Here is a 72,089-nt window from a genome sequence, read left to right as displayed (position 1 = left end):
ATTAAATCAGGTATAACACGACTGAGCTGATTAGCCAGAATTGAGGCTAAGATTTTTAGGTCCCTGTTAATTAGAGAGATTGGTCTGTATGAGCCTGCTTGCATTAAATCTTTACCAGGTTTAGGAAAAACCATAATGAGAGCACAATTCATGTCATCACACCATTCACCCCCATTAAAACAAGTAGTGTGCATATTTCATCTCTAAGTATCTTTATAAAATTCGGCACCAAATCCATCAGGTCCAGGCACTTTTACCAAGGATAATTTGATGATGACAAACAATATTTCAGATTTAGAAATACTAAACTCTGACCCAATTGTTCAGTTATTTGTGGTAATTCCAATTGTTGGAAGAATGTGTCACAGATCTCTTCCCTATCAGGTTTTTTGGAATACAAGGTTTGATAAAATTATAACATGATTTCTGTAATCTTCGCATTAGAGGTATGCAAATTCCCTGCAGTATCAGATAAAGTTGTGATGAAATGTTTGGGCTTAATATTTTTTTTACCAATCTTGCTAAAAGCTTGCCAGCTTTATTTCCTTGATGGAAGAATTGAGCTTTATAATGCAGAATATACTGAACCTCTCTTTGATATAGTAAATGGTTCAAAGACCTTATTACTGAGACTATCTCATCTTGTATACTAGGATGTAGGGATTATATATGCTTTTTCTTTAGGTTTTGTAGTTGATCTTGCAGAAAAAGGATTTCTTTATCCCTAAGCTTATTTTTATGGGCCATATATGTTATAATCTATCCTCTAATGACTGCTTTACCAGCATTCCAAAAGACATCACCTTGTATCTCTTCTGTAAAGTTAAATTCCACATACTCTCTCCATTTAGCTTTTAAATAAGCAGAGAATTCCTTGTCGTGGTACAATACTGGTTTTAACCTCCACTGGAAGGCTAATGTTATATGGCCAGAAATGGTTAAATCTATTGAGATAGGTGCATGGTCTGATACTGTAAAAACATCAGTAGCAGCTGCATGAAGTTTGGAAAATAGATCCAAGGAAATAAAAAAGTAATCTATTGTAGGGTATGAGTTATGAACCTTAGAATATTATGAGAAATACAATTCAGTAGGGTGTAATGACCTCCTTGCATCTATTAATTGAAGCTCTTTCATCAAGAAGCGTACCCCTTCAGTCTATGTATGGAATGTTTTTTTAAATGTATTGGTCTGGTATCAAGCTCAGGCTGTATTGGTAAATTAAAGTCACCACCTATGATTAACATATTGTAAAAACTGTCCTATCTCGGCCAATAAACCTGAGAAAAAGGTGTGACTGCATACATTTGGGGCCGGATTTTAAAAAGGTTATGTGCGCCGGACCTTTTTTAAAAAGGCCTGGTGATGCGTTTAAGTCCCGGGGCTTTACAAAAGGGGCGGTCCGGGGGCGGGGTGGGCCGGGTAGCACACGCACATGTAGGCCATGCGCACTTCTTTTAAAATCTACCCCTTGGAGAATACACATTACAGAAGAGAAACTTTTGAGTTGCAATTGTACCACATAAAATAAGATATCTACCAACCTTATCTATTATTTTTTTTTCCTAAGGAGAACTGACAATTTTTATGTATCAAAATAACAATACCTTTCTGTCTGCTAGAATAGGTTACATGATGACATTGTCCCACCCAATTTTGCTTTAATTTTCCATTTTCTTTATCAGATAATTCTTTATCAGATATCAGAATGTATTTCTTGTAAAAATACAATTTGCATCTTGGCTTTCTTAAAAAGGTTTAAAATTTTCCTCCATTTGATTGGAGAATGTACTTCATTTACATTTAAAGAAAGTACCTAAGATCATCCATAAGTCCTAAAATAACAGAGATCAAACTGCGAAACCATTGCACTCTGAAGAAAAACCAGGACACCACCCAGCTTCAACGTCCCAGTCTCATAACAAGGACTCTCATTCCATATAAACTAATACAGTAACGTAACTTTTGTCTTCCCAAATGCACATTCATACAAACAATCAGCACCATTTTTACTACACTCACAACAATTCTTCTTACATACTGCACATCATCAACAGCACATTTGCTCCAAGGGACGGCATCTTCTTCAGTCCACTCATTCTTCCATATGAAGACATGTCCATCAGGCTTAGGGACACCCTAATGTAGCACAATGCCAAGGATACAATATCATAATGAACAACATTATTATAGACAAGAATTCACAGAAGCAAAGAGAATCTGTTAGGTCAAACTGTAAGCATTTCAATAATTATTTACTTTATTTTATTTAGATTTTTTATATTCTGCTTTTGCACTTTTTTCAGCACTTCAAAGCGGATTATATTCAGATACTGAATGGCTTTTCCCTATCTTCAAAGGGCTTACAATCTAATAGGGTCATTTTCCAACTCGTGTTATGGCGTTTTCACATGCATTAAGGCGTTTTTGCATGCGAAAAGCACCATAACACATGGTATGCTAATTTTTAAAAGGGGAGGGATTAGGGCGGAGTCGGGTTGGGAATTTTTTTAAGGTGGGCTGGCTTCGCAAAGTGTGAAGCCATAATGCATGATATCGCACAGTTTTAATGCCGAAAATAACTACACCTTTTTCATTAGCATTAAGCTGTGCGATATGCCCATAAATCAAATTGTGATTTTTTTACAAATTCCATTTTGGGCATTTTTAGGCTGGGAAAGGGCCTGAGATATGGGAGGAGAGAGAGAGAGAGAGAGACTGCGAGAGACTGCCTCTGGAGGTGGCACCATAGTAAGCAGCTATTTGTGCTACTATAGGAGGCCCACCTAGTAACTTGAGGTGAGGTTTAGGTAGTAGTCTCTCAACCTAGCTTGATATTACCCAGGTGGAGAGTCGATCAAGCTAGGTTGAGAGAACATTGTACAAATCTCATCGTTGTGTGAGTTTCCACACTCCGAAAGACATCAAATCTTCACAAGAGTGCACTGTTCTGTTCATTCGTCTCACTCTGCATGTCAAAGTGGCCCTTAACCCCTACACTACTACCTAAACCTCACCTCAAGTTACCTCCTATAGTAGCATTAATAGCTAACTACTACAAGGGCCTTATAGATAGTCAGTCTCTCTTTCTCTCTCTCTCTCTCAATGTGTGAAATGAGCACTTTGCAGGTAGGAAAATGGAATTAACACACTTTGCGGTAATACCTGTGCTAAGATAATGCATATTGCAATAAATAGGGTATTACCATAAAACACACCCCTCTTCCTATCACATGCAGTATTTTGATAAATCTAGCCCTAAGTTTTTCCCTGAGGTAATGGAGGGTAAAGTGACTTGCCCAAGGTTACAAGGAGCAACAGTGGGACTTGAACGCTGGTCTCCTGGGTCATAGCCCGCTGCTCTAACCACTAGATATTGAAACTTTAATATATAGTGCAGTTACCAACGAAATAAACACATATCTGAGCCTGTCCATCCACCACAAAGGGGAAAGAGGATAAAAAACTCAAGAAAATAATCACAAAAGTATAAAACAAAAACAAAGAGAGAGAGCTTTACCAAGCCATTAACTCCGAAGTCAGAAGCATAGGATTCATTATTCATTCATGAATGGACATTATTTGGATTTAAGAGGTCAAGAATATTATGGAAACCCAGAGTATACTCCAAAGAAAAATAAAGAATGCTCAAGATCAGACATTCTAAAGTATGATTACAATTATAAATGCTCTGATCGTTGTAATCTACTAGGTATCATATCTCTTCATACTAGCAGCATGTAATGGAATTCACATGCAGCTAGAAAATGGCTGTCAAATCATTCCCTGATGCTTGCACCACAGGCACTGTTTATGTGGGTTACAAATCTTATGTGTCGATAGAGCCAGTCACATTGTATTCAGATGGTAAAAAAAACCTTTTCATTGCCTAGTAAGGTATATTAAGAATAAAATCTTTTCAGCCTCTGTTTTCAAGTTTCCTCCTCCTTCACGCTCTGTCTCGCTTCTCCTCTCCTCTTTATCAAGACATTACCAAAGCTCAGACATGAAACTTGTCACTCAGTTAACAAAGCATCATTGTACTTCGGAAGAGAAAAAATATAAACAAAATCAAATACAGGTGTAAGTCTAGGCAATGGCGTCTTCAATATCCAGTTGAGAGAAGCTGCAGTGTAAATCTTTATTAGGAGATTATCTTGCCATTCGTCATAGCTTAGAAAGAAAACAAAATCTTCTCCTGCATGATGAGAAATATAGAGAACATAACCCTTCTATGTATCATTTTGAGAATCCACCACTTTTTTTTATCGAGTTGAGAAACTTTTGTGCCTGGTCTTTAGAAAGGAAAACAGTTGTTTTACCTTCATGAAAAACTTTGAGCTTCACAGGATATTGAAGCGCAAATTTAACACCTCTCTGAAACAGTTCTGCACATGCTGCAAAAAAGGCACATCTATCTTCAGATACCTTAGCTGAATAATCATTGAAAAGCAAATTGCGGGAGTCTTCATATTTCAGCGGATTTGAAACGCCTCTTTTTTTTTGTACACCGTGAGTACCTTTGTCTGCAAAGTTCAAAATTCTTGTAATAACAGGCTTAGGCTTAAGAGTAATTTTTTATTTTGTCCAAGTCGATGGGCCCTCTCCATGATTACTGGTTCCGTGGTCAACGAAAAGCCAAGCGATTCAGGCAACCATACCTGCAAGAGTTGAATGAGGTCTGGTTCTTTCACCGACTCAGGAACCCCAATCACCCATAAATTGTTCCTTCTTTCTCTGTTTTCCTGATCTTTGATGCGATCTTTTAAGATGGCACTTAATTTTTTCACCGCCATCAATTTTGCTTCCATACGGTCTGTAGTTGTTTCCTGCATCACTATTTAATACTCTAGGTCAGTGATGGCAAACTCCAGTCCTCGAGTGCCACAAACAGGCCAGGTTTTCAGGATATCCACAATGAATATGCATGAGATAGATTTACATACACCTTGAGTGCCACAAACAGCCATGTTTTCAGGATATCCATAATGAATATGCATGAGATAGATTTGCATGCACTGCCTCTATTATATGTAAATCTATCTCATGCATATTCATTGTGGATATCCTGAAAACCTGGCCTGTTTGTGGCACTTGAGGACTGGAGTTCGCCATCACTGCTCTAGACCGTCAGTCCTATTTTTTTTTATTTCAAGAGAATATTTTATCTCATCAATGGAAGACTAGAGTTTATTTAATGTATATTGTATGATCAGCTTTTATTTCTTGCATCGTCCACTCAAGCTCCATCACCATTTACAATTCATTGGTCTTTGCTTTTTCTCTTGTAATTCTTTGCAATTTTGTGATCCTTTCTCTCTAAACCCCACATAAAGCAGTCAGGAACCTTCGACCATTTGCTAGACAGAAGTTAGGAAAATTTTCACCGGTGTAATTCAGAGTTTTATAAGTCGGTAAAGTAAGCTTGGATGGAGCTCATCTGAACACAACTTCACAGCTTCATGACATCACTGGAAGCCCCCTTTTGAAAGTTAAATGCTATCGCAGTAGATTTCCTTAGTGTCCTCCCTCCAATTATCAACTCAGATTTGATCGTTATTGCCAAGTAGCCCTAACACCATTACATTTCACCAAATCATGTGATCCATTAAGGATTAGGTCTAAAATAGCTCTCCCATTCCCCCCCCCCCCCCCCTTGACAGTTCTTGTACCAGCTGTTCCATGAAACAATCATTTATTTCATCTAGAAACTTTACCTCCTTAGCAAGTCCTGATGTGACATTTATCCAGTCAATACTGGGGTAATTGAAATCATCCATTATTACTGTGTTGCTATTTTTGTTAGCGTCTATAATCTCTGTTAGCATTTCATCATCTGTCTATTCATTCTGGCCAGGTGGACTGTTATTCTATTTCTCTTCTCACATGGAACTTCTATCCATAAAAATTCTACAGTGCATTTTGTTTCCTTAGAACTTGCATCCTGTTTGACTCTATGCCCTCTTTAACATATAGCATCACCCCTCCATCAATTTGATCCATCCTATCATTGCGATATAATTTGTGAAAACAATTTGTTATTACTAGCTAGGTGAAACCAGGGCCATGTAAAAGAAGCATGCCCAAGCAAAATACAACTCCCCAGAAACCTGACTACATAACACAAGTGGTAACTAGAACTTTTTATATAAGAGAAAACTTTGATGCCACCCTTATGAATTATTTTTTCCTTCTAGTTTTTCCATCTGGCTGTATAATAAAGAAGATTCCCATCTGCTCACATGGCCATGCAGGATAGGTAATCCCCAGGCAGGAGCAGCACAAGAGTCAAGGACAGGGTAGTATAGGGTCTTCTGCCTGAACAGCCACCTCCCTGTTGGGTTGAGCCCATAGGTTCTGGTGGCCAGTAGGAATTAGCTGGAGGTGCACTTGGGGCTGGGGAACAAGAGGGCACCCACAAAGGCAACACTGTCTCTAGGGTACACAAAGGTATCCATAAGACACAGAACAAGGAGTGCACCAAAAGGACAGATAACAAGTAGACAAGACAGGAAGAAGACTAAACAAGCATAGAGCAAGACCAGAGCAGGGCAAAACTGAAACAGGGTGCAGGGCAAGGCAGAGACCAGACAGACAAGACAGCAGAAGACCAGTGACAGGATCAAGGCTACGGTCAGGGCTGGCAGAGTTGAAGCAGAGATGATGAGAGCAGACAGCAAACGAAGGTCAGGCTGGGTCCATCACGAAAAGTTAGTGCAAGGTGGCGGAAAAGTAGGGCAGATAGGAATCAGGGCAGGCAAGAAAACCGGAACAAAGCAAGGTGGGAAGCAGGCAGGGTCAGGAACGAAGGCAGGAACATAGCAAACAAGCAGGCAGATGAGCAGGAACAGGAACTTAGACACGGTTAAGGTAATGCTCAAGGGTGGACACAACAGGGAGTAAGAGAGACTTGATGAGGCAGGCTTTTAAGGCATGACAGGCTGATTCATAAGCCTTTGAGGCAAGCCTGAGCAGGTCAGACTGCGGTCCACTGGGGGCCCCTGCAGGCAGGAGGGTCACACAGTGGCCAGGGCTGTTGCACATATTTTCATGGCAGATTGGGACCCATCTTTTCCGTGAAGTAGGAGATCGGTGAAGTTTCATTGCAATGACACTGAAGATGTAGTTATCACAAATGCAAGTGATGCAAAATGCATCTCCCATGTTGCACAGGGCATCGTCCAGAAGGCATTTACTCACAGATGTCTCCAGGGCCACATTCTCTCAGCTCTTTTCTTGTGCCAAACTGTCTACTTTCCCCAGGATGCCGGGGGGGGGGGGGGGGGTGTTTCTGGCAGCGAGAGAGATTTAACCTTCAGGGCCCTAGGCTCACAGGCATGGGCACCAACATACAGTGTCTTAAACTCCCCCCACCTTCAGATGTACTCACGCTCGTGATGTCCTTGCTTTAGGGCAGTGGTCCCCAACCCTGTCCTGGGGGCCCACCAGCCAGTCGGGTTTTCAGAATATCCACAATGAATATGCATGAGAGAAAATGTGCATGTTATGGAGGCAGAGCATGCAAATTTTCTCTCATGCATATTCATTGTGGATGTCCTGAAAATCCGACTGGCTGGTGAGGCCCCCAGGACAAGGTTGGGGACCACTGCTTTAGGGCACCTCTGTCTCTCAATGGAAAACCTGGACACTCTCTGGTGGCGTGTTCCAAACATTAATTTACTGTAACCAAAAATACTTCAAGTCCAATTAGCAACAAAAGTTCTCCAGTTGATCTTCTCACAAAAATTACACAGTGCAAAGGTATCTCTCTTCTCAGTTCTATCAGCTGAGTCAGTGTCCCTTAGGTGGCAAACAGTAGGCAGCGGCCCCCACATCCTTTAATGGTAGAATGTGAGCTCCTAGTGGGGACAGGGATTTCCTCATCTCTTATGATGTTAACATTGGACCTCTGGTGTTAGAAGGACCAACCCTGTCCAAAAATCCTAAATCTTCTTCTCCTTTTTAGGGGCAGAGACTTGGTGGCAGAATATCCTGCCCAAAACAACAGGAACAAAAATTTCTCAGAACTCACAAACTGATTCTCTTCTTCTCTGTCAGATCAGCGCTGTCCCTTCTTAGCTGGATGGATGGCATTGCAGCACCTTAGCCTGACCTTCCACAGGCAGGGGGTGAAAATCCTCCTGGGCAGGACCAGGATCAAAAAAAAAAAAGACAACATTTCTAAAAAAAAAAACCCCCCCACCAAAAAACAGGTCTCTCAAAAACTCCTCAGCCAGTCTCACAAAACGCTCCCTTTCAGACCTGGGGCAGCACTAGCAAGGGAAAATGTCTCTCTTCCCCTGGATCAGGTTGGTTACTACTTCAACACTCCCCTGCTTCTCAAAACTCCAGCACAAAAAGAAACTCACACTGCCCCCTCATGCATTGCTGCTTTTAAGGAGCAAGCTGTTCAATCCAGGCAAACCCCTCTGGTTCAATGCCTGTAAGGGATGGTCAGCAAACTACCCTTCCTATCTAAAATCCTAGCCCAGATTGTAAACTAGGGTCAGTTTTGCTAGAGGGGACCTAGAGGGTCCCTAAACATTTATATAATTCGGTTGAAAGAACTCAATGCATCAAATTCTACTCTTAGGAGTATATAGATGTGTGTTTCAGACTGTGAATTTAGAAGGAGGACATCCACTCCCTCTCATTAAACTAGTACTAGAACCAGAGAGAACTTCTGGTTCAGTAACTACTCTATCGATTAGGATCATAGGAATATATAATTATTTTTGTTTTAGCTAATTTATAACCCATCTTGAGCATTGTCTGAGCAGCATCATGAATTCAATGACGACAAAACTTTAAACAGTGCTAACAGATCACACAACTAGAAATAACAAACCATACTAAATATAAAATGACCATTAATAAAACAAGCTAAAAATATAGCAATACTGCCCCTTCCCCCCAAAAAAATGGACACAACAATAATTTAGTATAACTAATAGCACAGAAACTGCTGGTATCACTAGGTACCCAATCTCCAGAAAATCATTTTCACTGTACAGAGAATAAAGTTAAAGGCATTAAGGAGATTGTCAATATTTTGTCAAGGATTCAATCGTCAGCATAATGGTGTGTCAACTCTACTATTTTCCATATTTTGCAGACCGGTCCTTATCAAATTTTGATCTGATTTAAACTAGTCTTTGAAGACTCAGTTGGAAAAAAAATGTATTCTGGAATGGTTTGTTTTCACTGTGCCATAAATTTCCATGTTTTAAAAGAATGAAGTATGGTGGTTGCCATTTTAGTTTACTTAGAAATAACGATCTAAAAGTGGTCTGATGGAAGTTACAGATAATGCCATTTGTTTGGAGTAACTTCATACATAAGTTACTAGAGTTTTAGAAACATACTTCCCTTCATCAGGTCAGGGCAAAATGAACGAACAGCAAATTAGTTCATTTCGCCCTGACCTGATGAAGGGCAGAATAATTCTTAAAAGCTTGTCACAAATGCAGTGTTAGGTTGCAGATAAGACTTCTCTAATTAAGCTGTTTCCTCCTTTTTTTTCCCCACTGAAACCCCTTTTGTTTACTGTAAATTATTAAAAGTAGATTTCATTAGAACTGTGGCCAGACAGCAAAAGTTAATTTACTGCTTCATCATAACTTGCAGCCTTGCAACCACCCTGTAAAACTTTTATTTTGTCTGCCACTTTGACCCTCCCCAAATGGCAATTGACTGAGTGACTCCCAGGAACTTCATTGGCCTGAGGGCTGGAGGGAACCCTGTTCCAAGACTCAAGTTTGCTGCTACTCATTGGCCTGCAGCAATCATCTCTCAGCACCCCCCTCCCAGGGCTTGACACACCACCTTACGCTGCATGCCCAGGCCTGACCAGTCCTAGGTACCAGGGGATCAGAACGCTGATCCCTTAAGCAGTTCCGTGTAGTAGCATTGCAACCCAAGCTACAGTGCCAAATCCTAGCAAAACATTTTATAACAGTTTCTGTTGCTCTGCAGATGGTGCTTGTTGACCTAACTTTAGACTAAGGCTCATGAAGTAAAGCCTTAAATTGCCATATGCTAAGCACAGCAGAGTTATGGATGAAGTGTTCTTTCTGTTAACCACAAACACATTTTTTTTTATGAAATCCTATCAAATGTCAGGAAAAAAAAACAAAAACAAGACCTGGCGTTTCTGCCCTACATTGTCTTTGAATGACTGAGCCAGAGGGGAGGATGCTGTATCCTGAGTTGAGGTGGAGAGTAATTTGCTACAACATGACAACTGGATAAATATGCTCCATATTGTACTTTAGAAGCTCAAACTATTTTATTTTTTTTTTTTGCCAGTCTAAAGTTCAGAGTATAGATAGTGTGCTGTATTTTATGACTGTAATATTTATGCAATTTTTGAATTTGTATAGACATTGTCTCTTTTATTTTGTGCCGAGTATTATAACGTGGTAGCAATATGCAAATATGAATAAATACATCAGACCGACAAGCCATCAAACCATGCAAGCTAAGCTCTGCTCTTAATTTCAAAGTCTGAGGGGGAACAAAAGATCAAGACATCTGCTCTAAGGAAATAGATTAGACAGGGGTGATCGGCTCAGGTTTCATCAGAAGAAGAGTCTGAATGGCTAGCAACAAGACCCAAGGAAATGACAGCTATCAACCATCCATCTCCTGACAGCAGGGGAAGAATAAGACAGCTGACAGACTGTTGCATAAAAATGTTTGTTTTTTTCATGCTTCCGCCTGTCAGCTTTTAACTCTTTGCCGCTAGAAGATTTGGGAAGAGGAAATGCTTGGCTGATGATCTGCTTGTTAAGGATCAAGCAAAGTAAAATCAGTACTGCAAAATTAGCAAGTACCTACTCAGGAGACCCTTCCCCTCTCCCTCCCAGACAGCACGTGGCCATATCCTTCTTTAAAACCCCCCTGAGGATGCCTCCTATGGGAAATACAGTGGGGTTAAGCCTGCACTGTAGCCTAAATCCTGCAGTCCAGCTGAAATTTTTATTGGTTACTAAATACAGGCGCTTTGTTTATTTTCACTTTATTTACGGGCATGTGCAGTTTCCTGAATTTACATTCTAATTGTTCTATTTTTGCTTTTGACGTTGATAGAGGGCTGGGTGCCTGTCCATGCCTCAGGATCTTATAAGGCAAGTGGGGGGGTCTCTGGCCTGTGGATCTGTTTGATTTGGAAGGTAAAATTCGTAGCCATGAACTACCCCAAATTGCTACATCCAGCTGGTGTTGAAATACGGAACCCTTGAGGTAGTTACTTAAGACCCACACTAACTTTTAAGATAACTAACTTATAAGATACTTACTTTTAAGACCCATCGAACCATTCCATGACACTCCTAACCAATGAAACTATGACCTATTCAAGCTAAGAGACAATTAGAACTTAAAATGTTAAATAGAAAATATTATCAATGCTAATCGTTATATTGCTGTTACTAAATGCTAAACGTTGCTGTTAGTACATGCTAAATGTTATATTGCTGTTATTAAAGCACAAGCATTATCGGTTACCAATGCACAAAATTATATGTTATGATAAGAGACTATTAGCACTTAAAATGTTAAATAGAAAATGTTATCAATACTAAACGTTATATTACTGTTAACAAAGCACAATCTATAGCTGTTTCCAATGTACAAAATTATCTTTTATGATTTAATGTAATACGCTGTTATATCTGTAAACCGGAATGAAGGCTTGTACCAAACTTCGGTATATAAAAGCACACAAATAAACTGGAAAGTACAGGCTTGTGATTTGCTAGAAAACAAACACTGCAGCACAAAATAATGAAAAGGTTTTACAAGTCACTCACTGAAAAGGAAATTTGGCCACATCTCTCTTCAGAGGAGATACTTGAAGCCATTTTCGGTTATCCGTTGCTGTGTTTATAGTAGCATAGTAGACCTTGGCACAGAAGGCCAACCCAGTCTGCCCAGTTGTCCCCTGCCAGCCCTACTCTGGATCTGGTCATCCCACCTTCTTGTCCTTTCTACCATCCTGTGTGCTAAAGCCAATCTCACACCTGTCAGATGTACACACACTTGATTGCCTGCAGAATGTCACTCCTTACCTTTTTTTCCATTAGCCAAAGACTATAGTGGAGCTGTCCTGCTGCTCTTGCAAGGTGACATATCACCTTCCAACCACTTAAATCTGATGATGCACTAAAGCCCTGCTGCTGCCCTCTGCTGGTTGATCTTGCCTGAGCGCAGTATGCAGCATGAAAGTTGCCTCTATCTACACCGTTTGGCACTCTGTGCTTAAAGGGGCCTTTCCACCCCGTGTGAGGGTGTTTCTGTTTCAAACAAGAACAGTAAGCCCATGTGGGAATAATAGGAGGAAAGGCTACCAAAGGCACTGCGAGCATGAACTGACTCCTAGTCCTTACGCTGGAGGAGAGAGTGCTGCTGCTATGGCTAGTTACCATCGGTATTGTGAACTGGTAGCAAAGGGGGGTGGGAGGGGGAGGGTCAAGAGTCGCCCCATGCTTTGGAGGAGAAGAGGGGCAAGGATGGCTGAGAGGCGTGAGAGCAGGGATGGTGGGAAGGATGCTTGATGGAAGAGAGGGGGTGGGTGCCGTGAGGAGCAGCTTTAGAGAGGAAGGGAAGAGGGGGTGGCAGGGGTAGAGCCTGTGGAGGTGGATGTTCCCTTCTCCGCTTGCTGCCCCAGGCATCTGGCTGTGCAGCCAAGTTTCCACTACCCTTGTGTAGTGCCAGTGCAAAGGTACATCATGCAACCACAAACCTAAGGAACAAAGCCTTTGGTCCATCCAAAGCCATCACATAAACTAGTTTGTCAACTGTGAATAATCCTGATATTAATTCGGTTTGATCAGGCTTTCAAAAATTATCATTGTGAGATTGATTCAAGGAGACATTATTTTGTTCCTGGCTTAGTGACATAGTAATGACAGCCAAAAAGGACCAAATGGTACATCCAGTCTGCCCAGCAAGTTTCCTATGGTAGTAGCTGCTGTGCCCTGCAGGTTTACCCCCATGTTTCTCTTAAGGGTAGCAACTGCTGCTCTGTACAGTTATCCCAAGCCGTATGATAACCCATAAACAAATTTACTGCTAGCAACCTTTTTCCTGGGTGATGAGCCTTCTTGAAAATTCAGACAGTGCTGCCTGACGTACTTTCGTTTGATAAGATCAATTGATTCTTGCAAACTGTAATATATTAACTTTGACAACATTTGCGCCACTCATATTTCTTGCCTTTTGCTCACTTCATTTTTTTCTTGACCCATCAGTTTCCACTTACTCCTTTAAGCTTCCCACTCAGCTGGATCCGGGCTCCCTTGGGCTATGGCCCCCATAAGCTTTCTTTGGCAACTACCTGGTGGGTTTCCCCCCTCATCTCAGCTCTCTATGGCCCACAAACCTCGGCTCCTCCTGGAACTGTACTCTTAATCTGCCCACTAGGTGTCGCCGTTGCATGAGGAAGGAGGCTCTCCCTTTTTCTTTCTTCTCCCAGGGACTGCGAGTGCTGCTTCAGCCTGGTCTGGCCTGGGGAGCAGAAAAGTGGAGCCAGGAATTGAACCAAGGCCCCCCCCCCCCCTGTGTGACCATGCACAGCCCCTACCAGCACTTTCACACGGCCTGGTTGCAGTGCCTACAAGGGAGGAGAGGTGAAGCAGATCCTTCCCCTGCAGGGCCTTGGGCTGTTCCAGTGTAAGCGAGTGAAATAGCACGGCCGTTAGCTGTCAGTGCCCACACCCCGAGCGTGGGGCCTCCTAGCCCACCAGCGGTGGGTGACGTTGTTTATTCACACAGCTGTCTTATGCCTTATTATTTATAGAAAACATGACTGAATCTAGTTTCGATGTATCATGTATTCCTCGGGAATATCTTGGAACGCCAACTGCCTGACAAAAACAACCCCCTTAAAATCATTTGCTTCCTTTCTCAGTTTTGCAGTTTTATGTTGGGTGTTTTTACTATTTTATGAGGGGGGGAGGGAGGAGTTGGCAGGTAAGATATGAGTGAAGGGCTGCTGCCAATTCCTCGTTGCCTTAAGATTTAATCTTCTCTCTCTTTTTTTTTTTTTTTTTGGAATATTGCATCATCCATATTGTAAACTGGGATGACCTATTCCAGGAATTTTGTTACCTGTAAATTATGGTATTCCTGGCTGTCAAAGCCAGAGAAATCAGATGGTGACAGCTAAGGTTGCCACGTGACGCAGCCCTGGGTTTGCTGCTCCATTTTTCTCTAGAAGTTAAAGGCAAGGGGACTGCAAGACTAGGGATGCGATGGGAGTAAAACCAGTACTGAATTGGATTGGTGGGGTTGACCTGGGTCCGGTGGAGACCCTGGTGACAGGATCAGAAGTCCATAGCTATGGATCCAAATGGCATCTTTCTTCTCCAGTGATGCCGCAGCTGGCAGGGGACATAGCAACACTGATAGTTTATGAAATGGAAAAAAAAAATCATTTCGCAGAGACAAAGTTGTCCTTTTGCCAAATCAAATTGCTTAGAGGAACAATTACAATCTGTCTGTTTAAATTAATCGTTGTATACATAGACTACAACCGTTCGGACCATGGCGCGGTAAAGTTAAACAGCAGATCTCTGGTGGTGAACACAGCGCCGAGCACTTAATGTGTGTGTGTGTGTTGTACGTTTAACATCTACTATTTCTAACTAGACAAAAAACATTTTTAAGCAAACTGTCAGTCAGCGAGAGAAGTTATTTCTTGTCCTGGATTTGCCTCCAAGGGCCTTTTTCAGTGATGATTCCCCGTCCGCCCCCTCAGAGCCACAGAACTGGGAGAGCTCCTTGCTCAATGTTTGCCCCCGGTCCCAGGAGACGAGACCCCGCTCTTCGCGCTCTTCTCTGGAGTTCAGTGATCAGGTCACTTTCAGTTCCGCCGGAGAGGCAAACGTTTATTTAATTAGTGCCTCCCCCCCCCCCCCACGGCACACATGGCAGACCACCGGAGAGAGAGCATAATTCTCTACTTCATCGGCAAGCAATTGTCAGGACGTTGATTTAAAAAAATATATAGATAGACAGATCATTAAAAACAAAACAAAACCGAACAAACCCCCTGGGGGAGAACTGTATGGATGCTTAGCAGAAAAAAAAAAAAAAAGAAAGAAAACCCGAGCAGCTCGCCCCAACTTGAACGCTGGCTTTGGATAGAAATTCTCACATGTCTGAAGAGAGGGTGAAGGCACACGAACTCCTCTCATCCAAATAAAATCCTCCCAGCCAGAAGCCTTGCACGCGTGACAGGTAAACGCGTCTTCTGGTTACTCCCCTCCCCCCCCCCCCCCCAGGCCTTCCAAGGGGCAGATAAAAGAGAGAGAGAGAGAGAAATCCAAGGACAGGAAAGGAGAGTGCGTGCATGTGTGTGTGTGTTAGAGCCTGCATGTGAGGGAGAGAGAGTGAGCTCATACACCCTCTGGAGCGCACCAGAGAGGCAGGTCTGGGAATGCTGCTCGTCAGGTTACTTTTAGTCAGTTTAGAGTGAGAACTGCAGAGGGAGAAAGAAAAAGCAGGCACCGCACCAAAGCTGGGGGAGAGGCAGGCAGCAATGGGCAGCACTGGAAGATTCCAAATCTAACTCCTCAACCCCAAATATCTCCTGGATATCTGTATTTGGCACACACACACACACACACAAATCAACCTCCCCTCCCTTTCTTCTCTAGGACACACGCCGGTCTGCCTGTTTATTTCTTTTGGACTCCTGCAAGATTTGTGGACATCAGCCGGTTTTTTGCAGCACTATTTTATTTCATTTTATTTCGACTATTTTGTTCATGGAGAAAGTCCAGGGAGAAATGGAGATGGATCGCTGGGAAAGGAGCGAGGAGATCTCCGATGCGGAGAAGAGGGTGATCCAGGAGACCTGGAGCCGTGTGTATACCAACTGTGAGGATGTGGGGGTGTCTATCCTGATCAGGTAAATTAAAAACAAACAAAAAAACCCCCCAAAAAACAGACCGAGGCTAAGGAAATCGTCGGAGATGCAGAATAGACTCGAGCTCCCCTCCCCCCTCCCGGTCACCCTTCAGGCTGAGCAGGGCGCAGGCAAGGCAGCGCAGAGCCGGCTTGTTTTAACGGGTCAAATGCTGCTTCGCGTTGAGATCTCTGTTGAATGTTAAAAAGTCGTGGTGCCGCTCTTGCCTGTGCCTGTTTTGAGATGTGGTTCTGGCTGGTGGAGGGGTATGGATGGGGAGAGGTGCTTTCAAAGCTAGCAGAATGTTAACTAAGATTCCCTGTGGAGGTGTGGAAACTTACCTTCTGGGGAGTGGAAAAAAAAAAAGGGGGGGGGGGGGGCCCCAGTACTCCTTGTGGACTTTAAGTAGCACGGAAGCTGAGTTCTTTATCCTGGCGCCAGGGTTTGAAAGGGGAATATTCATCAGAAAAAGTCATAGTTACTTCCAGGGGAAAGCCAGGACTTTGCTAATCAAATTCATCAGCTAAAAGTTTTATAGGATTTTTTTTTTTTTTTAAATAAAAAAATATTTAAAAGCAAGGTTTAATCCTATATTCAGGTTTACTTTATTATTCTTCTGGCGTGAGGAGGGAGAGCCCAGCGCTGGACCGATGGTGAGGACCGAGCCCAGTACTGGGCCAGTTGCGCGCCGCAGAACCCAGCTTCAGGCCAGTGGGTGAGGGAGCACCGGATCAGTGGTGAGGGAGCAGACCCCTGGAATTGAGAGGCCGTAGTGAGGGGCAGTGTCGGGTCAGTGAAAAGGGAAACAGCTCTTACCATTGGGAAGGGGCATTGGGCCAGCTGGAATAGAGAGAATAGGCACTTGAGGAGTCAATGAGAAGAAAGCTAGAGCTCATGACATGTTGTGGAGATGAACTGAAGCTGGATTTCAGGGCTGGAGAAGCAGACAGAAAAAAAGTGAAACATGGTACAGTAAAGAAAACTCTGACTAATTCTAATTCTAACTCTGTGGAATTGTAGTTTCTCATTAACTCTAGGCTTTTTTTTTCTCCTCCTTGTTAAACGTTTTTGCTTTTGAAGATTCAGGGACTAGCAGTAATAGAAAAGGAAGATCCTTTTTTTCCTCTTCTTAGACCAGGAACAGGCAGACAGCTGAGGACTGAGTTTCCCATTTTCATCAACAGAAAACTCAATCCTAGGGGTGAAAAATCAGAGTCCTGGAAGCTCTCCTAAGCAGAGGAGGTGAGCTGGCTGTCATATAAAGCTGTCAGAATGATTCTCCTAGTGGCGTGAATGCACTCCTGGCCTAGGAGCTCCCTTTATTTTTAGTTTTGCATTACCTGAACAAGGAATTTCCATCAGAATTTTCAGGCTGTTCTTTATTCCTACCAACATGATCCAGCCCAGGGGAAGATATTTGTGAGGATACAGAACCAGCATGGTGATCAGACCAGGAAAGGGACTCTTTCAGTCACTGCTGTTAGCAGGCAAAGGGAAGCTCTTGAGTCTGTGGTAGTGGCACCCAGGATGGTGGAACCCCCAAAGTTTTGCTGTGGTCCGGCAGAGAAAAAAAAGTCTGGGTTGCCAGGACTGGATTTAAGATTTCAAGGACCATAGGCAGAGGAACGGGGGATGGATTTCCCCCCCCCCCCCCACCCCAGGGCACTTTCAGAATTTGGCACCCTAGGCTTGTGCCTATGTTTCCTATCTCTAAATCCGGCTCTGTGTGTTGCTGTCGAGAGAGTGGCAACATGGGTCTCCTTTAGCCTGTGCTAATGTTACAAAGAGAGAATAATAGGGTTACCACCTCACTCGATCAACCCGAACAGGCTGCTCCATGACATGCATGCAGCTGTACTGCTGGTTTCCCTATGAGAAGTGATTTTAAGATTTTGTAATTGTTTGTAGTATGTTCATTTTAATATCCTGAATTAAGTTTTAATATTTTTGTACCAATTTTTATGTCTATTCTATGTAAACCGTAGCGATGGAACTTTACTGTGCAGCGGTATACAAAAATTGTATAAATAAATAAATGTATGCAAGGGGGCAAACCCAGGACTGGATCAGAGAGACAGTTCAAGCTGATCCGAGTGATATAGCAGCTCTAGAAAAGATCTCCCTCAGTCCTCCCCCCGATTGTAATAAAGGAAACAGCTCCCTCGCTATGTGCTACTTTCCCACAAGGAGTGGGACTCCCTCGCTATATGCTTATGTCGCACAAATAGCCGGGCTTTGACAGACAGCGCTATAGTCGCAAAGAATTCCATCAGTCGGTCCTAAGGACATGCTGTACAAGTGAGAGGGAGTCTCTCAGGCCGAGTGCGAGTGTCGGAGAAAGAAGCTCCTTCAGAGTTTGTGAGTGTCTGGTGAGACTATTCAGTCTGGGAGATAAACTCATGGGCTTTTGTCAGAGAGAGAGAGAGAGAAGGACTCCCACAGTCTGTGCTAGTAGGCAGTGTGGGGATTCCCAATCTGTGCTAGCAGGGAGGGAAATAGACTTCCCACAGTCTGTGCTAGTGGGATGGGGAGGGGGAGAGGGGAGAGGGACTTACATTCTGCTCTAGTAGGGAGGGAGGGAGAGAGACGCCCAGAAGTTGTACTAGGAGAGAGGGGAGAGGGACTCCTAGACTGGGCTACTGGCAGCAAGCAGAGGGAATCCCATAGACTGCACTAGAGTCAAACAGCAGGATTATTATATCTGACAAGTAGTCAGCTAAAAGGTCCGCTGCTTTATTTTTTCTAAAATGTAATGTTACTCAATATTTTGTAGGAGACGTGAACAAAAATATTCCCACATGAAGTTCACATCCAAGAAGAAAGGTTATACTCAATCAGGCTTTATCCCTTGTACCTAGAATCAGAGAATCTCTTTAAAATGTCCTCCCACTTGACAATGAGAAGGTGCCAAAGGATGAGTACTAAAGAGCTGTCACACCTATTGTACATTTTCCTGAAAAAAAACCACCACATCCTGTCACTCATTTAGCTAATGCCTCCTTAAAGTAATCCCCCCTTCCTTGCCTGTAACCCATAAAAGTCATTCACTTGTTCTTGCAATGTGCACACATCCAAAAGGGCGCATGTCCCAAACCTGCCTTACTCAAGCTGCTTTTGTCAAATTAATTTATTTTATTGGCAGTTCTTCTATTCTGCCTATACCAGCCCAGCTGTGCTGGGCAGATTACTTATAAACAAACAAACAAAAAAAAAACCCCCAATTAAAAATCATGCAACAAACATAAAACAAACAGAACCAACAAATACCTCAGAAGTCCCAGTAGTAGAATTTTTCTGCACAATGTCCTGCTGACCTTGTGGACTAATCTACACCTTCTGGTCCACTAGTGCTGTACTTTGTTGATCATTTATGGAGATGCCAAGTGTCCCAAGCCCAGCATTGATTACAAATAGTTAGAAGCAGGGACTGCAAAGAAACATAGAAATGACGGCAGAAGAAGACCAATCGGCCCATCCAGTCTGCCCAGCAAGTTTTGCACTTTTTTTTTTCTCATACTTATCTGTTACTCTTGGCTCTTAGTAACCTTTTGGTTCTATTTCCCTTCCACCCCCACCATTAATGTAGAGAGCAGTGTTGGAACTGCATCTAAGTAAAATATCAAGCTTGATTAGTTAGGGGTAGTAACCGCCGCAATAAGCAAGCTACACCCATGCTTATTTGTTTACCCAGACTATGTAATTCAGTCCTTGTTGGTTGTTGTCTGTATATGGATCCAATTTTCTTCATTCCTCACCATATACTGGGAGGCAGATTCAAAACCAGGACTAGACAGAGGGCTCCCTCCTTAATTGGGGTCTTAAACTGCAGTCCTGTGATAGGTAGAAAGTACTGCAATGTATGTGTATGTAGATTTTTCTTTTCTTTTCTTTTTTTTGAATGGGCACTTAGCTTTTGAACAAATGCTACATAAGGATAACTGGAAAGTATTTTGCAGTTCAGGAGCCTTTAAGTGGTGTATTGAAGAAGCAGCCTGTTAGTAGAATTCATTTCTTATCGTAGACTCTGCTGGGTAGCGTGCATTAAACCACCAAGTTGTACTACAGATAACTGGGTAAATGCGTGGTCCCCGTGTAAGTCCACGTAAAAGGTCAATAAATTAAAAAAAAAAGTAAGGTGACAACTCCTTTGTTGGACTAATGTAGTACTCGATAAAGGCAGTTGAGAAATGAATTGTTAGTCCAATAAAAAGGTGCCACCTGATTATGTTTTGGTCTGTTGATCTTTTCTGTCCATGCAGCTGGATAAATGTAATGCTGAGCCAGAAGCCAAGCAACGGGTGAGAATAAAATGCTATTCCACACCTGTCTGGAGGGGGTCTAAGCGGAGAGGAGCTGTGATGGAGACTGGTTTCTATCAAACTGCCCATGAATCCCCTGTACTGGGCAGACCGGATGATTGGGCCTTCCAGGCCTTTTTCAGCTGTCATATTCTGTGCTTTTCTCTGCTTCGTTCACGTAGAATAATGCCTTCTATTCAGCATGTAACGGGAAACGCCAGATTCTCGGTGAGCTTTCTCTTGTGGGCATGCGAGCTGAGGTTCAAAACAAAACACACAACGCTTTTCATTAACACTACATATACCCGCTGTCGGTTTCTGCTAGCTGGAAAAAGCGGCAGCTGGATTACTGCTGGAACTGAGCACTACAGATCACACTTCAGCAGAAATGTATTCATTTATTTGGGCATTCATCTGAAGTACAAGGCATTGGAACTGAGATAAATCTTGTTATCTGAAGCCAGACTGCTCGCACTGTAGACCATTTTGTGCTTATAAAATAACTTGACAATAATCAGTAACTTTAACAATGCCATGGTCAGGCAATGAGGAATGCTTCCAAAGCCTGAGTTAGAGAGAGTGCATTTCCAAAGTTTGTGCCAGTGCCAGACATGAAAACAAAGAATATGACAGCAGATAAGGGCCACAGTGGCCAATTTACTTCCTGGTGCAATGCCATAGTAGTCCCCAATTGGTCTCTGAGTTTCATCTCGCTTTTTCACCAAGAGGGTTCTTCTGTGCTTATCCCAGGTTTTCTGTAATTCTGTTATTGGTTTTTTTAACCTCCACTACCACTGGCAGGCTTTTTGTACGCATCCACCACCCTTTCCATGAAGAAATCTTTTTTGACATTATTCTTGAGTCTGTCCCCCCTCCTGACATCTTGTTCTAAAATTTTGTTTTCACTGAAAAAGGTTCGCTTCTTGTGAAGGATTTGAATGTCTCTGTCATATCTCCTCTGTCTCTCCTCTCTTCTAAGACAGTGGTACTCACTTCCAGTTAGGGTGTCCCTAATAAATATGCATGAGAGAAATCTGCATGCATGCTGCCTCAGTTGTAAGCAGCTCTCTCTCATGCATATTTATTAGGGGTATCCGGAAAACCAGGCTTGTATATGATTCTTGATGACTGGAAGTGGATACCACTGCTCTAGGGCAGTGCTTCTCAACTCCGGTCCTCGGGGACCACCTGGCCAATCTGCTTTACAGGATATCCACAATGAATACACATAAGAGAGATTTGCATGCATTGTCTCCAATGCATTTAAATCTGTCTTATGCGTCCCTGAAAATCAGATTGGCCAGGTGGTCCCTGAGGATCAGGTTGAGAACCACGGCTGTAGAGTACACAGGTTGAGGTCCTTAAGTCTCATCTCGTAGGCACAGGGCTCTCAGTACAGACTTTGCAAACTGCTCCCCATTCTATATCCTTCAGAATAGGACACAATACTCAAAGCAAGATCTCAGCAACGACCTGTACAGCAGCATTATCACCACCTCTTTTCCTACGGGTGACAGTACAGGAAGAGAGACTGCCGAAGCCTGGCCTGGTGTCAGTCAGTGAAGGATACTCCTAAAGTTCGTGCCAGTTTCTGACTACGAGAGACATTCTCCGTCTGTACTGGTATCATGGACAGTCTCCCGATGTTTGCACTGGCACAAGATGGCAAGGGACTACCAAAATCTATGCCGGTATCAGAAGGGGGGCAGTGACTCCTATAGTCTAATGCTTGTGTCCGACGACGAGCAAATTTCCCAAATCTCCCAGTATGGCTTGCCACCTGGAAGAGAACCGGGAAATGCCATGTTGCAGTCTCGTGTCCCTTTCTAAACTGAAGCGTTCCCAAGACTGAGCAGGGTAAGAGCGCAGACAGCAGAGCCAGAGGCGGCTTCCTGGCCCATGTGCAGGCCAGCATTGCTCATGGCTATTAGCCACAGGACGGTGCAAAGTTAAGTGACACATTCTTGCACCGGTAATTACGACCACAGCTCAGAATATGGTCCTGAGTGAAGAATAGGAGACAGGTAGTCCTGAAAAGAATAGTGTGTTCCTTGGGAAACTTGAAAGGGGAAGAGAGGGCCAGGGCATTTAGTCCTGATTTTAAAGCTGTAAATCAGAGAGCATCTAAAACATTAAGACAATCTGTTCATGCCTCTTAATGAGAGGCTCCCAATTTTTTTGGTACTTGTGTTAGGCTTTTCTCTGCCTGCATTTTTCATGTTTTGTTAAGCACTGATGTCTACATTTGTACATTTTAATCTGACTCAAAAACTACCTTTTTCCCCATTTCTTTGGACATCGGGGGAGGGGGTGTGGAGGGGGGAGCTACTAACATTAAAATAGGTGAAAGGGGACGTACACAGATGGAATTGAATATCTCCACATACGGGGGAGTGGGGGTTATTTGACTTCTCCTGGATTTTAATAACTAATTTGTTCTTGAAGCAGTTTCTATGATTTTTGCTTTTTTTTTGTACATCTCTATTTCTTTTCATTACTGTCTCTCTCCCCTCCCTCCCCCCCCCCCCCCCACACTCAAGTATATATCTGTGCCTGTCTGCAGAAATCGGAAAACCCGGGAGCTGTAATCTGAATCCTTTCGTAGCTTGTAACGCGTCTGGCTTGCTGGGAGGCAGCTTTGCATCCGGAGATGCAAGCCTCCCGATTTGTGATGATAACCGAATGTAATCTGTGTCGTCCCCCCCCCCCCCCCCCCCGAGACAGCTCCTGCTCACGCTGCCAGGGCTGCAGCCGGCATTAATTGTACCTCAGAACAGAAGCGGGCCCATATTGCGTGTGCATGTGTGTGCTCAGGGTTGGCCTCTCCCAGCCACATCCAGTGGGGAAGGAGGCAGGACGCTTTTAGCTGTTCGTGGCCTACGAATAACTCCGCAGCGCCTTCCATGCCATGGAGGCTGCTTGGCAGCGGGAACACACGATTGGCACTCAGGATTTCTCTTTGGGGGGGGGGGGGGGGAGTTGCGTGTTTTGGGGGCGGAGGGGAGGTTTTGGTCTTTTTCTCCGGGTCACCGTGGCGCGATTTGACGAATCGGTGCTGCCTTCCTTCTCGTGGTTACGCTGCCAGTCAGGAGGCGGGCATGGCTCTGGTTGGCCTGACCACTGGAAACAATGCTGTGGGGGGTTGACAAGTTTTTCCATGTTAGAAAGTTTCAGTGGGGGGTTGGAAGGGTGGAAGTGAGTGAGTTTTCAACCTCTTTTTCTGGGAAAAGAAAATATATTTGGCTCCGGACACAAAAGAAACTAAATGCTGATGGCAGTGTTTATATTTGAGGTTGCTATTTTCTGTTCCGGTAAAGTGGATCTCTTCTGCATGGGAAAGTCAGACCTCACCGAGTGTTTCCAAGGAAGCATTTATTTCCCTCTGGGAGAAAGGTTCAGAAATTAAGGGGAGAGGAGGAGGGTGGGTGCAGGGAGGTTTTTAATCCATCCACATTGCATGTGGGAAGGTTTGCACAACTGCATTGCAGACTTGCGTACTTTTTTATGCAAACATTGCTTCTGGAGCTGCCATTTTTAGCTTTGAATTGCTCCTCTCTTTGACACTCCGTGTTGTTGACTTCATCATGACACAATTATGTCAAAAATGTATTTATTTTTAAATTTATAATCTGCACGTATCCAAAAGTTTGCAGCAGATAACTCAGAATATTAATAAAACAAATAAAACAAGTCAAACAATACAAACAGCTAAAATAAAGTGCAAAAAGTAAAAATGAAATACATCATACATAAACATCGGAGAGAATAATACATCGTAAGTAAAGTAAACAGTAAAATGAAGAGATATGTATACTGCAATGCCATCATGATGGCTCAAAACAATATAAATAGCTCATACTCTATGAAGTAGCCTTAAAAAGAGGAACATTTATGTATACACCTAAAATTGCATAAGGAGTAAATAAAGCTGCTTTTTAACACTGCTTTGTAAATGCTGTTCAAAGGATGTTCAGCTATGTGATTTTTTTTTTTTTTTTAGATACAGTTACTAAAGGCCTTTTTGAAAAAGGTGAATTTTTAATGCCCCTTGAAAGGTAGAAATGCATGTCATGGCCTTTAGGGCATCAGGGAGTTCGTTCCACAATAGAGGACTAATTTTAGAATGGGAGAGGTCTTGTGCCTCAAGTGTTCCGTACAGAAAGAGGAAACCTGTAATAAGCCGACATTAACGCCCATGGGGGAACATACAATTTTAATATCCCACTTGCCCAAGATGCGGGATTAAAAAAATAAAAGCTTAAAAACCAATAGTAAAATCTTAAATTTGATGCACCAGGATATTGGGAGCCAATGCAACGCAGAGAGAGGAGTACTGTGATCGCATGGACTAGTTCTGGTTAACATCCTGGCAACAGAATATTATTTTCAATGGACAGCAGATTAGGGAGTTCTTTGAACAGGAATTTCTTTTCCATACATCTCCAGACACCACCTCTACACCTTTTAGCTGTAACACATGGGTGGCCAACTCCGGTCCTTAAGAGCCACAAACAGGCCAGGTTTTCAGGATATCTACCGTGAGTATGCCAGAGAGAGAGAGTTGCATGCACTGCCTCCAATGTATACCCGTCTCTCTCATGATATTCACGGTGGATATCCTGAAAACCTGGCCTATTTGTGGCTCTCGAGGGCCGGAGGTGGCTGCCCCTGCCACAATATGTGCATTGCGTAGGGATTAGCATTTAAGGCAGTCATGTTACCATCCCATGAAATCTAGTTTACGACCTCTGCTGATGTGGCGAAGACATGAAAGAAAATGGATTCGGATTCTTTTTGTTTTCAGAATGCAATTGGGTTAAAGAAGAAAAAAAAAATAATGAGAGAGCATTTGGGATCCTGGTCAGGCTGATCAACACTTTAAGTACTGAGAGTTGTTATGCCAAGTAATAAATAGTTAGCTATACAACCCCAAGCTATTAGAGAAAAACTAGTTTGGTTTTGGGCTTGTGAAGGGTGTAGGTATGAGAACAAGAAGACCATGGGCGGGTGGCTTCTCTGCACACAGGGAACTGTGTGCAGAGAAGCCACCTTCGGAAAGAAGGGAGAGAAACCAATGCAATTAAGGACATGCACCACTGGATTCTGAGACGGAAATCTGGTTTCCTCAGCAGGAGGGATATTTAGTTATTTAAGTAGTGGAAGTAATTGATGTAATGTGTTTTGCAAGGGCACCAGACCCTGCGGGAGTTATAATCCTGTGGGAGCATTACAGTAGATGGAGTCTGAATCCTCAGCTTCTAGAAAAGGAATCGTGGGCTTATGATTCCGATTTCCAAATTTGTTAACCACAGGTGTAGCGAGACAGACACCATGAGGATCGATGTTCTGTTATGCTGTTCGGTGGGAAGTAAAGTCTGTGCTGCTGAAAGTCTACATAGACCTCTCATGCTGCACTAAGGGGCTAGCAATTACCTTAGAGCTGGTAGTGACTGATACGCTGAGTGTCTTCTTCTTCTTCTTCTTCTTCAAAAAAGCTTTTGAGAGATCCAAGCAAGTGTCAGGAACAGAGAACTGCCAAAGGAAAAGCAGTTTTCTTTTGAAAAGGAAGGGGGCTGAAGTCTCTGTGGATTGGTGCAGACATAAAAGACAAGGTTGATGGTACCTCAGGATCATGGCCCTATGATAACTACTCAGTGGCCTGCGTGACATGAGTTAGTAGTTGTAGTCCAGTACCCCATGAACTCTTAAAAACTCTCACCATTGGCATAGTTGGCACCTCGGTAGTCTTAGCAGAGAGTTCATTTTTGCACTTTGCCGTTACAATAGAAATATGGAAACATACAAAGTGATGACAAATAAAGACCATCTGTCCTGTCCAGTCTGCCTGTTCCCCATGCCTGATGCAATACCACAGAGAGCTCAGGTTTTATTTATCTCCACATCCTCAGAACTGAGGATCTTCTGTACCTGTCCCGTGGTCTCCACCACCTCCACAGAGAGGCCTTTTTTTGTGTATTCACCTATTCTTTCTGTGAAGAGAGATTTCCTGGTGCTGCTACTGGGACTACCCCTTTTGAGCCTTACCATGTGACCTCTTGTTCTAGAATTTCCTTTCCACTGAAGAATTCTTGCTTTCTTGTGCATTATTTATATTTTTCAGGTATTTTGATCTATCTGACACATCTCTCTCCTGTCCTTTCTGGTGTTGTGTTTTATATATATATATATATATCTATATATATATATAGGTCCTTAACTTTCATTTCACATTGCATAGGGTACAGATGCTGCACCATTTTGTTAGTCCTTCTCTGGTCTGTCTCCAATATGTCTATATCCATTTGGAAATAGGACCTCCAGAATTGCACACGACATTCCAGATGAGGTCTCAACCATTGACTTGGATAAAGAAATCATCCCCTTCCATTTTCTGCTGGCTAGTCCCCTGCCCTCTGTGCCCTAGCATTCTTCCAGCTTTTCATCACTGCTTTGGCACCCTGTTTCATAACCATACGATTGCACCGCAGTCTCTTTCTTCTTTGGTTCATATCCGCGCCTCTCTTCCCACCGTGTACTTGTCTCTTGGATTTCTGCATCCTGAATATGTAAACTTTTTTCTAATTAAAAAAACCGAAACGATAGGGAACGGGAAGTACCCTGCTACTGCATTTGGTGAACCTTTCTATCCGTGCTTGATGGAGGGGCTGTGCACCGAAACTGGTTTGCCATCGTCTTTTCTTTACATGGCCTGCGGATAAATGGGGGAGGCTAAAATTTAAAAAATGAAGATAGAAAAGAATAAAGAACATTTAACATGTAGGGGATGAGGAACCTTGATGTCAAGAGAGTTAACACAGTATGTCTGGGGTAAGCTTGGGGAAGGCTTTTATATGCTTATGTTGGTATTTTTCTAATATTTCTTTATAGAAGTGTTTTCCAATAGTAATGCTCCAGATTTCTCTGGTTTTGTAATATTCTTCCCATGTATTTTACATTGTACATTATTTATTTAACATGGGTCCAATAAGTGAGGGAGGCACTAGGCTGATTTGTAAAATAATTTTTATGTGTGATACACCTTTAAACTTTTTTTCTAGACCCGTGATGAAGATACTGAATTCTTTCACTCCAGATTACATAGTTAGTAAACTGGGCAAACTGAAAAAATATGGACAATCTTGCGTCCTAAGAGAGTGTCTGTGAGGGCAAAATAACTGGAGCTTTGCTTGTGAGCTACCAAGTGGCTCTGATAAACTAAGACTGAGCAAGTCGGAAGGACGTGTGGGCTCCGTAAAGCGCAGACTTACAACCTTGCCCCCAGAGGAACTAGATTTCCTCAGGGCTATTAAAAGGGGTGATGGGGGCTGCCAGGAAAGCGTTGCCAGCAATTTGAGGGCTAGTGGGCCAAGCAGAATCTGGAGGAGACCCGTGAAGCCTTGAGCCTAGAATTAAGCGTGTTTTTGCCTGTTAACGATGAAGGGTTGAAGTGGCATGGAACCGGAACTGTGTCGGACTGGATTGTGAGTGTTGTAGGTGAACCCATTTCAGTTGTTTGAACCTGAACCCCCACCCTGTAGTTTGTCTCTGGAAGTAAGAGAACTTGAATCGTCTGTTAAATCTTGCAAAGGTTAAATGTGGACATCGCCGTACTACTGTTTAAAATGTATTCTAGAGTAAAGCTCGGCTTGGAATGCTGAATGGTGTGGCGTATGCTTGCAGGGGCCCCAACCTGACAATGTCCTGTGCTGTTGATTTTGGTCAAAGTATACTGCCATAAGTCTTGGCTTATCATAGTGAGTCAGATTCATCAAAAGCAAGTTGACCAAGTACATTGGTTCTTGGTGGTATAGATTGAACTACTGTTATACTTTCCTGTTCTGTAGAGAGAAAGAACTACATGCTATTTGCTCTCATCAGATTCTACCTGCCTCCATTCATCCATGGCACACAATGTTTAATATCCCAGTTCAACAAATGACATCCTTTAGCAAGTAGATAATAATATAGTTAACCTTCTAGGGGAGAATTTACCCCCAGTCATTTTGGGCTCCGAAAAGGAAGTATCTTGGGGAATTTTTATTTTTTTTTTAAGCCTAGTAGCAACTGTTGGAAAAAGGTCTAAGAGGTATTTGGGTTGGGCAAAAAAAAAAGAAAAAAATTATTACAACTTTAAAAAAAAAATGTTTTTCAGAGCATGCAGAAGATAGTCACAATAAGTGACCTATTAACACTTTCTATTCTACCCATGAACCAGACCACAAGGTGTTATTCATCCATACACTTGCACTGTTTTTATTCACTGCTTTCTGAACACGTCATTTATTTTATTTTCTTCTCATGGCAAATATAGGAAACCTATCTGAATTAAGTCAAGTCTATTTTACTAAATTACATCACTACCCTAACCATGCAGACCACACTTATTTTAATGCTTGGACCGTTGGTTGCTGTATTATCACTTCATCCAAATTACCAATAAGTCCACCCATATCACTGCCAATCTCCAAACGATATAATTTTTAGTGAAGATATTATGACCTTTCTACTAGGCTTCATCGTGTAGCAATCAAACTTTAGGACTCAGCCTTCTTTATAATCATCGGTCATATTTTTCAAGTGACCCAATGTCCCCAGTTTGTGAAAGTTCTGATTATTTTATATTTTCCATTTTTTGATAATTTGCAAATGATGTAGACTGCTTTAGTCAAAACATTAGAATAAAGTTCAAATTTGTAGAAACGTCCAATGAATTGTAGTTATGCACTTATCTGCATGCCCGAATTCTATTATCTTGCAGAAGCCGTCGTGTCTACAGCCCAAGGGCTCGAATATCTACGTTGTTTTTGCGTTCACAAATCGAGCATAATGGCGGCTCAGCGTTCAGAATTTTCACAAACTGGGGACATTGGGTCACTTGAAAAATATGACCGATGATTATAAAGAAGGCTGAGTCCTAAAGTTTGACTACTACACAATGAAGCCTAGTATGAAGGTCATAATATCCTCACTAGAAATTATGACGTCTGGAGATTGGCAGTGATATGGGTGGACTTCTTGGTAATTTGGATGAAGTGTTACTAAATTACATGCCACACCACATCACAGCATGATTTAAAAGAGGGTTGGACACGTTTCTAGAAGAGAACTCCATGAAATATTAGCCAACTAGACAAGAGAAACCCACCTAGGTCTGGCACTATTGAGTGTGCAAACTGTACAGTTGCATGGGGAGGCACACTGGGAGGGGGGAGGGGGGAGGCTAGCTGCCATATAAAAGACAAAGAATTCAGGCAACCAAAATGAAGAGGCTTTCCCCCCTTAAGCCAGTGAGAACAATAATAAATGCAACAATGGTGTGCACGAGGGCCCTGACGGCTGGTGACTACTTTGAAATCAAATGGCCCTGAGCGTCCCAGGAGGGAATGCTGCACAAGTGCTGGGGTGTCAGACTCCCATACCTTTTCACCAGTTGGAAGGAAGGAGGAGCAATGTCTGCTATGTGTACATAGCAAAAGTACTGCTACATGGTGTCTGTCCAGGACAGATGTGCACCTAAACATTTTATAATCCCGTCCAGCTCTTTCTGTTGCTTCACTCTGGCATGATGTTCCGACGAATGTCGTTATATAAAAATTAAGAAATAAAATAAATAACATAAATAAATAAATAAATCTGCTATTTGGTATCAGAAGACAAAAGAGAGAGGCCCTGGCCTGCGTAAAAGAGAGGGTGTGGGAGACAGAGAAGGTGTGTGTGTATATGTGTGTAAGGGGAGAAAGTTTGTGCTTCCTCCTGCCCCTGACCCCTAACATCTACATCAGTCTCAGGGTGACTGGAAATCAAAAGTTCCCAGGTGTGGAGAGGGATTTTTAAATTCATATTAGTTTTAATTATTGGGTGTTATTTGATGTCTGCTGTTTTGAAATATTTTATTGGTGTTTGGAAATTTTTTTTAAACTTCTTTAGTTTTTAATGATTGGATGTTCTATTCATAAGCTGTTCTGAAATAGTTATCTTTTATTCGTATGGTTTTAATATGTTGATTGATGTTCTTATTTCTTGATTTTAATGTTTTAAGAGGAATGATGATGTTTCTGTTTTTCTATAATGAGTCTGGCTTGTTGCGGATTTCAGGTTTGTTTTTTCTTGCATGTTTCTGTTTACGGTCACTGTTTTCTATATTGGAGAGGGTCTCTCTGTGTTCTGCATGTGTGACAAAGATGAGATATTCTGCTTGTTTCTGTGTAGGGATCTGTAGCAGCCTGGCTTGTTCTGTTTTTCTTACAGGAGGTGCATTGGTGTATTTAGGGCCTGGTGTAATATTTGCAGTGTTAACTTTTCATAGATAGGGTTGTTACTGTTTGAGTGCTGGCAGTAAATACTGTTTTGGTATGGGAAGATTACTCTATTGTAATCATAATTCAGTTTACTCAATGCTTGCTGAGGGCTACTCAACATGCGTTGCTGTTGAGTACTCAATGCTTGCTGAGGGCTACTCAACATGCGTTACAGTAGGTCTAATTCCATATGGGTTCCAAGTGTCTCTTTTGCAGGGTTTTCTGGTTGACATCACAGCAATGCATGTAAACATAATATACATGTTTGTTTGTAAGTGATATTTTTACCTCAGAGGATTGCACTTTGAATGTCCTTTTTCATGTAAAATCTGTTAGAAATGTACGTGTTAATTGTGTGTGTGTGTGTGTGTGTATGGAGAAGGCTCTGGTGGGAGGGGAGGCTGTGGCACAAGTCTTGTACAGTTCACTTGGGATACCTAATACCCTTTCACTAGTCCTGCATCCCCTTCACGTATCCACCCTCACTTCCCACAAACCCATCTTACTCGATATGTGGGTCCAAAATGGGGCAGGAGCGGTTTCCCCACGCGCTCCTGCCGCGGCTGCTGGTATGTAAAAATAGCGCCAGCTGGCCCTGTGGCTGGTGCCATTTTGTTGTATGGAGATACTTCTGTATAACAAAATGGCGCCAGCCACAGGAACCATTTTTAAGTACCAGAAGGCCAGGCAGGAGCACCTGGGAATGCTACTGCCCCATTTAGGAATCTTGAACCTACAGAGAGGGTGAGGTGGAGGGGGGAGGGGGATGTGTGTCAATTTTTAAAGTTTGGATTGCTGGAGGGAACTGAGTGTTTTTTGGCAGGGAAGTAGCGGGGGTGGGGGGTTTCAGGACAGTGACTGACACTGGCTGAGATCTGTGAGAGAGAGAGAGAGAGTTTGTGTGAGACAGTATATGAGACAGAAGAGAGTATGTATGAGACTGAGCCTGATAGACACTGAGGGAAACTGTTTCTTTTGTGTTTGTTATTGGAATAACAAATTAAACACACACTCAAAAAAAAAAAAAAAAAACCTGAATGAGGGGGGCAGCACAGTAATTGCACAGAGCAGCAAAAAAGATTGCACCGGCCCTGAAGCCATCACTAACTCTGAGAGTGAATAACAGGAAATCTACTTTTTTTGGGATCTCTGGGTACTTGTGACCCAGACTGGCCACTGTCAGAGAAGACAGGATGCTGGGCTTCATGGACCTTGATCTGATCCAGGATGGCATTATGTTCTTATGCTCATGAGAAGAGAGGGAATACAATATTCTGCTCTAAAAAAAAATCACTGACTTTACTTTTTTATAGCCAAAACTATTTGAAAGAGACTGTTTTGCCTTCTCCATAGCAAGCATCCCAATATTGATCTGGGAGGACCAGCTGGAGGAAGGGGGCGTGGTTAGTGGCAGTGGGGCGTTGGTGGCGCTGAGCCTGCCCCTTCCTATCATCCTTTCTCAGTCGAGCAATGAGCAGCAGCAAGTGAATCCTGCAGTTCTGTAGCGCGCCGCATCACTTCCAAACCCGTACATCAGAGCTAGTTAAAAGACCACATTTGTTTCCTCCCTTTGTACAGCCGAATGACACACTGGGCTAATTTCTAATAATCGTCAGGCCGATGCAGTATCGGCACGCATAAAACGGGCGCTCGTAATTGATCGCCCGCTCTCCTAACGCGCGCCGATCCACCTCTCCCAGGCGCCCGATTTAATATTAAAATTAGCTGCCACAGTGAAAAGGAGGCGCTAGGGGAAATTGTGCGTCCCTAGCGCCTCCTCAGCATGGGGCCCCCAGGAAAGGTGCCTGTCAATGCGGGAAAGGAAACGGACGCTCAAAATGAGCGCCCGTTTCCTCCCGCTACTGACCCAATATATATTGGGTGTACATTGGGAGCCCAGAAATGTTTTTTTCTGCAATTTTTTTTTTTAAGTGATTCCGCGTTCTGTGTTCCCTCCTACTTAGTATCGCAATGATACTAGTAGAAGGGATCACAGAAAGCAGGAATTTTGTTTTTTTACAATGAGCCCTTGAGCGCGGCAGACCTTTATGCTAGCCCCAGGCTGTCGTAACATTTTCCCGTATTGCAAGGGCACATTGGCCACGCAGGAAATGTTTTGCGTCACGGGGATCAGCTAATAGCCTCTCTACATGTACTTTATGTGTGATGAGCGCTATTATCTACGTGCTCAATTGGATGCACATTTGGACGCACTAATCCCCGTTCTGCATTGGGGGTTATGGACGCACATTGAAAACATGCGTCCAATCACATGTTGAGCCATGCACTGGCCGTAGCACATGGTATTGCATCTGCCTGTAAGAGTGGCCTTTATTATTAATAAAAAAACAAAAACAAAAAAAAACACGAGAGAGAAACTGGTGCTTTCCTTTCCATTTGCTCTGGCTAAGATGGGAATGTATTTGAGCTACATTTCAGTGTCTATAAGAGCACATGTGTTCAGTTACATACATTGTAAGAGATGTAGAGATTCCCATGGTAGAACCCTTTGATCATGGGCCTATAAAGGGCTCCTTAGAGAAGATGGAAGGAAGTAGAATTGGCATCAGCAGCCAGCCCTCTGTCTCCAGATAATGTCCTCTTCCTGGAGGCCATGCTTGCCTATATGTCTGCCTACATCCGGTATTCCTGTACTAAGCAGGAGGGCTTCCATGGCTTGATGACCGGATTCAAAAGCATTAGCACAGCCCAAACTCTGAAATGTGCCGTGATCATTGCTTGCTGGTAATGGATGCGGTGGCCGGGTTCCCTGGTTCCTGCCATAATGCTCATGTATGAAGGCAGAGCCACCTGTATGAGTGCATGTGTGTTCGGGATCCATGGGACAGACTTCTACTGGGTCAGTTATGGAACCAATGAGCGCATTCCGAATGTTAAAGTGCAGGGAAGCTTAGCTGGCTTTACCTAGGTAATCAGGGCTACTGCCTTTAGAGTTGTCCGTTAATTATTTTTCCCTCCATCACTCCTCTGCCATTGAAGAACCTTACAGCTTTGCCCATTGTTCCACCAGGGCCATTATAGTTGCACCACCGGGCTGCTGGAAAGCCAGTTTTTCTCGCTAGACAACATTGTGGTAGGCTTCCTTCCCCTTCTGCCAAAGCGAGCAAAGTCTTTGCATGCTTGCTGTACATTTGTGTCCAGCATCACCTTCCTGTCAGAATCGGCTGGTGGCAAGGATTGAGCCCCGGGGGCAGCTTGGAGAAGAAGACTAGCGTCCTAACCATTTAGACTAGCTTGGCAACACAGGGGGGGGGGGGGGGGAAGGTTCAAGGTCCAAGGAGAATAGCCTCAATGACAGATTTTGAAATCATACCCCTGAGGCCTTGGATTGGCCAGGAGGTGAGTACGAAGCAGTTGCTGGGAACAAAGATATGGCCCAGACTACTTTGCCACGGAACCTGAAGTTTTTGATCCTGTAGCCAAATACTTCATGTCCTTGCCTGCAGATTTCTCCTATGTGCCATATCTCCTAGCATCCCTTTGCAGTCCCATCTAGTTATTTGTATGGATCCTGTGAACAGCACCTGGAATTCCCAATTCAGGTCAGGCCTCGGCTCGCTGCATAGCAACGGCCACAACTTGAACCGTTACCATAGAACCTGTGCCTTTGTATAAATCCAGATCCAGAGACTGCATGTCCAGGGCCCAACCCAAGAACCCAACCCCATACCCAGGAACCCAGCTCTGTGAGCGAACCCAGGTGGGAATTTGATACTTCCCTGGCCAGACATGGTAGCTAGAGGAAGAAACTAAGGTTAGAGAAGAATCTGGTCCATGTGCAGCATCCCAGAGAATTCATATAGCATGCCAGTAATTAGCCAGGAACTCTAGTAGATGTCACGATATACGATGTGTATGTGGTATCGCAACATAGCTGTTGAGGATATTAGATGTGGGGTGTGTATCTGTGTGTTCGGGGGTCTTATATGACTTTGCTTTTTATGCTTCTTCTTTGAGGTGCTGATCTCTTCAAGGTGTTCTCACTGTCTCTACATTTTCCCATACTGTTGTGGCCTGTTTAAGCCTATATGACCTTTTAGGCCATCTTAGCATCAGAAAAGTAGAGTGCTGCTGCTTCAGTCTAAGGGAAAGGTGTGCTGGCGTTACGCTTTTCCAGCTGGGAGAGGTGTTCATCAATTGAATAAGAGGTAAAGCATCGACAAGGGAAAACTTAATTCTTGGTGGGGGGAGAGGGCAGGGGTAAGAAGAAGGATCCTATGCTAGCTTTCCAGTTTTTTTATGCTTTGTGTCTTCCCAAGGGTTTGCAGGCTTTTTTTTTATTCTAATAAGTTTTCTGTGTGTGTCTTGATATTGTTTTCTTCCCCATTGTGTCCTATGGAGCTGGGGCATTTAAATGAGACAGTGAGCCGATTTATTTACTTAATATAGATATTCTGCCTATTAAAATGTCATCCCTCTAAGCAGAGTACACTTAAAAATGCAATAATACAACATAATATAACAGTGATTCAAAAATCTAACTACTGAAATCCTAAACTTCTATACCTTATCCAAAAGATAGGAATTCAGTAGAAGTTAATAGCAAAATCCATCCATATAAAATAAAAAAAAAATCCCCTAACTGAAGTGTGAGCAAGTGTTTGTGACTTTTTGCCGTAAGATCACATTTATTTAATTCTGTGAGCATTCTCCATGTGCTTCCACTGCCCTGTACTTGGTGTTTGCTGACATCAATTGGCTGGGCCCATTTCTTTATTTTCTGCCCTGATTCCCAGTGTGTCTAACATGGGACATGGCTAGAGGTTCAGCAAAATTGCAGGTTGGCAGTTTAAGGAATTAAAAAAAAATGCATTAACAATTAACTGATCTGGGTGTGTGTTACTTCTTACGTGTGTTTCTGAAATACTGCACAGAACCCGGAGGAATCAGGGCTTTCTTTTCAGATATTGCACTAGTTTTCATAAAACCTCCGGGCATTTATTTTGCAGTCGAGTAACTGATCCCTGACTTTTTAATGAAAGAGCCTTGAGATCTGAGGATTAAAACCAATTACATGGATATCAAATCTCAAACCATTCTTGCTCAGCTGTGACAATAAACGTAATGCTACAGCTAACAAGTTGGCTTATTTTGCAACCTTTAAGTCAGCTTTTATCTCAGGTACATCAGCAGCCACACTGAGTCCCATTTAATCTCTTCATTCTTCACATTCTTGCTCTTTTCGTTGTATCCATAGCAATATCTACATTGCTGTTGATAGCTGTACATCTGTTTATCTATCTCTACCCAGACATCCGTATTCATACCGTTGTTTAAAGCAGTGGTTCTCAACCTTTTTTCTGTCGGGACACACCTGACAGATGGTTCTCACATGCGTGACACACTGAACACATGACCATCACAGGGCTAAATGTAAACATATACTCTGCATCTACGGGATCTACCCTGACTCCCCAACAATGGGTGCAGAACAGAACTAGGATATTCCCCTTTCAATTTACCATGCAAAAAAGATATTTCTGGTGTCATCTCAGTAACAGCAACATAAACAGTTTTTATGTGCAATAGCCCTCCTTATGAAAAACAGTAATTTACCACCAATACATGTCCTATTGAGAAAACACAACAAATAATATTGATACAAATACCTACATGCTAGTAAAATACTTCACATCAGTCACGCACATAGAATCAACCTTCACCAAGTACAGAAAGACCGCAAATTACAAATATGGAGACAAACTGGAATGGAGATCCAAAAAAGCCACTCTGTATGCAGTGCAAAACTGAAGAAATGGAAAAAGAAATATAGCACCTAATAGACTCCCTGGATCTGCAATAGTGTGTACAAACTAATGCACAAAAAGTTACACCTGCATTATGAAACTCATTCAAACAGTAACAACCCTACCTATGAAAAGGCAACGCTACAAATATTTAAGCAGGCTCTAAACAGCAATACACCTCCTATGAGGAAAACAGAACAAGCCAAGCTGCTATAGATCCCTACACAGAAACTACAAGCTTACAGAATATCTTTACCTGGGTCACACATGCAGAACACAGACAGACCCTCACCAAATACAGAATAAAGTGACCATCAAGTTAATGATTTTGTTTTTCCATTGTTGCACTGCATACACACAGTCTGGCTTCTTGCTGTTTCCAGTTCAGTTTTTGTCTCCACATTTCTATTTATACATTTCTCAAGTAATATAAAATAATAATTCTAAAACTAGAATAATAAATGTTTCAAAACAGCTGATAAATAGAATAACATCCGATCATTAAAAACTTACAAAATTATTAAAAAGTCCCTAAACACCAATAAAATATTTCAAACAGCAGACACATTACATAATACTCAATAATTAAAAGGGCAGTCAATCAAGAAAGATAAACTTAAAAAGCCACCTTTACTTATCCTCTCTGGCAATTCTCCTACTCCTTTCCCTTGTAGGCCTTAGCACACACCAGAAGCAGCAATGGCTGCTGAAGCTCTGTTCTGACACTCCTCTTCCTTAGGGTCCCTGACTAGTCTGTCTCACACACATATTCACACTTTCTGTCACTCACACACCAGTCATCTTTCTGTCACACACACACACACACACACACACACACACACACACACACAAAGTCACCTCCCTGACCTCTTTCTCACACCAATCACCAGTCACCAGAGTGTTGGATTTAGTGCTCTTTCGCACACCAGTCAACTCCCTGACCAATCTTTCTCTCACGCACACACCAGTCACCTCCCTGACCAATCTTTCTCATACACACACACACACACACACACACACACACACCTAGTCATCTCCCTGACCAATCTCTCTTTCTCTCACACACATATCAGTCACACCCCTGACAATCTCTCTCTCTCATACACACACCAGTCACCTCCCTGACCAGTCTCTTGCTTTCACACATTTTTTTCTCTCTCTTACACACACAGTCTCAATCACACACATTCTCTGACATACTTACACACATGCTGGCTCACTCTCTCTGTCTCACTCACTCACCCGCTCCCCACATGGCAGCTATAGCTCAAGACAGCCGGCATTCTGCTATTAAAGCAGTCATGACAGGCTGGGAACTGCAGGAGTGACTCCCCAGGCCCTGCAGCAGTAAGAAGGCAGCACTCAGCTGTTTGCCTGTGCTGTGATCATCGCAGCACAGAGCAGTCAGCTGAGAATGTGATCACGGGGATTTTCTGCCATGCGGCTATTTGGGAAATCCGTCGAGTAGCCATGATGTGCAAGGGCTGCGGGAGTCAGTGACCGTCTCTCTCTGTGGGCCATTGTTGGTTGCATGGGTGAGTGGCCAAGAGCAGAAAGGCCGTGGTTCTAGCTGCAGGAGCCAGGGGAAGTTCCCATGGTACATAGGGTGCAGGGAGGAGGGGCTGAGAATAGCAGCTGTACACTGTGGATGTGCAGAGCCTCAGTAAACCAATGACAGGCTTCACACGGTATGAAGAGGCTGCATTTTGATCTGCAGGAGACAGTTGCTCGCAGCCTGAGGAGAGGCAGGAAGGGTTCCTGAGGGGAAGGGCTGGAGCGGCCAGCTGCATGTCGAGCCACTGTAGCTGCCAGCCCTCCCACAATGAACTTGGCCGCAGTCATGAGTTTCTGAACCTAGTGTCACCGAAAGGAGAGAGAGGAGCTGCAGAAGGCATTGGGGGGGCCTTACGATTTAGGCCACAATCCTGCTGACATCAGTGGGGCCATATAAAAAAAAAAAGAAAAGTTAAACGCCACAGACCTGAGACAGCTAATCGACGGATTTCCCAAACAGCTGTGTGGCAGGAAATTGCCACGGCCCCATTCTGACTGTACTGCGCCGTGATGATCGCAGCGCAGGCAAACAGCTGATTGCTGCCTTCTTACCACTGCGGGGCTGGGGGCAAATCTTGGGAGCCTTGGGACATGAATTTGACAGTGGCAGCAGCAGCAGCATGGCCCTTTCTTCTTCCCGCGTGCCTGGTAAACATCACTTCCTCTTCTGGGCCGCAGGGGCAGGAAGAAGAAAAGGCCATGCTGCTGTTGTGGGCTTCCACAAACACTGCTGCCGTTCCACTCTGGGCTTGAAAGTGCTGATAGCACGGGCAGGAACAGCAGCAGTGCTCGTTGAAGAAGTGGGTGCGTCTCGCTGGGGTGAGGAGAGGGAGGGAAGAGCAGGAGACCAGGAAGTGCGCGACAGACCGGTTGAGAACCGCTGGTTTAAAGTAACCGTTGCACATGCCGATGCGCCCAAACCAACAATTGTATGCTCCTCTTTACATTTGTGTTTGTAGCAATGTCTATCCCCATTTTTCATCTAGAGTAATCATTGTATCCCCATTCATACCTCTGCATCTGTAGCTATATCTAGAAATTTCAAACTCATACAAGGTCTTTGCATCTCTAGCATGCCTAAGATTGACTGAGGTCAAACCTATCTTGTTCTGCCCCACCCTATTTATCTAGGCCATTGTTGTAGCCGAGGGGTAACATGTACAGAGCGGTGGTTACGGATCAGCTTGCATTGAGCTTCCAAAAAGGCATTGCATAGAGTGGTGGTTATGGACCTTAACAGCCAGTGGTATAGCTGCATCGGGCTTCCAAGAAGGCATTCTGGTAAACGGCAAGGCGTGAACGCAGACTGCAATGACAGGCTGGATATTTTGGCCATTGATTTTGCTAGTGTTAGTAGCCGTGTGGATTATTAGAAAACTTGTTAATAAGACGTGGAAGGGAGGGCCTGAGTGTTGGATTTAGTGCTGGTTGTTGTTGTAAGAATCATAGAGGAAGAAGATCAAGCCTGAAATGCCTTCTAGTGGAAGTAGTGGAGAGCAGAACTTTAATGGATTCTAGGCATACGTGGGACTGATATTGAGGGAAAGGGGTTGAAAGTTCATGTAACATGGGGAGGAGGGTAGTTGGTGTGGGTTGAGTGTGAGAATTTATATGCTGATCTGTTCAAAGTGGAAGAATCACAACTGAGCAGATTGGATGGGCCGGTTTGCTCTTTTTTCTGCTGCTATTTACTGAGGTCAACACTCAAAGTGGTTTAATTATTTGGGCAGTTTTTGAGTTACCTGGAGAAACCCCAAGGCTTTATATATCTGTCTCCCTAACTTCAAACATTTTACCAAAAAGTGTGTGTGTGGGGAAGGGTGGGGTAGTGTTTCTGGCCAAAGTTATCCTGCTTGCCATCACCAACCAGCCACACTGAGCTGGTTGATAGGAACAGCCGCATAGCCTGCCAGCTAGACCAGCCTAAACGAGCAGCTGTGTTTCCACTACAGCTTCCAGATTTTACTGCATTCGTCGCCTGTAGGGACAAACCCAATTGCTAGCTAATTCTGCTCTTCTTTCTTTCTTTTTTTTTTTGCAACTAAAGATGCTCTGTGCTTGCTTATCCCCATGCTTTCGTGAAGTCCATTACCATTTTAACCCACTCTGGGAGGGCATTGCATACATTCACCTCTCTCTTTGTGAAAAATATTTATTGATAATTCCTGAGCCTATCCCTTTGGAGCTTCGTAGCACAACCCCTTGTTCTAGAACTTCCTATGCACTGAAGACACTATTTATACTTGTCTCATCTCTCCCTAGGGTATGCATAGTTGAGATCCTTCTCCTAGGGCATTTGATGCAGACCCTATATCATTCTAGTAGCTATTCCCTGAACTGCCTCTACTGTCTTTATTTTTCTGGATGTTATGGTTTCCAGAGCAGGACACAATGCTGCAGGTGACATCTCCTCAATGACTTGTACAATGGCAAAATTACTTCCTGTTTTCTATTAGTTACATTTCTCACATTGCACTATAGCATTCTTCTAGCTCTGACCACCACCTCATCGCATCATTTCATTACCTTGAAATCAGCGGATATAAACACCCTGCGGCCTCTTGTGTGGGTAGTTGCGTTTGAAAATCAGGTTATATTTTGCCTTCTGAAAATCACATGCAAAACCTTTTGAAGTTAGATGCACAACTGCAAATATTTCACAAAATATTTACCATTGGAGACAGACATTAAAAAAAAAGATTAGGAATTACAGAGAAGTAGATACATTTTAATTTTCACAAAATATACAATATTGCAAATAAATAAATAAATACATAAATAAATAAATACATAAATAAAATCCCCTTAGCATTATAATCTTATTGGGGTGTAGATAAGGTAGGTAGTGTGCATGTCAATGCAGATTCTTGAACGTGAAACAATAAAACATAAAAGAAAAAAAAAAGGGGGACACTAAGGTGACTGAATATTCCCATATTTTGGTTTCTGATACCTATAAAATTCAGTGGAAACCAGACTTATTAGCTACAGCACTTTCACCTCTTTTGCTGGTAAGAATGCTGAACAGACTTTGGATGAGAGGAATAAGGATGCAGGTGTAGTTGCCACCAGAGCAGGTATGTCTGAGCAGGCTAATTCACTCCAGGTGCTCTTAGTCCGGAATCTAGCACTCCTTGCCTCCCTCTTTCCCCCAAACTGGGATTTATTTCTGCTCTGGATGGCCGTGTAACTGGTTGCAATTCAGTTTCAGGCCGATCCAAAAAAATCTGCGCGGAAAAACAGGGCGCTCAGCGTTGAGCACCTGCTTTCCTAACGCACGCTCAGCCACCTCTCCGGGGTGCGCGATCAGGTATTTAAATGAGGGGGGGTCGCGCTAAAATGGATTTTTAAATGTATTTTGTTTATTTTATGTAATGTATACATTTCTATTTTTTAATTGTTAACCACTTTGATTTACAAATTAGGGAATTGTGATATAAGTGTCACTGTTTTTCATATTGCCTGTAAAGCCTGTTGCTAATTTACTGTTTATTGTGAACCGAGGTGATGTTATTAACGTGCCGCGGTATATAAAAAACCACTAAATAAATAAATAAAATAAATATATTGTATTTTTTTTTTTTAAATAAATTAAACTGAGCATTTAAGACAGAGAAGGTTAAAAGGAGGTGGGGCAGCATTTCATTCAGCAGATATAGGGGTTTGGAGTTGAATAGATTCCAGGATAGCTACTTGCTGGTGAGGAGAGTGGAGCTGACCCTGTTGAAGAGTTCATGTACTCTTCCTGACTATGGAAAGAGAACACACTGTCCCGATCAGTGTCCCAAACATTCGCCCATGGAACAGGGGGGAAAAAAGTGTGAGACACCAATATGGAGAAATCATTCTGCACGTTTACTGTGAAACTTATAACCAATGAGACTCCCAGTGGATCCTCAAGTCTAAATAATGATGCTTCAAGAGAGGTGACCTGAACATCTATAAACCAATTTGTTTTTTGGGTGCCAGCATGGAACCGTGATAGCATCGCGTGCAAAGGCGAAACCAGCAGAGGCTGAGCTGGAGTCCTGCTCTGTTCTAATGACTCTCATAGATCTCCGGCAGCCCTGGTGTCACCTTGGAAGGCCGAGGCACCTCATCTTCTAAATACCCCCCCTTCCAACATCTTTCTTTCGGTGACACTTTATCAGCCTCAGCTGTTCACCTTCCTGAGGGCAGCTGGGAATGGAAGACCAGTTGAAAAATAAGAGAGAAATAAAATGGTGCACCCCCTCCTCCCCCAGCCCTGCAGGTAATCCAAGGAGAGAAAAGAATTCCCCTAGAGAGGAAACAGACTCTGCATCTTATAGTCTCTTCCGAATATTCATGCTAGGAGGGAAATTACTATTTTGAGGCCACAGTCGCTTTCTGATTTCAGAACCTGACACTTTGTCTGGTTTCCTTTTCTGCTTTTCACACGTTAAAGACTATTTTCGGTTCATGAGACTCAGATGCCTTTGGAGAGGGTGGCGGGGGGAAGCAGCACACAGGTTCTCTGCTCCTTGGTCTCTCTTTTCCCTTCTCTCTCTGCAGGTGGCTTCCTGCTGCTTTCTTGGCAGATCAGGAACTGTTTGTGAACTAGTGGAGGGTGGATGGTATAATTAAGTGGTTAATTAGCATCTGCTCATTAAACTGGAATTGCATGCCTGCTGTTTTTTGTTGGGTTTTTTTTTTTTTGAGGCGGGGAGGGGAAGAGAAGTAAGAGGAGGGTATGCCTGCCAGCTTGTGTGTGTGTGTGGGCAAGTCTATATATATATTAGTGTAAACTTTAAAAAGAGTTCCACCCAGCCATTGAATGCAAAGATACGAAAAGGTCTGATCAACCCTGCTTGTATGAGCATCAGTCATCATAATGTTAGCTGCATTCAATTTTTGGCCCAGTATTACCTCCTTTTTCTTTCAGCTCAGTCAGAACCAGCGCCGGGATTCCAGCACCATGAATCTTCATTCACAACTAACTGGGATTTTTCCCTCCATTCTAACAGAACCCCCCTCCCCCCTCCTCCCACTGCTCCTAGACTGAGCTTGTAACGCTGCAGGTGCTTTGGCCTGTATTTGGCTTCCAGCAGTTTCTGGAGGCCTTGAGACACTGCTTCTGCAGCTCTGGAGCTGATGTTTAATCAACCTAAAATTAGGGTCAGAATCAGTTTAAACCAATTGTCTCTTAGAAAAATCCAGGAATTTATGGGTGAAAATCAGTTTCAACTGAAAATGAAGGACCCTACCTATAATCATGCATTCTAAATCCTGCCACCAGGTGTCACCCTTAATAATAGCCATGTCTCCCTCTCTCACACAGGCTGTGAACGCTGCATCTGCAACATCCTCAGCTGAACTGTAGACATGATCTGGGAATCAAACCGGGACTTTCTACATGACAGCATTGCAGCACTGACGCTGAGCCGCTAGGCCAGCCCACCACCACCAGGCTGGCCTTTGGGTAGGGAAAGCTGGCTGGTCACGGGACGAGGAGTGCCCTGAGAACTACTGGCGAAAGCTAGCAGGCTGGGCAACGGCAGTGCTGGCTGGACGTGGAACTGGTGCAGGAGAGGCAAATGCTGGCTGCAGTGATCCTGCCGCCCTAAATGTGCAGGGCCTTCCCGGGAGGCTGCACTTAAAGCACTGCTGGCCCGTTTGCCCCTGCACCTTTAATGAGGCAGACTTGGATGCTCCTCTTTATTGGCACTGGCACCGCTGCTCCTTATCTGCCGCCATGCGCTTCACTGATGAGCTGTTTGAACAGAACATAAGAACATAAGAAATTGCCATGCTGGGACAGACCAAGGGTCCATCAAGCCCAGCATCCTGTTTCCAACAGAGGCCAAAAACCAGGCCACAAGTACCTGGCAATTACCCAAACACTAAGAAGAACCCATGCTACTGATGCAATTAATAGCAGTGGCTATTCCCTAAGTATAATTGATTAATAGCCATTAATGGACTTCTCCTCCAAGAACTTATCCAAACCTTTTTTGAACCCAGCTACACTAACTGCACTAACTACCTTCTCTGGCAACCAATTCCAGAGCTTTATTGTGCGTTGAGTGAAAAAGAATTTTCTCCGATTAGTCTTAAATGTGTTACTTGCTAACTTCATGGAATGCCCCCTAGTCCTTCTATTATTCGAAAGTGTAAATAACCGAGTCACATCTACTCGTTCAAGACCTCTCATGATCTTAAAGACCTCTATCATATCCCCCCTCAGCCGTCTCTTCTCCAGAATGAAGAGAAGTTGTGGCAGCACCACAAAAAAAACAACCAAAAAAAAACCCGGCCATGTTAGAAGTGATGGCCAGGGCATGAAAGCAGGGTGGTGTCTTAGCACCTGCAGATACTGTGGAGCACATTATTATACCATGCTGTCATACCCATGGATATGTTGCCGGGTCTAAGTTAGCTGGGAAAGTTTTTTCTGGAGCTGGCCGTGTTCGGATATTCAACATGAAGTTACCCAACAGAATTGTGTACCTTTTAGGACTGCTATTTACCCAGACAGAATAGGCAGCACTAACCAGATAATATGCTCCAGGAGCACTCCAGTCTTGCCTTTTTATTTTTAAGGGGAAAAGTTTGTTCAGGCAATAGTTTGCTTGGTCAGAATTTAGCTGGGGAGCAGGGGAAATAATTTAAACCTCGGAGTTTGTCAAGCTATCTTCAAAGGTTATCTTGACAAACCATTTGAATACTGACCAGGGAGTCATTCAGGATTTCCAAGTGAACTAAATTCTTTAAGATAAATCTCCACATGGAAGTGAAAAATCTGTTAAAATATACAATTACCTGTTGTGGGGATTTTATTATTTTTACCTGTGAGAAACAGAAGGAAGAGGCTTGCTTGAAGCTCTTGGTGGGGAGAGGAGAGAAGAGGAAAGTGGGGACTGGGTGGAAAAGAGAACAAGACTTGGGGGAAGAGAGGACGGTGGAGGGATTCAGAGATTTTGAGTGGGGAGAGCTAGAACCTGGGGATGGAAGGGGAGACCTGGACTTGGAGACCGAACAAGGATTGGGGAGGAGGGAGGGGAGGGGAAGAACTCTGCAATTGGCTGAAGGAGTATTAGATCACCTAGGGGTATGAGTGAGTGGGATGGGATGGGCTATGGAGGGTCAAAAAATAAATAACAGGAGCCCATACACAAATGTTTGCACCGTGTCCCATAACTGGCTAAAGAAGTCCTGGATCCCAAGTACAAGTGAGGAGGTCTGGGAGGGCAGGATGGAAGTGGAGGGCAGGTGGGAGAAGGAGGGAGAGAATCCTTGGAGGGAGGGACAGAAGGGTGAGAGAATGTCAAGAGAAGGAGAGCAGAGCTGGATGAGAGAGGAGAAAGCTAAGAGGGAAAGGGAGATAGAATACCTGGAGGGAGGGGAGAGACTGAATGGAGAGAGGGAGAAGGTGGAAAATGTGTGGAGAAGGGCAGGGCACCATTAAGAAATTTTGCCCAGGGCGCCCTTTGCCCTTGTGCCAGCCCTGCAGGCCACATACATTTTCTTGAACTGCTTTAATATATATATAAATATTTAGTTTCATCCCGTGTTTACATTATTATATTCATTTATTTAAGCACCTTTTTTAAGGTTCTGCTTGAATGCTGATCCGAGCACAGTAGATTTCAGAAGAGTGCAGTTAAACTTAATGCAAGTCACTTCAGACGTGTTGCAAAGGTCCAGACACGTTTGCATGTAAGCACACGTGTGTATGTGTGTCAGACTGAGTGCATGCAAACCCATCAGAAGATACAGGTGTAACCCCTTGTTCATCTGGGGGTCACCTTCTCAGCTCTGGGGAACCTGGGGTAATTCACCCAAAGTGAGGAAAATCAGTCTCAGCTCGGTCATGGGCTGGGGGCAGGTAAACTGCAGGGCCAAAGTGAGTGGAGGACACTCCCACACAAGCACTTCCACAAATTTCATTGTCCACCCCAGAGGGTGGGCTCCGAAAGATCATTTATTTCAATAAACTGTTCAGTCAGTCCAAAAATTGTAGAGCTCGCACTTCCATAAAAATCAGCAGTTTGAATCTCAATCCTTTTCCAGGAGTTCAGAACTTCAAATCCAGGTACGAACTTCTCTTCAGCCTTTCACTAGGCCCAACTTCCTTAGCATTCACAGCTGTTTAAATCTAATTTGTTGCTCACATCTTTTAGGATGGCTGCAAGGCAGCTCACTCCCTCTTCACAGACGGCATGCAGCTCCCCCACCCTGCTCAGAGACTCCTATCATTTTCCTTAACGCACTTTCTAACTTCAGTATTAATAAATTCTTCAGTTGTCTTTTCTCTTTACTCAGGCTTTCTGAGACACCTGTGAGGAGGTAGCTCTGCCCAGCTCCTCCTTTTTTGCCCTGAAATCCCAGGAAGAGGGTCACAGCTGCCGCCTCCTTCTGCTTGGCTTGGTGACCCTGAGGGAGCCCCCACCCTTTACTCTAAACAGGATAATATATCCTTTCCCAAACCCAGCCCTTAAGTGCTGAACCAGTCTGTCAGTCAAAGTATTCCCATACCCTCCTCCTGACCATTTAGATGACCCCACACTATCTGGAACCTCTTTCATCGTCCCTTTAGCAGTTTCCTTAAGGAGGACTCAAACTCCATATGATGCACCCTGCAACCTTTTCTGTGGCACACGGGCATTTTAAAATCATTCACATCTGCATTCTCTTTATTTACCTCCATCTGGGCTACTTCAGCCTTAACGATTTGTTTTAAATCTGCTGGTTCTTAGTTTCATGGCTTAGTCCCAGCGTTTTTACCTGGTGTTGGAATTATTTTTCCTTACATGCCTTACTTTGCACTTGTCCACATTGCATTGCATCTGCCATTTAGGTGCCCAGTTCCCTGGTCTCAAAAGGCTATGCTGAGACAACGGTATATAAATAACAATAAACCTTAAATCTTAAACCTTTTTCTCTTCCTCACAACCTGCTGTTGTGTTAATGGCTCAATACAATTTTGTGTCATCTGCAAATTTGATTGCATCACTTTCTGTTTCTTTCTCCCAGATTATTTGAGAATGCTAAATAGCACATATTCCAGTACAGATTCTTGGGACACTCTACTAACCTTTCTCCATTTGGAAAATGGACTATTTAGTCATATCCTCAGTTTCATCCAGTTACCAGTCCATAATAGGACTCCTGTCCTGTGATCTCCCAATTTCCTGAAGAGTCTATCATGATGGTCTTTATCAAATGCCTTCTCAAAGTCCAGATACACTATATCTGCCAGTTCACCTTTATCCACATGTTATTTATACCTTCATAAAAATCTGTTAAATTAGTAAGGAAAGACTTCCTTTGCAAAAACCATGTTCATTCTTCCCCATTAAGCCATGTCTGTGTGATCAGTAATTTTTTGTTTTTAAGAATAGCTTCTACCATTTTGCTCGGCACAGACGTCAGGCTCACCAGTCTATAGTTTTCCAGATCACTTCTGGAGCCCTTTGTAAAAACTGGTGTCCCGTTGGCCACTCTCTAGTCTTCAGATACTGTGGCTGTTTTAAATGATAGGTTGCAAGTTACCAGAAACAGGTCTGCAATTTCATGTTTAAGTTCCTTCAGAACTCTGGGATGAATACCATCTAGTCCCAGTGCTTTGTTATTCTTTAGTCTATCAATCAGATGTATTTCATCCTCCAGTTTCACAATGATTTCGTTTAGTCACTCAGTCATCACCATCAAAAAATGTTTCTGATATGGGTATGACCCTGACATCCCCCTCTGTAAAGACAGAGACACATAATTCATTTATTTTTTCTGCTATTTCCTTGTTCTCCTGAGCACCTCTTTTACATCTAGTGGCCCAACAGGCTTCTTGCTTTGAATGTAGTTAGTTTTTATTACTTATTTTTACCTCTATGACAAACTTCTTTTCAAATTCTTTCTTAGCCTGCTTACTTTCTTATATCTAACTTGCCAGTGCTTCTGCTCTTCCCTCTTTTCCTCATTTGGATCTGCATTCATGTTTTGAAAAATGCCCTTTTGGCTTTAATTTGCTTCTTTCACCTCACTGTTAAACCATGCTGGCAATCGTTTGGTTTTCCTTTGGTCTTTTTTAATGCATGTAATGCATTTTGTCTGACTAAGGCTTGAAAGAGATGGCAAACTAGGAGAAAAACAAGAGTTTTGTATTGAGTTGAAAGGCCTAGTCATATCTTTGTCAGTCAGTGTGCAACTTGGCAATTTTGCTGGATTCCAAATTATCATTTGATATGCAGAATTTGAACCTGGTGAAGACTATTTTATGGTCAGCTTCTGGTGGTGTGCCAGGTGTGGTCTGTTTAGTGACATAGTAACCTAGTAAACGATGACATATAAAGACCAAAAGGGACCACTCAGTCTGCCCAGCAAGGTGTTTAGGGTGTTAAGTGCTGCTCCATTCAGGTAACCCCCCAATACTTTCTGTTTTATGATTGTAATTGCAGTTCTATGCAGGCTATCCCAATACATAAAAGTTACCACACTTTAACCTGGTTCTTCATTTTAATCTTCTTGCCACTAGGAAACCTCTATGTTTAGCCAATGCCCTTTTGAATAGTCACCATTTTTGCCTTTACTACCTTCTCTAGCTGAGCATTCCAGGCATCCCCCATCCTTTCCATTAAAAAAATTATTTCCTGACATTGTTCTTGTTTATCCCCCTGGTGTTTCAAATCATGGCCCCATCATCTGCAAATTTGATTACCTCACTCATCGCATTCCTTCCCAGATCATTTATAAATGTATTGAAAAGCACTGGTCCAAATACAGATCCCTAAGGCACTCCATTGTTTACCCTTTTCTACTGAGAAAGTTGACCATTTAATCCTACTCTCTGTTTTCTGTCTTTTAACTAGTTTGTAATCCACAAAAGGACATCGCCTCCTATTCCATGACTTTTTAGTTTTGTTAGAAGCCTCTCATGAGGGACTTTGTCAAATGCTTTCTGAAAATCCAAATATACTACATCTACTGGTTCTCCTTTATCCGCATGTTAACCCCTTCAACAAAATGAAGCAGATTTGTGAGGCAAGATTTTCCTTGGGTAAATCCGTGCTGTGTTCCATTAAACCATGTCTTTCCATATGCTCTGTGATTTTGATCTTTAGAATAGTTTTCACTATTTTTCCTGGCACTGAAGTCAGGCTCACTGATCTATAGCTTCCCGGATCACCCTTGGAGCCCTTTTTAAATACCTGGGTTACATTGGCCACTCTCCAGTCTTCAGATACAATGGATGATTTTAGTGATAGGTTACAAATTTTAACAAATAGATCTGAAATTTCATTTTTTAGTTCCTTCAGAACCCTGGGGAGCATACCATCTGGTTCAGGTGATTTGCTACTCTTTAGTTTGTAAATCTGGGCTACTACATCTTCCAAGTTCACCGTTATTTTGTTCAGTTCATCTGACTCATCACCCTTGAAAACCATCTCTGGAACTGGTATCTCCCCAATATCCTCATTAGTAAACACAGAAGCAAAGAATGAATTTAGTCCTTCTGCAATGGCCAGGACTGCATTAGAGCAAAGAAAGTCTGAGTCATCTAACAGTGAATAAAGGCAAAGCCTCCCATCAAAAGGGACACCCATCTGATGATACTTCTTACCCTGAAGACGAGAGAGAAAGTTTTCTCTATGCAGAGACAGTAAACTTCTGTCCCTTCCAGCTGAAAGGGATGGTCCTGCCCATCACAAGGACACCCTGACCACCTGGAGACCCTATTTTTTCCAAGCCCAGGAGGGCAGGAATTCCCCTGGCTGGCTTTAGACATTCCTGCACAGATTGAGGACACAGCATGGATTTACCCAAAGAAAATCTTGCCTCACAAATCTGCTTCATTTTTTTGAAGGGGTTAATAAACATGTGGATAAAGGAGAACCAGTAAATGTAGTATATTTGGATTTTCAGAAAGCGTTTGACAAAGTCCCTAAGAGCCCCTTTAAACCCTTGGTTATCTAATGGTCCAACTGACTCCCTCACAGGATATATTTTTAAAAGATTTTATTATGAGTTTTTGCCTTTACAGCCAACTTCATTTCAAATTTTCTCTTAGCTTGTCTTATCAATGTTTTGCACTTGACAATGCTTATGCTTTTTACTTCAGATGTATCCTTCTTCAAAACAATGTTCATGTCTGTTGTACATTTTTAACATTTGCAGCTGCACCTTTCAGTTTTTTCTAACTATTTTCCTCATTTTATCAAAGTTTCCCTTTTGAAAATTTAGTATTAGAGCATAGATTTACATATTGTCCCCTTTCCAGTCATTAGTTCAAATTTGATGATGTTATGATCACTATTGCCAAGTGGCCCCACCACCGTTACCTCTCTCACCAAATCCTGCGTTCCACTAAGAATTAGATCTAATATAACTCCCTCTCTCAACAGTTCCTGAAGCAGTCGTTTATTCCATCAAGGAACTTTACGTCTCTAGCATGTCCTGATGTTACATTTACCCAGTCAATATTCAGGTAATTGAAATCTCTCATTATTACTGCACTGAAAAATTGGTTAACTTCCCTGATTTCTCTTAGCATTTCATCATCTGTCTCATCATTTTGACCAGATGGAGGGTAGTATACTCCTATCACTATATTCTTACTCAACACACATGGGATTTCTATCCATATTTATTTATTTATTTAACAGCTTTTTTTATACCGACATTCGTGGGTAAATCATATCGGTTTACATTGAACTACGAGAAATACAGAGAACAGGGACGGGGGAGCCACAACAAGGGGGGGAACTAAACAAGGAAAAGGCAAAAGGAGCAATAAACTTAGGTAGTAGCAAAAACATGGAGTATAACAGAAATAAGAATAAAGTAGAGAATAAACATAGGAAAAAAATTATAACCTTAATTAAAGTAGTATGGCATAAAGCTGCACATTTTACTTTCAGAAATTGCCTGCCCAAAGCAGAAGTTAATTTCGGCCGGCACAGGGAAAGTGTATAGAAAAGCAGAAAAAACAGCTTTTCTGTACACCCTCCAACTTAATATCATAGCGATATTAAGTTGGCGGCCCCAAAATTTAAAAAAAAATAAATTTTAATTTAAAATCTGCCCGCGGGTTGGAAGGCGGACGTTCAATTTAGCCGGCATCCATTTTCTAAACCCGTGGCTGTCAGCGGGTTCGAGAACCGACGCTGGTAAAATTGTGCGTTGGCTGTCAAACCCGCAGACAGCCGTTGCTTCTGTCAAAAAGGAGGCGCTAGGGATGCGCTAGTGTCCCTAGTGCCTCCTTATTAGTGCAGGCCCTCATTTAAATACTCGATCGCGTGCCCAGGAGAGTGGCCTGGCGCGTGTTGGGAGAGCGGGCGCTCGCCTCGGAGCGCCCGCTCTCCCGCGGTTTTTACTGTATCGGCCCGACAGTGACTTCAGTCGTTTTTTGGCACACATTGGGACAGACATACACTGGCTACTCCAAGGACAATGGGACAGACACAAGGAACCACCCTTAGCGCTCGGGCCTTGGGAGTAATCTACCTCCCCCCCCTCAACTCAACAAAGGATCCAGGCGCTGAAATAAAGAGACCATGCCATGCTAGCCTGGAAAGGTTCCTGTCCCAATGAGTACAAAAGATTCTTTTATGGCCTCATCGGGTAGCAACCCACACCCGGGGATGGGGGTTACATGTAGGTTTACAGTATTTGTTTTGCTGAGGCCATAAAGGCATGTGAATCACATTACTGTTTAGTCTGGGGTCGGGGGTTTACAGAATATAAGCTGGGGATGAGTAGGCATATTATTTATGTAGCCCTCATTCCGGTCAGCTCTTGGGCACAGAGCGCACTTGGGCAGTCACTGGCCAGGCAGGCATAGCCCCATGACCTTCCATGGTCTCTGCTTGGGGGAAATAAATCAGTCTTTCAAAACCCTTAGTTCTAAGTTCTTCTGCTCACCAGTCCAGTCACACAAACCCCCCCCCCCCACAATCTGACTCCAGTTATGTTGTTCAAAAATAAGCCATTGTTTTACTGTGCTCATTAGTTGCCAGTAAAGTCCAAAATGATATACAAGTTGATAGCACACCAAACAGTAATAAAGTACAAAAACAAAGTCAGTCTTTCTGTGAGGATCCATTGCCGACTTCACTTCTGGTGGCTCTATGAGCTGCTTGGACTATCTATCCAGTCCTTCAAACTCTGTGCCTCTCTCTCACACACACACACACACACCCTCCCCCAGCAGCCATCTTGTTTCCCATCTAGACATGTTTATTCTCAGGCTTTTTGTCAGTCAGTTGCCAGAGCTTGGTCCTTCTTTTTGGTACTTGGAATTTGGCTCCATCCTTCTTTCTTGAATCCAGAAGACTTCTTAATCTCTGGTTTCTGCCTTCAGTGTTCTTGCTTGACCTCTTTCATATTCCTGGTTTCTTGGTATGCTCCAGCATCCCGTTCTGTTCCTGGCTTCCAGCTCCTTACTTGCTTTGGGGGCTACCCCATTCCTTATGCCTTGCCAGCCACCAGCACCTGAGGTTTCAATCAGGGGTAGCTCAATTGAATCTGCTGCTGGAGGCGAGGGATAAGAGGGTGCGCCTTCCCCTCCCCCCCCCCCCCAAAGCTTGGCACAGGTTAAATCATCGAGAGGGGTCCCCCTTGTAGTCTGGCCCTTTCAGTGATTTGAAATACTGCAGAATAGGGAAAGCAGGGGGGGTCATAGTTTCCAGAGGAGTGGCAGATAGTGTGTCAATGATAATATTTCTAGGAAGCTGGGAGCTCTGCCACACTCCCAGGAGCCCTCCCACCTGCTTCCCACCTTTCTCCTGCATTTGCTCCCTGGAGAAATGGGAAATAGGTGAATGGTGGGAGTCCATGTATGGCGCACTCTCCAGGTCAGTGCAAGTCTATTAGGTGCCTTGGGCGACCCTTAGAGCCATGCACCCCCTCCCTCCCAGCCTTCACCACACATAATAAAAAAATATGCATGAAAAAGGACATTCATAGTCTTTTGAGGTAAAAATATCACAACATGCACTGCTGTGGTGCCAACTAGAAAACCCTGCCTAAAGACACTTAGAACCTATATGGTATTAGGCTTATTGTAAAGTGTGTTTGATGTGGGCTTGGCCCTCAGAAAGCCATGAATAAACTGAATTAGTTACAATATATTAAATCTCCCATATTAAAATAGCACTAACTGCTAGCACGTAAACAGTAACAATCCTATCTATGAAAATGCAATACTGCGAATAGTATGCCAGGCCCTAAAACACCAATATACTTCCTATTAAGAAAACAGAAGAAGCTAGATTGCTATGGATCAATTGCTATGGTTCAAACAGAAATTACATGCCAGCAGAATACCTCACCTCAGTCACACACACATAGGGCCAGATTTTCAAAGGGGTACGCACGTAAGATATGTGCGTACCCTCCGAAAACCTGGCCGAAGTACCCCCCTGCGTGTGCCGAGCCTATGTTGAGTAGGCTCGGCGGCACGCACAAGCCCCGGGATGCGCGTAAGTCCCGGGGCTTTCCTGGGGGGCATGTCAGGGGGCGTGTCGCGGCGGCACGTCATTTGGGGGCGGGGCCGCGGGTGTGGTTCCGGCCCGGGGGCATTTTGGGGGCATGGCCGAGGCCTCCAAAACGGCTCCCGGGCCTGGGAATCGCACGCCCGCAGCCAGCCCGGCACGCGCAAGTTACACCTGCTTCGGGCAGGCGTAACTTGTACAATAAAAGGTAGGGGGGGGTTAGATACGGCTGGGGGGGGGGTGGGTTAGGTAGGGGAAGGGAGGGGAAGGTGGGGGGAGGCGGAAGGAAAGTTTCCTCCGAGGCCGCTCCGATTTCGGAGCGCCTCGGAGGGAACAGAGGCAGGCTGCGCGGCTCGGTGCACGCAGGCTGCCGATTTTGGGCAGCCTTGCAAGCGCCGACCCCGGATTTTAATGGATACACGAGGCTACGTGCGTATCTATTAAAATCCCGTGTACTCTTGTTTGCGCCTGGTCCGCAAACAAAAGTACGCGCGGGCGCAGATTTATAAAATCTACCCCATAGAGCACAGACTGACCCTAACAAAATACAGAATAAAGATACCATAAAGTATAAATAGAAATGTGCAAACAAAAACTGCATATCAGAAAATGCAAGAAGCCAAATTCTGAATTCAGTGAACAGAAATACCATCACTGCTCATAAAACAATAATAAAATCAAGAAATATAACACATCTATCATTAATACTAAAACCTCACTAATAGAAAGAATACATATTTCCAAACAGCTGAGAAACAGAACATCATTCAATGATTAAACTCAAATATTTTCAAAAAGGTCTTAAAAACCAAAACAGTCATCAAATAACAACCAAAATTAAAACTAACATGAATAAAAAAAAATTCCCTGCTCTCCCTACCTGGAATCTTTTGATTTCCAGTCACCCTGAGATTGTCATGCAGAAGGGGGCTACACAAACTTTATCCTCTCTTTTCCACACACACACATACACACACACACACACACTCTCTCTCTCTCACACACACATTGTACCCCTCACACACTTATGCACACAAGCTGTCATGCATGCTCTCTTTCATACACACACACACATGCATATAGGCTCTCACAAGCTCTCTCAAATACCAATTCAGACTCTGTTACTCTAACAAACTCATACACAGAGGCTTTCACTTTCATTCACACACACACAGGCTCTTACTTACTCTCACACGCACTCAGGCCTCCCCAGGTCTATTCTTCCAGCCATAACCATGCCTCTCTTTAAGCACCGGCAGGCATAGACTTCCAGCTGTGGAGGGATGGGCTACATTGCAGCCATGTTGCTCCTGAGACCTTCTGGACCTAGTCTTCTATCCACGGCAGGATTGGCTCCCCGCGGCCACACTGCTCCTGAGGCCCCACCAGGCCTCTCATCCAGCTGCAGGCACTTAGGCAAAACAAGGTGGCCACCATAGGAGAACTTTTGGGGGACAGTTTTAGCCGCTCCCCATGATTTTGACGCCTAAGGTGGCTGCCTCATCTTGCCTCATTGTAGAACTGCCCCTGGTTTCAACCAGAGAGGAAGGTGGTTGGCATAAGCAGAAGATGCCCAGCTTCTTGGGTTTTCAGCCATCTGCCTGGATTTGCCTCTTCAAACATTTGGCTACTCATTCCTGGGGCAACCAACAGACTATTTGATGTTACACTTTCCATAATGCTTCACAGCATTCCCCCAAAATAGTTAGCTCTTAGGGACAGGTACCCTTCCTCCCTGCACCCTCCCCAGTACCTTTTTGTTAGAGCAGGCTATCTTCTCTTTCTCTCTCTGTATTTTTATTCACTTCTTACTCTCTCAAATGAGCCCCTGGTTGCTTTGTTTGTCAGTCAGTCAGCAACTCCTTTTGGAGCTTCCTCTGGCAGACAGGTTTTGAACTCCCAAAAGACAATCCTTTCCCAGACTGTTTTTGGAAGCAATCCTTTTCTTCTTTGGACCCTTCGATTCAGAGCTTCTCAAACATCCTTCTCCTCAGCACTCATCGGAATCTTAGGACTTCACTCCCCCCCCCCCCCCTCCTCCCGGACTCCTCCAGGTCTTTTTACCTGTGGAGGGAAAGGCTTCTCTGAATATTCTCAGCAAGGAGAGACACCCCCTGATTTTCTCCAGCCCTCTTCTAAGGCTGACTGACTCCAGCTTCAACTCCCCTTGTGTTACATGAACACGGGGGTTTTACTGCAACCCAAACCCCTCCCATTGGGCAGTGATGCCCTTCCTTAACCCACCTACACTGCTGTGACCTCAGAATAGAGACAGGGTCCGGTTGAGACCCCTGACACGCACTCAGATCGGCGGAGGTCACTGCTGCCATTTTTTTGCAAGGGGCAACACTGCTAGTAGAAGGCAAAACCTTCCCCCACCAACATTTTTTTTTTGCAATTACCAGATTTGATGTTGTTTGATGTTTTTTGTGTTGTATAAACTGGAGTATTTATATATTTTGTGTTAGGGGGATTCTGGGCTGACACTGAGGACTTAGGGTGTGAAATATGTGAGTGGGATGTGTTGTTTTAGTTTGATAGGTTGGGATTTTATTATTTTTGTATTGTTGAACAGATGAATTTGTAAAATGTGTTCTGTAAATCGGTACAAGCAGTTTGGAGTTGCGATTAATTAAATGTATATTGAAAAGTAAAGCATTTCCACTGCTTCACTGGCTGTAATTTTTATAGGCAGCATATCAAGGTGCACTTGCAAATTCTTCTTTATCAGGCCAGTGACGCCCAGGACTATTTCTGTATCTTTCTGCCCCGTTTTCTTGGTCACTGATTGCATCTCTTGGTACTTAAGGATCTTTGCTTTCTCCATACGACCCACAGAATAGCCCCTGGGTACTGACACTTTTATCAGCAATGCTGCTCTTGTGTCTTTCTCCTTCACCACAAAATACAGTTTTCTAGCATCAATCTTCCTGTCGGTTGGAATAGGAATGTCCTAGGCGATCACAACTTTTATTCTCTTCTATTTTTTTAGGGTTGTGCTCCCAGTGTTTGGTGGTACATCATTATTCTAATGCTTGCACAGTTTCCAGTGAATAAGCCCACCTTGTTTTGCATTTCTGTTTACAGGTTTTCAGACATCAGCACGTCACATCCTCAGCGATGAGTTGCATCACCATTTACAGTTCTGTTCCACGGAATCTGCATTTATCTGTTTGTAATGACCCACTGAGCTTCATTAGTAGTAGTGCCCTTAGTTTAACTCTTTAGCTAGGGTCAGTCAGGAAAGTGCGTTAGGGGAGGTTCCATTATCAACCTTCCTTTGAAAGGTCCTGGGATTGCCATCCCTCTGCTAAGGTTATAAAGGCAGCTCTCCGCTGAGAGACTGGGGGCTGTGCACTTTTGGTTTCATGGATTTTGGCGCCTACCCTGGGACTCTGGTACCACCTGCCTGCTGTTTCTGTTGAAGGTCGAGAAAGCTGTTCCTGCAGTCCGCATCTTGGCTGCTGGGTGTTTTTCCCAAGTTGTTTTCCATTTTCTTGGTAAGGAGCCTGCGGTACCCCTGGGTATTGCCTGGGGAGAAGTCACGGGCAAACCTCTCCTTGGGAGGGGGCGCTAGATAGGGAAGACCTGCCCCTCTGCACCCTCTGGGAGGACAGAGAAATAGTGGTGACCCACAGCAGAAGTCTTCTGGTGTTTTTGATCCATTTCGGGAGAACGACTTTTTGGTTAGAAGAACAGTGAGGAAGAGTTATTGGTTTTTTTTTTGTTACCCCCTTCCTGCCCTAAAAGGAACATCAAGTGCTGTGTTCCAGAGTGGATCCCTTTCATTTTGGGATTCGAGAGAGACATTGGAGAACTGTGAGTAAGACCAAATTGAGACTATTGAGGACACCCACTTGGAGTCTTCACCCCTGGAGAGAGAGCAATTTGGAACTCTGTGCAGAGACCGTTTTACCTTTTTTTTTTTTTTTTGCCAGCTTGGAGGGGTTTTTCCTGCCCACACGAGGACACCCTGTTCACTTGGGAATGTCATTTGTCCATGCCCCGGAAGGTGAGTGTTTCCCCTGTCCTGGTAGCACGAGAGACCCTTGCACAGACAGAGGAAGGACTGTAAATGAGAAGAGACTTGCTGTGGGATTAACAACTGTTTTAAGCTGTGCCACTACTTCATCTGATCCACCTTGTTTTGGAAACTCAGTCTCTGTGTGTTTATTGGCACTGACAGCAAACACAGCAGTAAAAGAGCTTTATACCTCCCCCAGTGAAAAGTGTTTTAAAGGCGCCCCTGTAGGAAGAGTCCTTCCTTCCCTCCACCAACAAAAAAAATTCAGGCCCTTAGGAAAGAGACTGTGTAAGAGCCAGCTTGTGTGATCCAGCCCCAGGTGTACAAAATCTTTTATGGCCCCTGTGGGTTACACCTTTTACCTGTCTTTTCGGTGCTGGCTGTGAACCATCTTGTCCGTAGTCCACTATCCCGTGCTGCAGTTATCAATCTCTCATTTTATAGGTTTGAGTTCACCCTCTCCTTAACTACTGCTGTGTCAAATCTTAATCCACGTGGGGTTTCTGAAGTAACTCTACTCCCCACAATATCAGGCCGATGGAGCGCACTGTTAAACTGCATTTGGACGCGCGTTTTCGACGTGCTAGCTTTACCTCTTATTCAGTAAGGGGTAATAGCACGTCGAAAACGAGCGTCCAACCCCCCCGAGACTAATAGCGCCCGCAACATGCAAATGCATGTTGATGGCCCTATTAGTCATTCCCGCATGATACAGAAAGTAAAATGTGCAGCCAAGCCACACATTTTACTTTAAGAAATTAGCACCTACCCAAAGGTAGGCGTTAATTTCTGCCAGCGCCAGGGAAGTGCACAGAAAAGCAGTAAAAACTGCTTTTTCTGTACACCCTCCAACTTAATATCATGGCGATATTAAGTCGGAGGTCCCAAAAGTTAAAAAAAGTTAAAAAAAAAAAATTTAAAATCAGCCCGCGGCTCGCAGGTTGAAAACCGGATGCTCAATTTTGCCGGCGTCCGGTTTCCGAACCCGTGGCTGTCAGCGGGCTCGAGAACCGACGCCGGCAAAATTGAGCAGCGGCTGTCAAACCCGCTGACATCCGCCGCTCCTGTCCAAAAAGAGGCGCTAAGGACGCTCTAGTGTCCCTAGTGCCTCTTTTTACCGCGGGCCCTAATTTAAATATTTGTTTTACTGTATCGCGCGCACAGGACACTGGCCTGTGCGCGCACCGGGAGAGCGGGCACTCACCCGCTCTCCCACGAACTTTACTGTATCGGCCTGAATATTTGTGTTTTTGCCAATTATTTTTTTCTTGTTTGCTGGTCCAGTTTTTTTTTTTCTCTCTCGTCTTGCTAATTCTGTCACTTCTTTCCCTTCGTGTGCTGGTGGATTTTCAGTCACGGCTCCTGTTTGCCAGAACGATTGTCCAAGCTTAAGGACTGTGACTGATGTTGCTTGCTTTCATACTTCAGCACCGTTTGAGCATTTGGCCCTGCTGATGCCATTAAATGTTCCTGAAGGCCTGAGATGGTAGTTCTATAGGTGTACTTGGTGCTCCTCCTTCTGTGACCTCCTTCTATGTTTTTTAAAGATAAATTGATTTGTTCTCTTTTAGAAAACCACATTGTGTCTTTTTTTTTTTCTTTTTTCCCTCGACATGACATAGAAACAATAATGATGGCAGAAAAAGACCAAATGGTCCATCCAGTCTGTCTTGCAAGTTTCTTATGGTAACAACTGCCGCTCTGTGCAGGTTATCCCCATGTTTCTGTTTCGGATAGTAACTGCCGCTCCGTGCAGGTTATCCCCATGTTTCTGTATAGGATAGTAACTGCCACTCTGTGCAGGTTATCCCCATGTTTCTGTTAAGGATAGTAACTGCCGCTCCGTGCAGGTTATCCCCATGTTTCTGTTACGGGTAGTAACTGCCGCTCCGTGCAGGTTATCCCCATGTTTCTGTTAAGGATAGTAACTGCCACTCCATGCAGGTTATCCCCATGTTTCTGTATAGGATAGTAACTGCCACTCCGTGCAGGTTATCCCCATGTTTCTGTTACGGGTAGTAACTGCCACTCCATGCAGGTTATCCCCATGTTTCTGTATAGGATAGTAACTGCCACTCCGTGCAGGTTATCCCCATGTTTCTGTATAGGATAGTAACTGCCACTCCATGCAGGTTATCCCCATGTTTCTGTTACGGGTAGTAACTGCCGCTCCGTGCAGGTTATCCCCATGTTTCTGTTAAGGATAGTAACTGCCACTCCATGCAGGTTATCCCCATGTTTCTGTATAGGATAGTAACTGCCACTCCGTGCAGGTTATCCCCATGTTTCTGTTAAGGATAGTAACTGCCACTCCGTTCAGGTTATCCCCATGTTTCTGTTAAGGATAGTAACTGCCGCTCTGTGCAGGTTACTCCCAAGCCTTATGTTAAGGGTAGTAACACTGCTAGCAACATTTTTATGGGGTGAGCAGCCTTGATAATTCAGACAATGCTGCTTGAACGTGCTTTGCTTTTGGACTTGGCCGTAGAAGCAGTCCTGCGCATTTTCCCTACTGTCTGCGTATCAGTACCCGGGACTGTAAAAGTATAAAGCTTGTATTTTTGTACCTCCTTTTATTTACCGTATTTTTCGCTCCATAAGACGCACTTTTTTTCCCCAAAAAATGGGGAGAAAATGTGGGTGCGTCTTATGGAGCGAATGTAGCAGCTCTCCCTCTCGCGCGCCGTCCCCCGCCTCCTCCCAACTCCGCCCAATCAGCATGGTGGTGTAGGCGTGTGTATTCTGCCGGCGGAACTTGAGCTCCCTGCCGGTCTGCTGTTCCCGCGGTGCAGCTTGCTGCGAGGGTCGCCGCGGCGCAGGTCAGACATCACCTGTTTGACCTGCATGGGCTATGGAGGCCCTTCCAGTTCAGATGGCTGGCATTTGACCTGCGCCGCGGCGACCCTCGCAGCAAGCTGCACCGCGGGAACAGCAGACCGGCAGGGATCTGTTTGAACTGGAGGGGCCTCCGTAGCCCACGTGGTTCAAACAGGTGATGACTGACCTGCGCCGCGGCGACCCTCGCAGTGAGATGCACCCGGAACCGGCGGGGAGCTCGGGCTCTGCCGTCGGAGGCTCTCACTTGCAGTCCAAAGTAAGAACTTCACTCGTTGTGGTTTGGATGTATTGGAGGGTCATGGGGGTGGTATACTGCCTGGGATGGAGGACACATGACACAGACCAGCAAATAGAATTACTGCCTGTGCTGATTAAGTGACTACCTGTTGAAATATTAGGAGCAATTGCTCTCCTAATCAATGTAATATAGCCCTGACTATTTATTATTGAACTCTGGAGCAGTCATGAAAGTTTAAAATAACTGGTGTGAGAGAGATGTGTATGAGGGAGAGTCTGAGTGTGTGATTGTCTGTGGGTATGTGTATATGTGAAGAGAGCTAGTGAATGTGAAAGAGCCTATGTATGTATGTGAGGGACAGAAAACCAGTGAGTGTGAGTACCTGTGTGGATGTTCTCTGCCTTACTATAAAAAAACAAAACAAAAAAAAAAATCCCAGGGACGGCCACCAGGGGGGAGAGCCCATCATGGGGACAGAATTTTTTTTTTCTTAATTTTCCTCCTCTAAATCCTAGGTGCGTCCTATGGTCAGGTGCGTCTTATAGTGCGAAAAATACGGTACTCAACATAAAGGCTTGTAGCTCTTTCTGTAATGCCCTTTTGGTTTATCCCACTTGATTTTTTTTCATTTCATATAATCTCCTCCCATGCTGCCAGCATGTCTTTAAGGTACTCTCCCTCTTTACTAAAAGTTGGTGTTTTTGAAATCCAAGACTTGGACTTTTATGGGACACTTCTCTGCCTTGGCTGTTGTATCAAACCATAGCATCTGATGGTGATCACCTACCTGGACATTAGAAAGGTTTTCTCTGTAAGTACCAGATCTGGTATGGCCCCTTTCCTCATGGGTTCCATTGCTATTTGTTTGAGGAGAGCGCCATGAAGGGAATCCAGGATCTCTCTGCCGGTGGGATGCGCCCATCCATATCCAAGAGTCGCCATTGCATGATGATTAAAGCCCCCCTCCCCCCTCAGGGGCTATTAATGCTGCCTCCTCAGTTCCCCCAGCCCTAGTCAACCAGGGGAATGGAAGACCTGACCTAGGAATCAAACCCAGGTCCTTCACATGACAGTGCAGCACTTACCAACTTGCCATGACATTTCATGCTGAGTATGGGAAACCGTGAACCATTTGCACACGGCTCCGTACACATGCAGAATCTACCCTAGTATCTTGTAATCAGCACTTATCATATGCATGCCGGTTATATAATATGCATAAATCTACCCTGCAGCATTTACATATATGTATAGATACGCACAAATATGTAATTAAGTTAGCTGAATGAATCTCACAAAAAAAAAAAGAAAAGCGCTACTTAGCCAGCTACGTATGATAGCTGAATAAGTCTCAAAAAGCACTATTTAACTGGCTAAGTAGCATTTTGTAAGGACTTATCCAGCTGTGTGTCAGTGTTTAGTGACTGCCACATAGCCAGATAAGTTAGAGCTTATATAACCGAAACTCTAGCAGACTTACATTGGTTACCCATCGAATACAGGATAAAATACAAAGCCTTATGCACCATACACAAACTAATATATGATAAAGAAGCAGGCTGGCTAAACACAGCCTTACGAGTACACGTTCCACAAAAAAACCTCCGCTCAGCAAACAAAGCACTACTAACAATCCCTTCAGTAAAGTCAGCAAAATTAACCCAAGTGAGAGAAAGGGCTTTATCATTGGCTGGGCCCATACTATGGAACACGATGCCCCCTGAACTCAGATTACAGAATAATCTCAAAACTTTTAAGAAAAATATAAAAACATGGCTCTTTAAAAAAGCCTTCACTAAAGAGTGTGGAGGGTAGAGAATGAAAGTACAAGGTAATGCAGATGAGAATGAATTTAATCAATCCTACTTTTAAGAAGTAATATTTCAAAGCAATAGTAATTCAATAATATACCTGGACCTGACCAACATTACTCAAATAATGATTTTATTTATGAAATTGTAACCGAACTTTATTGGCACCTGTTAGAATGTAAGATATCCTACATTTACTTACCTTAGTCTATGTGCCTATTTGTAAACCGTTGCGATGGTATATAACTTAGCGACGGTATAGAAAAGTTTTTAAATAAATAAATAAAAATTATCTGGCTAAGTGGCGCTGAACCGCTGAATGCGTGTTTGATGCAAAAAAACAAACAAAACCCAAGTGTATTTTTCAAAACTATTTTAAAATGCTATGTGCAGATAATTTACGTGCAAAAAGTAAGTAGGACTTGTCTGTGTAGTTCCCTGTTTACATGCTCGCCTGGAGGCAGTTAAACCCATTTTTCAGTTCCTTCACCGTTTCGTCTAGTCCATGGCCGGTCATTGAGACCCTCCTGATTCTTCAGCCTGAACCCTCCTCAGCTCACCCAGACCTCCCACCCAGCCAATAACATAAGATAAGCCTGTTTGATATCACTTAGGCAAGATAATTAGCAGGGTAAATTTATTCCTGGAAGTTGCCAGATCTACACGTGTAAGTCTCTTTTAAAATAACAACTTACGTGCATGTGCGTTGGTCCCACCCTGGAATACCCCAGACCTCCCTTTTTTTTTTTTTATCGTACATTTGCACACGAATTCCTTATTTACACGCGTATCTTTGTTTCTAAAGAGCATGTGCGCTTAGGCGCGTATAGGCTAATTTTTCCGCATGCAACCTTTTTGAAAATTCAGCCCTTATGAAACATAGGGAGAGTATTCAAGAATTAAAAGCATTTTGCTGGGCTAAAATTGTCGGGTCCGAAATGTTCCCACATTATCATAGATGACCTGGGCTTGGCAGAATGGCTAAAATGAAAAACCTGAATAATTGCTTTTGTTTTTAGAAATTTTGATACGAGTTTATGGCTGGCGAAAGTCATCAGACTCGCATTACTGGAAATTTAAGCCATGCAAATAGTCCATAATTGGCAGTGGCAGTACAGGTTTACCTAGGAGGCCTGTCAATGTGTCTCAGCCCTGCTTTGGAGGAGTCACTTTTAGAGAGCGAGAGGGTGGTTTACATGTCTATTTAGCCTTTCCCTTCTTTGTTGAGACTCGTATCTGTAATGATGGTTTTAATGATGCTTGTTTCCTAGCAACCAATTTCACAAATGCATCTGAGTGTCCATGAGATGATGATTTTGTCACTTTCCCTCGGGGCTCTGACCTGAGCTGCCGACTTATAAATGTGAAAGTGTCCTTGTATCAGTCGAATGGAATATTTAGAACTTGAATGAACTTTTTGGAGGTTGATCACTTTGATTTTACAATCTCTCCCTCCCCTCTCTCCCTCTTGTAGGTTCTTTGTTAACTTTCCATCAGCAAAGCAGTACTTCAGTCAGTTCAAACACATGGAGGACCCGCTGGAGATGGAGAGGAGCCTGCAGCTGCGTAAACATGCCAGGCGAGTCATGGGCGCAGTGAACAACGTGGTGGAGAATGTCAACGACATGGACAAAGTCTCCACAATCCTGGCCCTGGTGGGAAAGAGCCACGCACTCAAGCACAAAGTGGAACCGGTCTACTTCAAAGTAAATGTCAACGTTCATTTATGTTTATAGGCCACCTTCCTTGCAGAGAAGTGCAACCCAAGGTGGTTTATGAGGAAAATATGATACAGTAAATATCCAAAAGACATCCCGACGCAATAATAAATTATCAACAAAATGTGTAAATACCAATAAAATACAAATACATCAATAAACTAGAGCAAAACGCTGACCAAGCCCACACTCACTAGAGAGAACCATGCTACTAATCCACTTACAACAGAGACATATAACATTCTAGCTGAGTTGGGTTGTTTTAATTATCTTATTCTTGAACTTCAGGGGTGCTTATCCACCAAAGCAGGGTAGAAGATGAGAAACCTGAAGTGATCTCAGTTATTTTTAAATTATATGGCATGAGTGTGACTTTTTCAGAGGACTATGAAATACAAGGCTCTTGGTTAAGACAAGAATGCAAAGGGTGCGGAAGGCCATATTTACCAATATCGTCTGAAACGAATGCAATATGAGAGAAAACACATTCGGCCGGATTTTACACGCGCCGGGCAATTTTTGAAGGGGCCCGGCCATGCGCGTAAACCCCGGTACCCGCACAAGTGCCAGCCCTCTTCGAAGGGGTGGGCCGGGGGAGGCGTGTTCTGGGCAGGAAAGGGCAGGATGGAGGCCGGCCGGGACAGCAGCCATTAGCCGCTGTCCAGCGGAAGCATGCGCCGGCAGCCGGCCCGTGCACGTAAATTACTTCTGCTTCCGAGGAGCAGCAAGTAATAGAACAAAAAAATTGAGCCAAGGTAGGTTAGTTTTAGGGGGTGGGGAGGAGAGGAGAAGGGGAAGGAAGGTTAGGCAGGGGGGTTAAGGAAGTCCTGGGGAAGGCCTGATTGCGTCGCTGCATGGAGTTTGCGAAAGTACACCCCCCCCCCTTATGCGCGTGCAGATATAAAATCCAGCACGCATGTCGGAGCGGCCACCTGATTTTATAAAATGCGCGCATGTTATAACATCGGCACATCCATGTGTGCGCGCCAGGAAGCGCTCGCACATTATAAAATCTACCCCATTGTCCAATGGATATATAAATACTTGGCTGAAATGTGGAACAAGTTGACTGGGATGAAGGCCATCATCCTCCCTCAAGAAAGTGATGGATGACCTTACTTTATATGTTATATTTTAAGTGTGACTTGCTCATACAAGCCACTAGAAATTTCTGAGACAAATTTCAATCCCTATTGTGAAAGCATAAATTAGCATGGCCTATAGTGGAGACTTGTACAAGATATAATTAAGCATGAATGCCAACACTGAAACTTGAGATATGTCAGCAGTATCTCATGTTGAGTCTCGGAACATATAAGGGATATAAGGTCATTTTTAAAATGTCACTGAAAGCACCGAGGACATTTATTATTTTATTTTGTGGTGTCAGTCTGGTGACACTATAAAAAAGTCAACAAATTTTCATTTCACATAGAGGTAGATTTTAAAAGAAATGTGCGAACGTCCATATGCGCGCGGTTCTTGGCGCACACAGATGGACGCACCAATTTTATAACCTGCGCGCCGGCGCGCATGCTATCAAGTCTCATGGACGTGGGCACGTGCACACCGGATTTTTTAAATCCGTGTGCGCATGTGCGGGCAGCACCTGCAGGGGCACCGAATGTTCTGCGGCGACGCAAACGGGCCTCCCCCAGTTCCCTCCCAGTCCGCTCCAAATAAGGAACTTCCCTACCCCCCTACCTGACCTTCCTTCCCTTTCCCTTCTCCACCCCAACCTCTAACCCCTACCTATCTACTTGAAAATGTTTTATTTTTCTACTTACTGCTCCTCCGGAGCAGAAGTATTTTCCGCACACCAGCCGGCTGCTGGCGCACGCCTCCCTGGGACAGTGGCTAATGGCCATTGTCCCGGCCGGCCTCCGCCCCCTTTTCCAGGGCCCGACACTTGTGCGCATAGCGGGCCATGCACATAAATCCCGCCTCTGTACGCGTGCGGGCCTTTGAAAATCCACCCGTTTAATTTCTGTGGTTTTTTTTTTTTTTTTTTAGCAAGTGCTAAAACGCAGACAAAAAAACATTAAAAAGACAAAAAAAAAAAAAAGTAAAAGAAAACAAACAGAAATGAAACAAGTCTTTCTCAGGCATTCCCTTAGAGCACTAATCACCCTATTGTTCTCTCTATTATCCTTTTTGTATTTCTTCCCCTCTCGTTGCCCTTCCCTCCCTGCAGATCCTCACTGGGGTCATGCTGGAGGTCATTGCCGAGGAGTATGCCAACGATTTCACCCCGGAGGTGCAACGGGCCTGGACCAAGCTGAAGAACCTCATCTACAGCCACGTGACCGCAACGTACAAGGAGGTGGGCTGGGCGCAATAGCCGCCCTCCGGCCACGTGACGGAGTGGACAGAAGAGGTAGAGGGGGCGCGTGCCGGGACTCCACCACATTTTGCCAATACATATCCTTATGTCAAAGTAATCTGGTAGGGGGTAGAGCTGTTGAAGCAAAGTGTGTGTGTCGGGGAGGGGGGGCGGGCGTGGATATTTCTGTCACCATCAGACAAAGGGAGAGGGTCAGCTTTGCTCGGTGACATCACTTTAGTATATAGAGGGGGGTACATTTAACATGCCTCTTGGACCCAAGATGCGGGTGGTTGGACTGATAATGGATTGAATTATTATTATTATTATTATTTTTTTAAGTGCTTTAAATACAGAGAGATGTAAGCCTGGCCCAGGACTCTGTAACACACTGGGCACAGCTAGCTGCCATGTCTTGTGTAATACTATCGTGTGATGTCTGAATTATATGTTGTATTGTCCTCTGTGGTCTGCACTGTAAAAACAGCAACTGTTGCTTTGGTCAAAGTATTATTATTATTATTTTTGGAAACTCCATTCTCTCTCTTGGAAAAGACATCTGGCCCCCTCCACCCACCGTATATAAGAGATGGGGGGGATTTAAAGAGCTCCTGACAAACACAAGTAACCTATAAAAGAAATTGATGACACTTAAATATGTCCGATGTATTTTTTAGTAAAAAAAAATATGAGCTGTTAAGGTATTGTAAGTTAAAAGATTATACAATAAACTTTGAAAATCCTGTACTGCAATTGGTTTCATAGGGTTGAGACTAATGTGTTCGGTGTCTGTGGAATGCTTATTAGAGATGCAATTTAAAATCTCAGAGTTAAGTATTTTTCCTGTTTTGCAGTCAGTTGCTTTCAATTCCACACTTTTTTTTTGGGGGGGGGGGTGAATGGTATGGACTATTATTCCTGACCTTTACCTGTCCCATCGTGGCTTATTGTTAGGGCTCTCGTTATTCGGGATGTTTAATTTTCCAGTCCTCAGAGACCTCTGGCTGTTGGCAGTGCTGACTTCTTGCTGCTGTTGAAAGCTGTAGCAGTTCAGCAGTTTTTTGTTTTTTTGGGGGGGGAGGGGGAGAACGGGGGTTTGGCTTTTCTTCCTCATCCCCCTCTTCCTCTAAAACTGCTGTGCTCCCACAGCTACCAAGAGCGACATGAAGCCGCCGCCATTGACAGCAAGAGGTCTTCTCAAGCTCTGAGAACTGCAAAATAAAAATCCCTGAAAACCTACTTCATGCTAAGATGTTAATTTAGGATATTTTCCTTTCTAACCAGTTTCGGTCAGGGACTTGGATTTAAGCCTTCTCTCCCTTAATCTAGTCAGAATGCCATGGAATCTTTCTTTGCCAGCGGGAAGACAGCATCGCTGTTTAACATGATTTCCCCCATGATAGCGCCTCTGATAGAACAGCATCTTTTGTCCTTGCATGGTATCGACAACGCAGGGATTGCCCCTTCAGAAATGCAGCCATCTTCCTTAGCGGTGTGTGATGATTTTCCAACCAAAAAAAAAGGTAGGAGGGGTAGCCTCTGCCTCCCACTCCGGCTGCAGTGGGGGAGAAGGAAGCAATTTGCTGTTCCAGGTTGGCAAACCTGCCATGACGTGGCAGGATTAGCAGCACTGGGAGGACACCAGCGGCGCAGGGCCTCCAGCTAGTGTGCAGTGAAAGGTAATTGCCCAACCATGCGACTTCTCCTCTGCTGCTGCTGTACTAGAGTTGGAGCGTGGGTATAAACCTCAGTGCCGGGGTGAGGTCTGAACCCATGAGCAGTGCTTAATTTCATCTTGAAAGTAGTTTTACTTACAGAAATGTTCAAAAAGAAAAATCAACTTCTAAAAACTTGTTTTGTTTTTTTTTTCTCTTTAGCAATCTGGATAAAGAAAAAAAAAAAGTCTAATTTCCAAAAATCTGCTAATATTTCCATTCTAGATGTGGGCACATAATACGTGTCATCTTTTTTTTTTTTTTTGGCTCTTTCTCTTCAGGCAGTGGATGTCAGTGAAAGAAGTGCCATGGCTCTATTGATCAGAATATAGAGATTCTTATTTTCTTTTTCTCTCAAAAATCCCTTTTACTCCATTTCCAAAGGCGTTTTATGTTATTTCTTATTAATTGAAGAAGGAAGGCCTTTTTTTTTTTTTGCAACTGTTGTAGAGTACTGTATGTTCAGAGTATTTTTTTTTTAAGCTGTCACTGATAGAGAGTGCTGTGGAAGATCCTTAAGCATAACAGCCAAAGGGAAAAAGGCAGCTCTGACAATGTAAAATCAGATGCCATACTAGTCCAGTGAATATTGTGTTACACTCAAATGTAATTAAACTAGTGAGGACTTGGCATCCTTCTAGTGTATTAATTGGAACATAGGACTTTACCTCTCCAATTCGCTTTAAAAACATAAGAGATGGCATTGCTGAGTTGGACCAGTGATCCATCGAGTCCAGCATCCCATCTCTGACAGTGTCCAGTCCGGGTCACTTAGAAGTATCCAGGAAAGTCCACACCCAATCCCAGGTGGAAGCATCCGTTTGTCTGGTTAATTGTGACTGGATCTGTCCTCTAGAGAACTGACCAAACCTCTTTTTTTTTTATTTTTAACTCTGCTCTGCTACTGGCCCTGACCACGTTCTCGGGCAACACATCCCACAGTTAAATTGTGCGATGACCGATGGACTGCTGACCAGCTCCAAGCAGATTTTCTTTTGAAGTATTATGTGTTGCAGTCTGTCCCTTTGAGTGAGATACCTGGAAAAACTCATGCCACACAAGGGACAAAGACGGTCTCATTCCCTCCTGAACTCCTGATATATATTTAAAGCCTTCAAAGAGAGCAAAGTTTGTTTATCTAATCCTTAAGATGTTTTTCTCAAGAAATGTAGTAATAAATTCCCCTCCCTCCCCCATCCTCTTTGCTGCTGAGGCTCTGATATTTCGTGCCAACAGATAGAGAGTGAATGCTTCCATATGTTTGGATTTTATTTATTTATTTATTTTTTCACAAAATCTCATTTTGTTTTGTTAGGTTTTCCCCTTAAACTGTCTGTTGAATTTACAGGGCACAGAAGTTCAGTCAGCCTGCAAAACCCAAGATAAAACTGAAAGGAAGGAACATCCCTGCTTTAAAAAAAAAAAAAAAAAAAAAAATATATATATATATATATATATATATATATATTCTGTTAAGGAAAGAAGACTCCTTCAGACCTCATTGTCTACAGTCTCTGAACAAACATGCCCCAGCTCAGTTTAAGCACACTAACAGAGCTATTGCTAATTTTACCATTAGCAGGTTTTCCAAATGTCCTCTAGTAATTCTTTTTTTTAATGCCAGGAATTCTTGTGGTTGCCTCAATAAAGCGGTACATCCTGAAATGAGAAACTATTCAGCTGCTTTCTTCAGATGAAAATTACTGTGTTAATTACAAGCAGTTACGAGTTATCCTATCATTCTTCAGCCAGCCAAATTGATTTTCATGTTGGAGATAAATTTACTTGTGCTGAGGACTCCAGCCTGCCACAAATATGCATATTCTTGCATTCTGTGAGGTTGCAGAAGACCTGCCAACTCATCTTTTTTTTTTTTTTTTTAAAGCTGGCTGCTCGCTTTTTTTTTGTTGCTTCTCTCCACAGCGTTATCGGTCTCATTTCTATCAGAATTATGCACTCTGATGTTGAAATTGCTTCTCATTTGGTTTAAAAAAAAATATCAAAGAATAATCCTGGTTGGCAGTCCACTAGAATGGCAGACTTAATGCTGCACTTAATATTTTCTTTTCTTTCTTTCTTTTCTTTTTTTTTTAAATAAAAGCCATGTCTTATTTGGCACAAGGAAAATGATAAAGTAAGGTAGATTTATAAAAACTCTGGCTGCTGATACTGTAGCTGGCTTGGTAAAAATTGTATGCTGAGCCAGCTGCCCCCTCTTTAAGTGCAATTCTTCATTTGGCCAAAAATTATAATTCTCCAAATAGTTTACCTGTTTGACGCCCTTCAATGGAGAGCCAAGATGTGACCCTCTCAGTTCATCTCCCAAAATGTGTTTCAAGGACTGACTCTGTGGCAGCTCAAGTCTTCAGACGATACTAGCAGAACCACAGAGGTGACACATTTGGGCTCTGGAAAGAGAAGGAAAGGGCTACTGCAGCAGCCCCTGAGCGGTAGGGATGGTTGGTCTCTGCTGCTTCCCCTCCCCCAGGGCTGGCTGAAAACGTGCTGAATCTCACTCAGTCAGCAGAGAACAGCCCTCTGCCTCCTGATCCAGCCCCTCTCCTACCAGGCAGCCTGCAGGGAACAGGATTGGGGGGGGGGGGGGGGAAGGGGGTTACTTCCTGGAGCAGATAGAGCAAAGGGAGATCATTTTGGGGAGATTAGGAGAGGCTAAGTGGGAGTCATTGGGGATGAGAAGAAAAGCTGGGGGATGTGTCTGTGTGAGAGAGAAGATACTGATGCTGGGTTTATATGCACATTTGCCAGATTGGATGGGAGGTTAGAGAGGGATGCAAGGGGGCAGGATCGAAGCTTGACAGAGATACCTGACCTGCCTCATGGAATTCCGAACCTCCTTCCCTTGGTCTCGGATTCTATCCCCCAGATCCTGGACCCTCCCTTCCTTCCTAGCACTCCTTTCTCCCCAGATCCAGGAGCCCACTCCCCAACCTCCTCTGCTCCCGCCTTCCGTTCCTGAATCCCAGAACCTCATTCCCACTCTCATCACCGATACCTCCTCCCCCCTCCCCCCAACTTCCATCTTCCTTATCCCCAGTCTTCTGTCCCAGTCCTCTCGCCTCCTCATCCCATTCCTGGTCCTTTCACCCTCTTCTCCTCCTCTCCCCACCGCTGAGATCTCCTAATCTGCTAGGAGAGGGTGAGAGGACCGGTTAAATAAAAGAAATGCTTACAGACACGAGCAAGGTTAGAAAATTAATTCATTTTTATAACATAATACAAAAGATGGACATTTTTGCCAGTCTGCTTCAGAATGTTCTGATTTTTGCAATAGAATCTCCCATTGACCCGCTGCACTACACTGGGGGGCAGTGCCCTAGAGTTTAGACCTTACAGGAAGGGAGGTAGGGGGTAAAAGCACAAACAGTCTCTGCCCTCCCCCTCCCCAGCTCTTGGTAAGCAAGGGATCCTGTGTTGCTCAGCCATGCTATTTGAGAGGAGGGGTGGTAAAAGAGAAAACCAAGCTCCCCCACCCCACCCATGTCTTTTCCTTACCCTAACCTCTCATATCCTGTTCCTACATTCCAGGCATCATCAGTATCTTCTTTGATTCTTACAAGCCCATAGCTAATTATTGACCACCCAGGTCCCCCCCTCTCGGCGTTTTGATACACATAGGGGGCCGATCTAATATCACTGCGCATATAAGCGTGCGTACGTCCAAACTTCCTGATTTTCTCCAACACGCGCACATCCACCTCTCCTGGGCGCGTGATACGATACTCTTACGAGCTGCCGCACTAAAAAAAAAAGACACACTAGGGATACATTTTGTGTCCCTAGCCCTCAAAAGCGTCGGACGCTCAGTACGAGTGTCCGTTTTTTTTAATCCTGCCGCAGATAATTTACTGGCACAGTATACACACAAAATATAAACGGCCTGGAGCATGTATATTGTGCACTCCCCCAAAAAAGTTTTGTTTTCATCAAGCTTTTCATTTTTTTAAATAATTTGTAGTCATCGCAAGGAGTAGATCTTAGTATCACAGCGATACTAGGTAGGCAGAAAAGCAGTATTTTTTGTTTTTTAGTTGAGCCCTTGACGCCTGATAATACTTTATGCCAGCTCTGGTGCTGGCATTCAATTTGCCGTGTTAAAAAATGCGTGGCGGGTGCATGGGAAT

General features: G+C 43.7%; 1 protein-coding gene across 1 annotated transcript; it reads left to right on the top strand.

Annotated features, from left to right (window-relative positions):
• The first annotated feature begins 15,330 nt into the window (after window positions 1–15,330).
• Window positions 15,331–66,979, top strand: CYGB (cytoglobin). Its single transcript, XM_029600421.1, has 3 exons — window positions 15,331–15,916; window positions 63,666–63,897; window positions 66,104–66,979. Exons 1-3 carry the CDS (start codon window positions 15,774–15,776, stop codon window positions 66,248–66,250), a joined length of 522 nt encoding a protein of 173 aa, XP_029456281.1. The 5' UTR covers window positions 15,331–15,773; the 3' UTR covers window positions 66,251–66,979.
• The last annotated feature ends 5,110 nt before the right edge of the window (window positions 66,980–72,089 follow it).

Source organism: Rhinatrema bivittatum, chromosome 4 (genome assembly GCF_901001135.1).
Source record: "Rhinatrema bivittatum chromosome 4, aRhiBiv1.1, whole genome shotgun sequence".
Classification (NCBI taxonomy): Eukaryota; Metazoa; Chordata; class Amphibia; order Gymnophiona; family Rhinatrematidae; genus Rhinatrema; species Rhinatrema bivittatum.
The sequence above is the reverse complement of the archived record's forward strand: the minus strand, read 5'-3'. Positions and strand labels throughout refer to the sequence as shown.

Bases quoted from the DNA above. Each gene is read 5' to 3' on its own strand.
- CYGB (XM_029600421.1), top strand. From the start codon at position 15,774: ATGGAGAAAGTCCAGGGAGAAATGGAGATGGATCGCTGGGAAAGGAGC. The intron at 15,917-63,665 runs GTAAATTAAAAA...TCCCTCTTGTAG, and splicing joins GGGGTGTCTATCCTGATCAG to GTTCTTTGTTAACTTTCCAT. The intron at 63,898-66,103 runs GTAAATGTCAAC...CCCTCCCTGCAG, and splicing joins TGGAACCGGTCTACTTCAAA to ATCCTCACTGGGGTCATGCT.